The sequence below is a fragment of the Manacus candei genome, unplaced genomic scaffold (assembly GCF_025592945.1).
Source record: "Manacus candei isolate 608988 ecotype Guabito, Panama unplaced genomic scaffold, ASM2559294v1 h1tg000063l, whole genome shotgun sequence".
In the NCBI taxonomy this organism is placed as follows: domain Eukaryota; kingdom Metazoa; phylum Chordata; class Aves; order Passeriformes; family Pipridae; genus Manacus; species Manacus candei.
The window spans coordinates 5172528-5244616 of record NW_026138111.1 but is presented as its reverse complement, the minus strand read 5'-3'; positions in this window follow the sequence as shown (position 1 = coordinate 5244616).

Genomic DNA, 72089 nt, shown 5'->3' with positions numbered 1-72089 from the left:
ATATATTTCATAGAATAGAATAATAAAATTGTTTGAGTTGGAAGGGCCTTAAAGATCATTTAGTCCTAAGGCTCTTCCAGAGGCATGGACACCTCCCACTAGACTGGGTTGCTCAAAGCCCCATCCAACCTGGTCTTGAACACCTTCAGAGGTGGGGCATCCACAGCATTTCTGGCCAACCTGTTCCAGTGCCTCACTACCCTCACAGTCAAGAATTTCTTCCCAGTAACTCATCTAAACCTTAAAGCTTAAAGCCATTCCTCCCTTGTCCTATCATTACATGTCTTGGTAGAAGGGTCTCTCCTGCCACCTTGTAGGCTCCTTTTAGGTACTGGAAGGTACCTAAGATCCCTCCAGAGCCTTCTATTCTCCAGACTGAACAACCCCAGCTACCTCAGGTTGTCTTTATAGGAGAGGTGCTCCAACCCACTAACCATTTTGTGGCACAGAAATCACCTGGATTTCTGGAAAATTATGGAGTGTCTCCATTCGTTATCATTCCTCTTACAAGGATCAGTCATATATTGTATATATTGTGTCAAAAGAGGCCAAAATGCACCCTTTCTCTTGTGGTTTAGGTCCTAGAAAGCTTCTGATCACACTTCAGAACTTTAATGAAAAGGGCTAAGTCCTCTAAAATATTAGTTATGGTTACTGTGTGTCTTTCTCTATTGAAAATCCTATTTAGAGCTAATAAGATTGGCTGAGTAGATGGAGGAAACATTTATAGAACAAGTTGGCCAAGGTGAAGTAAAACTCATAATTCTTGCTTTTCACTCTTGGGAATTTAAAATATTCGTCTTCCACAGCTCAGAAAAAAAAGTTACTGAGAACAATCTGTACCCTGAAAAACTGCAATGTGTGACTACATGGATTTTACTAAGAAGCTTTAGTAAAATTATAGATGCCAGGCTATTGCACACACACCCACATCATATTCATCAGAAATGAAAGTGTAAGAATTAGAAAAAAGTAAAAAATTAGATTTCTCAAACAGATTATAAACTTGATAATTCCTGAAAGACATATTGTATAGAGTAGTTTTATTTTAAATATATATCTAAAAATTATGTTGATGGTAATAAAGCACAAGCTACTGAAGTATTGAACTCCCATCTCAAGAACGAAATTACTTTAATAAAACATATATACTTGTGCCAATTCAAAAATTGTTAAAAAACACAAATGCAAGGAGGGTGAAACACAGAGATGAATTATACTGAAATGTAGGTGTATCTTCAAGAAACAGATTCATTCTTATTAATTGAAATTTACAAATTCCTTAAAATAGTGCGACAAAAATCCTCTAGATTTTCAACTTGTACAAGCTGACCTTTTGTCTTTTTTGACTCAAACCGAAATCTGAAATCTAACTTCACCTGGATCTGGGTTTAAACTCAAATATGTCTAAATAATTCTGCCTTCTTGCAATAATAAGCTGCAAACACATAGTACTAAAAAGACATGCATTTTTCAGCTACATTGAGTTGGACCAAAGAATGTCAAAGACTTTATACTAAGACATGACCTGAATGCCATATTCTTTGCCAAAAAAGTTATGTATTTGTTAGCTTATCACTATTATATTACAACAATGAAATTAACAAAACACATTGTTATTATTATTCACAAATATGACTATAATTATTATATTCAAATAAACATATTGGTTTTGCGTTCTTTTAATTAAATTGAGACTTCAGGAGGTACCCAAAACCATTAACGCTTCAATATTTTCTTGGTAAAAAAGCTCTGGCCGTGCAGGGAATTGCAAACCAACTCAAGTAGCTTTACAGAATAATGGGTAAAAATGAACCAAGGAGTTTAAATAATGACACATTTGAACGCTGGAAATAAAAGATTGGGTTACATGCTTTAGGGGTAAACCTGTAAAGGGTATAAAAGAAATATATTTAGAACAATGAAGAATGTTTATTAGTTGATTTTTTTTTCCAACTTAAAACAGAAGGTCTTCGTTTCCTTCACTAGGACATTTAGGAAGTTTTAATAAAGGGGTCTTCACCTTTTAATCATTATACTTTAATTGTAACTCTAAAATATGTTTTTATACTTTTCAAAGAACACTAGGACAGAACTGTTCCACATCAACTTTATTATGTGACTTTATTCTGAGACTTTATTCTATGAGAAAAGGTGTCTTTAATTTTTTGTGTCCTTTTAATGACATTTATAGAATCATAGAATCATACTGGACTCAATGATCTTATTTGTCTTTTTCAACCAACTATTTACATAGCATTGCAAAGTCCACCACTAAACCAAGCCACTAAGTGCCACACCCACATGCCTTTCAAACACTTCAGGGGATGGAGAGTCAACCACTTCCCTGGGCAGCCTGTTCCAAAGCTTGACAGCCCTTTTAGTGAAGAAATTTTTCTTAATGCTCAATCTAAACCTCCCCTGTCACAACTTGAGGGCACTTTCTCTTTACCCTTCACTTGTTACCTGGGAGAAGAGACCAACCCCCAGCTCAGTGTGACTTCCTTTCAGGTAGCTGTAGAGAGTGATAAGGTCTACCCTGAGCCTTAATATTGCAGGTATTAACTGATTTTTTTTTGAAAGAACCAAGAACAGACTGAACATGTCATAGTGCTCCTGTTAACTTTCCTATGTGGATATTTTATGAACATTTTGAGTTCAATAATTGTAAAATATACACTTCTAATTCCAAAACCATTATTAAAATTACTGTATTTTTAAAATTAAGAAAGTAATTATTTTTAATGTAAATTTGTATAGATAATTATCAGATATTTCACTATGATCTTAATCTCTGAAATCAGTAACAAAAAATGGAATTAAAAAAATTATGAAATCTAAAATCTTTCTTTTATAGTTTGAGGGAAAATAGAAAGGTATTGTCAATTCTGTGATCCACTTCTGTAAGCATTGAAGAGAACATAAGAAAAACTTACCAGAGTTACAAGAAAAAATTTACAAAAATTTAACTATCTTGTAAACTTGATTAAAATACTCAAGTCTTAACATTTTATTTCTGCACTTATAATAATTACTATATAATATATATAATTTTATATATAATTATGTATATAAATTATATAATTTAGAGAAAATCCAGTGTAAAATGGCACTTTTTAATTATTGATACAAACAAAACAGTTGGAGTAGTTCTTTATGTTGTGTTACTGCAATCAAGATTAATAAGCCTTGACACTAGCAATATAAATTTATTCTGATATGGGTTTGTAAATGACAAAAAGGTTTTTTACTACACTTTCATGTTTCATAAAAAAGTCTGCAATTCTCCAAATCATCAAAGATCTGTTTCATGCTTCTATCACTGCCTGTCACTTTCTAAATGAAGATATACTAGTATAAAATACAAAAAAGCAAAATGATCAAAGCTTAGCAGCTAGTACCACAAATACAAACTAACAAGAGTATTAATACTTTTAAAGATCATTTTAGACAGAAAATCCCTTTTCCTGACATCTCTGCTATTCTTTCACAATATTTAGCTACTTCAAGTAACTCTAAACCTAACTTGTTTGCTGTGGGCTGCAAAATCCTATACTATTTTAATTATGTGATGCAGGATTCTAGGTACTCTTCTTATAGGACAAAGACATAGCTTCTTTCTGGTAAGCAAAATTTTTGGCTTCCCCTCCTGTGTTATGTCTATCCTAAGATTTGACATGTAGTTGCCTTACACTTGGATGGCACATTTCTGGTAGCACTGCAAGATCCTATCTTAGACATGCCAGCCATTCTGGGCTCGTGGCAGGAGATCTTACCTCTGTGAGTCCCTTTATTAGAAAAACTTGGAAACCAAATACTATGTCTTTTAACTGATACTTGCCCTTGGTTAAAAAAGGCTTTATCAATCTCCTATGACTGTAGTCATAGAGGGAGACCTTCTATGACATATATTATCAATTTTTGTGCAATACTCTTTGACCATGTGTAATCTACCACTCCAGTTCCATATTCCTGGGTACATGAGAGAAAACAACCTATTTTTACCCAGTTGCACATTAATGCACACATAGCATTGTTCAGAAAGAGGGAACCAGAGGCAGATAACATGATAATCAGGCAGCTACTGAAATCTGCTTTAGATAAGGATTGATGATACTATTTAATGCTTATGGGACTACAGAAACTCCCCTTCAGTGAAGCAAACATTAATTAAGTCCATTAACTCCAACGTGAGGCAACGCTTCTCTAGAATACGTCATATGCCTTTGATTAAGGTACCTGCTTAAAAGGTACGAGAAATGACCTCAGATTCACTTTCTTCCTGCTTCAGGCCAAAGATTTGAACTTTGATTCCCTAACTCACAAGTGAAGCTTTTACACACTACACTCTCAGATTTTCTGCAGCAGAGCTCTTTGCTGGAGCTACTCCAATATCTATAAAATACTTTGATAATCCTATACAGATGAAATGGTTCTATCCTTTGGTAGTTAGGATGTTTACTACAAGACCCAATCACTTTCTGGATAGCTCCATCTAGATGGCTATCTACCTACTCGAGACCAATGCTGTCCTGTCATCTGATATAGTTCTTGATCAATCAAACTGAACAGCTGGCAGACCCAGAGGGGGTATAAACACCCAGCAGATTCTGAAAGATATTAGGATGAGAGGTAACTGTTATCTAGTTCCTGCTCTAACAAAGGTGGATAACTGTTTCACAACACAGAACTGAAGGAAGCCAACCATTTTTTAATCCAGATGAATTAGGTTTAAGAGAATTTCCAAAAAGACAGATTCAGATCCAGATATTTCTGGGGGAAAATGACTATCCTAGCCTGAGTGAGTGTCCTTACTGCTATTTTTTTTAAGAGAAGGAGGGGGGGAAAGCTCTGTTTATCTTGTCATGGAAAGGCAAGACTATAGTATCTTCAAATTTCTTTTGACAACTGACTTGAAAACATTTATGTCTCATGGAATATGATATGTAGCTAAGACTTTTTTTTTCTCTCATTTCAGCAAGGAAAAAAAAAGAAAAACACCATTAAAACAAGACTTTTTTTTAAAGCCAACTGATCATTCATTTTTTGTGACTATATAGTGGTCCCAAGTGAAGTGGATGCTAAATGATTACTGGGAAAAAAATAAAACTAATACCTTCTTCTTCAGTGTTAAGTAAAAAAATATCTTTGGATCAATCTTTGTACTTCATGTATAATCTATTAGAGAGAGATCATTTCTTTTCTTTTGCTAATGCTAAAACTAAATGTAGTTTTTATAAAATTTGGGCACCATTTGCAACTTTTTGCACTCAGCTTATACTGTAGATCAGCCTAGAAATAATGTTATGAACATAATTTCCATAAAAATCTATTTAGAAAAATATAATCTTAGTTCAGTTTATACATCTTATTTTCACAGTGCTCTGATTTATATAGATTCTTCCTTAATTGGTTTTAAGCCAAGATACTAAAATACATTTTTAAGGTCATTTCTACTAACACTAAGAACAAGTTGATGAATCAAGTTTAATATCACTCTTCTCCTGTGTTTGCCATCTGGTTTTGTATTCTTTGTTTGCCTAATTGGTTTCTTGATGAAAGATCACTGTTCAAACTTCCAGAGAGTGAAAAATTCATAGTACTGAATGTATCAAAACAGAAATTGCTGTGGAGCATTTCAGGAATTCAAGATCCATTTTTATTTGTTTCTATCTCATCAACTGTCTGCTACATTTTAACTTTTAATTAAGTGTGGTTAGTAGTCCTTTAAAAAATAGGTAACTTATAAATCAAAACCTGTGTAGGAGCTCTTGCTTGTGCTTTCCACCAGTAGTCAATCCGCATTATCAAAAACTTTTCTAGAAATGTCTCCAAAAAATTTCTGTATTGATAGAATTGCAATTATGATGTTAGATGCTTTTCAACCTCATTATTGTAAACTTAGAATAATGCTTTACTTAATTCTATTAGTGTGAATAAATGTGTTGCTGCATAAAATAAGGAGTACCTTCAGGGAAAAAAATCATTCTGCATCACAGCTCTTCAAAGAATGATCTTTACTACTGCACTTTAATAGTTATAGCATATCAACAAGCTAAAGCAGCTTGTTTTTTCCACATAGCAGAAGGTGAAAAGTCTAAATTTCTACCAGTTTTTGCTTTCTCTCTTTTCTACCCATCATCTAGTGAGCAAGAAATATTAAGTATATGTTCTTTCCATCACTCCATGCAGCTAACTCTGGAATCAGAGAGCTCTAACACAGCCTAACTTTCCTTTGGAGGAGCGTCAGTGAGAGTTATAATCAAGTCCACAGGTTTGCCAGTTTTCCCAGGCCTTATTTAGGATTCTGTTCTCTTTAGTAGTTTAAATAAAAGTATTTAATGCAATGAAAAATTACAAACCATTTGGGACCATATGGTCTTTCAATAGTATGTTAAGGAAATGCAACTAAGCATCTTTAGCCATGTCAGGATAAAAATATGTGGACAACACAAGGAATCTGACACATGGAATGGGAGAGCTAAGTGGTGAATATGAGAGTCTGGAGATATTCTCATAAGGTGCCCATAGTTGGCAGGCGATATGAGAAGGTGATGGAAGTGTGAATTCTTGTAATCTGGAAGTATTTCACATAAACTGTATATGCTCCAGTATTTATTACAGCAAATTCTGTCAAAGGGTTGGCTTTTTTCAGGCATTCTAGCTTTCTCAGACAAATTTTCATAATTACACTGTGTGGTTGGCTGTTGCTAATTTCATATAAGGGGAGAAAAGAATTGAGATCACTTGTGGAATTGTTCCTCAATCAGCTACAATTAAAAGCAACTTAATAAGTAATCTGTACTAGTAGACTCAAGAACTAGACAGATGCCTTTTTTATATGTAAAAGATGTTTCACCTTTTATTTTTATGTTTTTGTTTTGTCCTTGAGAGTAGTATTGGCAAGGGCTATTGGTATGCAACAAGGACATTATAATAATAACTTCTTTTTACTGCCGAAGTTATAAAAGCAGTAAGATGGACTTATAGAAATAATTTTGCACTCCAATTAAAATAGGTTGCTGGGATATTGCTTACTCCATTTTCTAGACTTGTTGCCAAGAAAAAAGCTTTCCAAATTAATATAGATGTGGAGCACAGTATCTCAAAAGATGAAAAACAAAAAATGGAATCAATATTGTTAAAAAATAATAAAAAGTAAAGAAACAGTTATTTATTTTTTTTATTATTCCTAATTCCTGAAAAAAAACAAACACAATATTTGGCATATAAAAATAATTCTTTTGGGCAAACAAATTGGAAATGTGATGAGACATTGTAGCCAGGCACTAAAAAGGATGGAGATTTTGTTGCATAGTATTCATGATGAGTTTGGGTAGTCAAGTCCCAATGGGATTTCAGTGGTTGCTTCATTCCTTGATTTGTGCCATAGTAATTTGATCTGAATTGCCCAACATTTGCAAGGCTTTTTCCTGTTCAGCTGAAAAGCTGTCTAAACTTGAGATCCACCAGGATTTAGAAGCAAGTCATATTAGCACACACACTTCAGAAGATGACAGGACTGGGTCTGAAAGCAAAAGCATTCATAACTTTTTCATTTTATAATATGACTGTATGAGAGAGAGTTCCTCATTACTTTGAGTGGTTAGAGAACTCACTTAAGAAATGAGAAACCAGATCTTCTCATTTCTGACAGTCATGAACCCTTTCTGAACTTCTACTGACAATTCTGGTCCCATACATAGAGAAGAGAGAAACAGGTTAAGATCAGATGTGAAGACCTCAGTTAAGACCCCTATATCATGGTTTAGGCTCCTGTGTCTATCTATAATATTTTTTTCATTCCATAATCAGTATTTTTGTATAATCGCTTCAGTGATTAATTAAAAGAATATTAACAAGAATGCAGTTTCTACTGCTTTAGCTGATGCTTACCTACAAGGAAATGCTGTTATGCTGTTAGTGATCTTTTTGTCCCATGTTCCCCTCTGCTGACTTGGTTCCAGAGGCTTGTTCCAGCAGCAAGAATGAGAGCAGTGTCATCCCAGACTCTTCCTAGGACTTGCTCCTTACACTCCTCCAGGCAGTGGACTTTCAACCACAGCCAGAGATGGAAACAGGTAACATTTTCAGTGCTGATGTTACATTTGTATGCTTGTGCTCATTCAGTGATAGTGGCTATCATGAGAACAAACAAATTAAGTATCACTAGCAAAATATCTGGTGTGCTCAACAGAATCTTCTAATCAACTTATTTCCTTGGTTGCCACAAGGTGTTTTACTGGGCAGGGGAGGTCTGGTCATAAGTGGCGAGTGTTAAGATGGTTAAAATATCTCTGTATGGTGAAACTTTGTTGAAGCTGGAGTACTTCAATTTTCACTTCCAATTACTCTCATTTCCTCGAAAACTCATTCTGCAGTTGAACTTCTTGCCCCTATTTATATTTACTCAAGACTGTAGACTACTGCAACAAGTTGCTAAAAAAAAAAAAAAAAAAAAAAAAATAAAAAAATAAACTGTCTGGACTATATGAAAACCTGCATTGTATCAGTCTGATCAAAAATTTTCCTTCTTTCATGAGAAACATCATGTCTTTTGAATTGTGATGTTCCCTCAACAATAGAAAGAACTAAGTTGGTGCTCTCATCTCATACAAAACAGGCTCCCCAGGGCAGTGGTCATAGCACCAAGCCTGACGGAGTTCAAGAAGCATTTGGATGATACTCTCAGGCACATAATGTGACTCTTGGTGATGGTTCTGTGCAGACTAAGGGTTGTACATGATGACCCTTGTGGGTCCGTTCCAACTCAGCATAATCTGTGATTCTGTGAAAATTTCAGGATTTTTTTAAAGTCTATATTAATTATATGGTGCAGTCTGTTAAGAGGAGATAAAAAGTCAAAGCAAAGGGAAAACAAGTGAGTCTTTAATTTGACTTGAGATTGAAAAAAGTGGTGACATCCCTGTCATATTTGTGAAGGGAATCCTTTACTGAAAGTGATAACTGGCTGAATTAATAGCCATCCAGTATTGCCTGTTTAGACAATAGGAAGGTAAAAAAGGGGGATTAGCAGGAGCTGATTCATCATGAATAATTTAACTGGCACATGAGAGGAAACATGCAGATTCGCAGTCCAGTCCTATATTTCTTGTTCATTCAAATTTTTTACTGATTTCTGCCTAAGGACTGCAGACATGAAGTTTTTCCATTTTTTCTTCTTTTGAGATTTCCACTTCATTTAGACCACTGAAGATTACTCCCTGTAGCTTTCATTTATCTTTCTTTCTTCTAAACTCAGTTTACAATTTTTTTTTCAAGATTCAGTTTAAACTGAACATGGAATGTTTATAATTTCTTCCATAGTTCTGGGAATACTGTTGACAAAAACATTCACTCAGCTATCATTCAGCATCAGAATACAGTTTTTCTATTTAATTCCTGGATAAATGCTTTGGAACACTACAGTGATGGTTTCACCTAAATATGCTGGGGATGGAGCAATAAATTGGTCCTCAAGTCACCTTGCTGAGCCATGGCACTACGTTGGCAGAGAAACAGGAATGAACAACAGTAAGAACCATTATCTAGCTCTGTGTTTTAAAATGTATCCTAAGAAGCTGGTGCAGCTTGTGGATTAACTTCCTCTTATAGTTGCTCTAAGGAAATAAAGACTTAGGGAATTAGAGAAGCTAAAACCATACCTAAAAGTAAATAACTTTGGCCAACTTTTCCCACCTAATTAGTTTAAGTTTCTGCAACTTTAAAGCTATCATTGTGAGAAAATAATTCTAAAGAGGTAAAGTAATGGCAGATAGTGGCAGTAGATTATAAAATTAAATAGAACATATTTGATTTAAAGATAAGCATATATTAAAGGCAACTGGACATTTGGAGTCCTGAATGAAAGATTTAGGTTGTAAAATGCAGATACAAGCGAAGTAAAACATTCCAAAGAAGGTGTAAGAGGTGCTTTTAGTGTAAGAGGTGCTACTAGGTCACGGGCAGGCTAGTTCACAATGTGTGGTGAGTATTTGTAAGAAGAAAAGTTAATTGTGCGAGTATACTGTAATACAAATCATGCAGTTTATTTAAGTACATAGTCTTCCACTTAATATGGAATTGACTGTGGCACAAAACAATCAGGGAACTTGGATTCTGAGCTCAGGTGAGGGAAAAAGAGTTTTTATTGGTCAGACATTTTCATTCCATTTGCCAGTAAAAAATACAGGTCAGAGCTCTTCTCCATGTGACCTGTGGTAGCAAGTAAAATACCTTCTGCTTTTATGTAGATGCAGTGAGGGGGAGGAAGATATGTTCTGTGTACCTTTTATAATAATTCAGTAGTAAATTAATGGCCTGTGTTCTCACTCAGTATCTGCAGCAGTAACTTTGAAAGCCTTAGCAAGACACAGGAAATAACATGGTAAAAAAGGAGTACAGCATTGGTTTTGCAGAAGATGAGAGAGAGAAATTAGGAGAGAGGAAAGACATACTACTCACTTTTACAGGCAAGGTAATTTCTGTTTCCTCTTTTAATATAAAGACCCAGTTCTTGCATATTCAGCTCAAGTTTATAGAGTTGTAGAACTTATTATTAGTTGTCCAGTTAAATTGTATTTATCTCTACAAGCTTTCCCTCACAGCTTCAGTCTCATTTGTGTTATTTTTGTAAAAGAGGTGCTTTGGTTTGGTTTGGTTTCATTTGCTTCAGTTTGTTTATGGTGGTTTTCTTTTGGATGTAGGTTTGGGGGGTTTTTCTAGTCTCTGAATCATTTGGTTAACAAAAGGATAAGGCAGTTGTTTTCTTCTCCTACAGTTTGCAGTCTTCTCCTGATATAACTGCAGACCTAGAGGGAAAAAAAAAAAAAAAAAAGAAAACATATAAAGTGGGTACCTTATTTACACATCTGTCACATCAAATCTCTTTTTCTCCCTCGACTCCACAGTGTATCCCTACCACACCCAAACACACACTTGTCTCTTCAGGGTCTCCTTTTGCACTGGAGTCACACATGTCCATTAATCTCCTCCTGATAATGTTTCTCCTCCTCGGAGAGCTCCTTGAGCAGCAGGAACAGCCAAGCTGCAACTTCAACTCTTTGAGTACTTCCTTCTTCCGAATGCTACTCAGGACTTCCTTCTTCCTCTGTTGAAACTGGCCATTTATCTATTCCCCTCACCCCCCAAATCATCTGATATATATCCTCAAGGTTAGGCCTTATTGTTTCCAATTTCATTTGTTCAGTCACACTAACTCTTTTCACCTCATCTGTGCTGCTGATTCTTTAGCACTGACACCAGTGGCTAAAATGGAGCTTTGTTGCTAGCATGCAAGAACCACAGAGAAATAGCTCCCCCAAATGGTGCTATAAACCTGAAGATACAACCTCACACACTCAGACATACATACTTATACTTCTGTTTGCAAACATGAAGACTAGAAATACAACATCATTTTTCGCAGTGTAATATTTTGTATGATTGTGGATTAACAATTCATATTCATAATTGAAATGCAGAGGCCATACTGCATGTTCTTTCAAAGTAAGTAAACTGCCACAGATGCTGATTTTCCTGCTTTTTCAGACATGTTCATATTGAGCCATGGGAGACCACAAGAAACACGAGCTGAACATTTGATTAAAAACTTGCAGGAACTCCTAAGATTCTGGGGGGGAAGTATTTCCCTGAGGAAAAGACCTACAATGCTGCTAATCTAAGTAACATATGTGATCAGAAGAAAAGTTTTCAGCAAAGACCATACAGCATGTAGGCAATCCCAGAATATCCAATAATACCCCATGAAGGCACCGTGTAAATTGAACAACACAATAAATATTATAATAAAATGCTTTGAAGCTGCCCATGAACCGCTTAGCTATCTCCTTATTTTAATCAGCTAGTTACTATATTTCTTCTTTCTTTAAAGGGTTAAAATGGATTAAATCCTGAGAGTGAAGACAGCTCTGCCACTTGCAAAATTCACTTCTTGGAGGGAACATAAGAAAACTGTACATGAGAAAAACATATATGTGTGTGTTTCTACTTTATATCACATTGTGATTTGTTTTCCTATCTATGTGGCTTGCATGTTAAAAAGATCAAGAGATTTTGCTTTAAAAGCTTAGCAAAGCTCCTTTTTCAAAGTTAAAGATTGCATGTTTCGTGACTCCTTTCTCTATTATTTCATACTTTCTTAGATGAAAGTGAAGCTGTTAGGCCAATAAATGTGGAAAGCCTGTTTGTACAATATTGTATTTCTTGCTTTGTTCTTTTGTTCATTGTCAGTAGTAGAAAATAGCTAATAGCCTTGAACTTTTCAACCTCTGAAGGATGAAACTATGGTTTGTGTAACTCTTCAGTGCCTGAGTCATTCTTCTTTTCTTTGCTACCAAGGGCAGTCATTACAGCTCCTCCCCATCTCTTTCTCTCTTTGCTACATCTTTGTTAAACTGTCAAGGATGTTTGAAAGCAATATAGTTCTCCTTTTTTCTAACTTCAAAGTTTGCTAGTAGATTGATAACAGACTTCTTATTGATCTCTTCTGCACCAACACAATTCTTGCTTCTTTGTAAATACAACACAAGAGAATACAGTACAGTGACAGTTAACCAATATATATTTCTTTCATCCTTGTAGTTAGGACTGGGGAACAGAAGTTTGCTTTTTAAGTCAAACTTTTTAAGCAGAAGGATAGCATCTTCAAATTTTCCTCAAGTCAAGCATATAAATCCTTTTTTCCCAGATATTGAATGAAATAGATGATTTCTGAGAATTATGGTACCTATAATTTCTATTTCCCTTCAGTTCTTCCTGTGGTCCTAGGGGCCTAATCAAAAGTAATGGATTTTCATGAGTTTGAGGTAAGTTTGAGGCATTAAAAGGGGAGTGGTCAACAAGAGATTCTGACATTCTACTCTTCCATTGTGAGATCTCACCCACATCCAGGTCTGGGGTCCTCAATAGAAGAAAGACATGGATCTGTTAGAGGAGGTCCATAGGAGAGTACAAAGACGTTCAGAGGCCTGGGGTTCTTCTCCAATGAAGATGGACTGAGGCTGCTGGGGTTATTCAGCCTGGTGAAGAAAAGGCTTTGGGGAGACCTCTCAGCCACACAGTACATTAAGGGGACTTATAAAAAGGAGGGAAAGGGACTTTTTACATGGGGAGATAGTGACCTGACAAGGGGCAATGGTTTTAAACTGAAAGAGTGGAGGTTTATAATTGATGTTACAATGAAATTCTTTACTGAGAGAGTGATGAAACACTGGGACAGATTGCCCAGAGAAGTTGTGCATGCCGGATCCCTGGAAGTTTTCAAGGCCAGGTTGGATAGGACCCTGAGCAACCTGTTCTAGTGAAAAGTGTCCTGTCTGCTGCAGGGAGATTGGAACTAGGTGATCTTTAAGGTCCCTTCTGACCCAAACCATTCTATGATTCTATAATTCAGTGATTCTATATAAGGTAAGGCTGTCTGAATGGGTGCTCAATTTTGGATGCAGAAGTCAGACAGAACTGTCGTAAAGGTGTCATTACCATGCCTTACTTTTAAGCACTTGAGTCCAAGAGAGTAATTTAAAGGTGAGATGTATCCACAGGTGCTTTGTAGAATATTCAAGATAAATTAGTCATCTGAGAATAGAATTCAAAATATCTGTTTGGAAAGCCAGGCAACAGTCATCTCCAAAATTAAGGTATCTGGAATGCATTGCTAGACTTCAGAGCTGGAGTCCTCCAGTTTTCTCTGGTTTTTGTCTCCACAGCTCTCTGACACCCCCTCCCATTTTTATCTTTCTCAGATCCCATTAATTTTGCACTGTCCACACAAGGGTATAGTTTTGGCAGAACAGACAAAGAGCATCTTGTTCTCCTCCCTCAGTGTCTCTGTGCCAGTGACTCGATAGTTAGAGCACTTTTCTGATTCATCATCAATCATAATCTGTCTCAAATTTAGAAGCTTTACTTCCTAAATTTTCCAAACATTATTGTAAAAAACAGCACCTCTTTCTGATATGTTTCTTGTTCATATTTACTTCCATTGACCAGCAAAATTTACTCTTGACTGTCACAAGAATCTCTATGCTGTATTCAGATTCTAATTGTTAAATGTTGAATGTTATGTTATTTTAGAGGGATTAATTTCAGATTTAGATCAATTTTTGATCTTGTTCTCTTCCTGTCTAGCCTTGATCAAGTGACAGTATGGTTCACATGCACTGTTCTCTTGTTTGAGTTTGCATAAATCATAGTTTTTACAAATACAAGCTTGTCTGGATCATAATGTTGACATTTTTAAAATGTCACTGTCAGTAGTGAGGACTATTGTTTCAAAAAAGATTTTTTCTTAATAGCTAATAAGGAATTTTAAATAATGGTTGACACATTTGGTTTACTGTCTGGGCAGAGGAAGGCTCCATCTGCCTAAACTAATGGACATCAGCCGTTCTGAACTTACTCACTAATAGCCAATAAACATTTAGAGCCATTTTGTGAACTACTGTCCTGATCAGCTTATTTATTCATTAAAGTCTTGGGATAAAGGAGTAGTAAGTTTTAATCTAAACATAATTCAGAAGGAATTCTCTGCAAAGAAAACATTGAATTCTGAAATTCAAGTGGCTAGAAGATCCTGCCTGGGTTGCAGTGTTTCACAAGCATGTTGTGAAGTAGTGCAGATAAAGCTGCAGAATCAACGTGGATTTTACCCCACTGTCAAGTACTACAAATACTATAAAAAGGCAGAAAGTATTATAAAAAAACATTTCCATTGAAGCCCAGAGTCATATAAAACAGACATGACAGTGAAATCACAGGAAATACCTCTGTTACAATGACAGTGTATAGCAATATTATGATATGAAGTGTGATACCAACTTCACAAATAAGTGTTTGATCACAGTGCTCTAGTAACCTATTAATTTCTATAATTACTATGTTCATACAGACTTCAACTTTTTTTCATTTTTAACAGAATATTTTGGTAAATAATGAAACAGCTTTGAATTTGGAGGACTAATTTTTCAAATATTGAATGTAGCCTCAGAAAGCATTAATTTTGAACTTGCTCTAAAATAAAAGAGTCTCTTTTGCTATGCACTGTCACAAAAAGGCACCTGAGAAAACAAAACGATTTCTCAGTATTATTTATTATTTAATTACTATATTTATTTATTTATATTTTATTGTTTTCATTATTTTCTATATTTTAAATCTTAATACTTTATTATTTCAAATATTATTTTTTTATTTGTACTGAACTATTGTATTATTTATTATGCAGGCTCATCCTAAAGCTTCTTCCCTTTTTGCATTTCTTCTTTGAAGTAAAATACTTCAGTTTTCAGATATCGGGTATGCTGCAACATTTTCCAGAGATGTGAGTTTCTTTTCCATTGACAGACCTAGAAGATCAGATTTGTAATGCTGGTGTTCCAACTCAACAGCTAATGTTGCATCAAGCAAATCCTAACTGTCCTGTTTTAGGGCACTTTCAGTAGGGCTACTCTACTCTATGTCCATCTACAAACGGCTGTGCCTAGTCATCAGTGTACTTTACAAGTAATTTAGGATCTTCAACCGTTGAAAGCTCAGCCTTTAGTACAAAAGATATTCAAGTAGAGTCTGACAGTTTTAAAGCCTTTTAAATGTTTTTTTATTATTATTTTTTTTTAATTGAAATTTCATCTCTTGATCTCAAAAGAAACTAACACTGCATTATATATGACCTAAAGCAAGTTCTTGCCAAAGAATGGATTAGGAAAAAATAATTTTATTTGCTTACTGTGTCTGTATTGATTCCATATGGAAAAGGCTGATAGATTATTATTTCATCCCAGATTTGACGATATCCTGGGTGCTTATATGAACATATATTATCTTTCTTCTCTGGTTGTCCTTTTAAACAGCAAGAACTTCTGACAAGCTATGGAAGACCTTGAATACTTGATAAAAATTTACAAAGAGATTTCTCTGGAACTGTTTTAGGCCCCAGAAAATTGTAGTCTTAGGTATGCTCAATAAAACATTTCTCACTATGATTGTATGACAGATGATTCAGTACTAAGAAAGGGGCTAGTCAAGGCCATAAAACATCAAAAAAGTAGAAAGAACTGAGATGGACGTGTATGAATTACACTGATTCATGAATGCTAAGTTGCCCTTGGGCAGTGCTACCTCATGCAGCCAGTACTTATGAAGCTAATTAACTTTATGAAGGTAATTATTTTCACAAGGATGAACTGTTCTTGAACAATTCCTCCAATACTGGGTATGCAAGGCTTTTCTTCAGACCCTGACATAAAGATCCTCATTTGTAATTATTCATGTCTTCAAAAAAAAAACACTTATGTAGTTGTAATATAAAACATATATACATATGATATTTTGGGGGTTTTTATTTAGCTGGGAGTGAGATAAGAATATTCTCATTCTATTCTGAGGTGTCTTAAAATCATTGAAAAAATTCATTCATCTTCTCCAATTAGAAATTAATATGTATATATGTATCCGAAGGATGGGTGTCAAGAAGATGGAGCCAGGATCTTCTTGGTGGTGCCAAGCAATAGGACAAGAGGCAATGTGAAGAAAGTGGTAAAGAAGAAATTAATTTCTAGAATCTCCTTGAAACCTGCTCTCTTATTCTCACCGATTATTAATTAATTTGTGAAATTTCAGGCAAGTGAGAACAGTATTTCTGTATAATGTCAATAGTCAACAACAAAATCTAGCCTAGCCTCAGTTATGTTTTTTTACAGACTGTCTGAACTTCTGGAAACATCACTGTATGGTGATTTGTAAATTTACCTAAGCAACTATAGTTAAAAGCAGTCAGTCCTGGGGCTTAATATTGCATGTAATAAAATCTGAACAATTTGAATCCTTTCTATATAAGTAATGAAAAGTATAACTTTGTTATAAATGTAAAAAGCTTTGTAAGTCAAGAGAAAACTGTAAGTTCCTCTAGTTACTCTGGCTAACAGAGATCGTGTTTCTGATTTGCAGTGTACTGTAGAAACATCCTCATACTGTTCAGGAAGCAGAACTGGAAATGCACTAACATCACTAAGGAGAAGATGAAAAGAACAAACTGCACAGCTATTTCAGCAGAGCTATCATTTTTGAGTTAAAGTACTCTGCGCCACCTGAGTATACTGATTCATTTCCAACCCACGGGAGGCAAAATTACTCAAGAGTTTCCCAAATTTAACCACCACCAGCAGATCGAAAAGGGAAAATTGGCAAGCAAGCAACCTCTATGTTCAGTGAACCACTGATCTGTGCAAAAGGATGTAAACTGAAGATCTAGTCTGGTCTTCACTCTAAGCTAACAAATTTCTCTGTTAATCAGCTATCACATATTTCAGGTTTTCTTGAACAGCAGATCCACTGAAATCCTACATGTGGTTTCACAGTATTTAAAGCCAAGTTGTGAAAGATCCAACTGTGCTGCACACTACACAGTTGAATCTGCTTTCATATTTCTGATTTATTAAACACATAAAGATTTCTAGGAGTACATTAAAAAACACAAGACAAAGAATTGTCCATGTTTACCAAGAAAGTGCAAAGAACAACCAGCTTATAAGGATATACTTTTTTTGTGAAATGATGAAGAAATGACCCATCAGTATACTCCTATTCAACTTTTGTTTCCCCTCATCTCCTTCAAGTACAGAGTACCAGATGAAAAATAGCATGAGAAAACTCTTGTCTAAAGCTTTGGAGAGTCTTACTCACATCTGAATTTAAGTAGTTTCATTAAGCACTGTTTATAAAACTGCCTGAGGTTCCCCAACTCTATTTAGAATTTGTCCGTGTGTCCTGTCTTAGGGAACTGATCTTGTTTACATATAAGCCTGAGAGTGCTGAGTCCCAAAATTAATGTCTTCAGCCTTATGAATGTTAGACACCCCATGCAAGACACAGAATTGTTATTAATTGAGAGGATGAAAGAGGGAAAATCACTGTAAAACTTTTCTTACACAGCCTATTAATAATAGATCGTGGTTTCTAATTTATTTTTAATTGAAATGTTAAAAAAGCTTATCTCACCCTTGTTCCTTGTCTAGTATTTCTCTACATGTTGAATGTTCTAGTCACCATGGTACTGACACTGTCCTCACAATGCATACACAAAGACTAATTTTTTTAAAAAAGTGAAAGTGTAAGAAGGGGAATAGAGGAAAAAGGAAAATAAAGTCACTCATTAAGTGAAGACAGTATTAATATCCTTCTCTTTTACTATGTTTGATAGAGAAGAGAACTTTCAGTTTTTCTAACTGCAGAATGACACTTTGGAGTGTCTTCAGCAACACAGATAAAAGAAAGACACCTTTAGTGCTTTGATTTACCCAGGGATATCACTAGATGAAAATGCTGCAGGGTCATAGAGCTCCGTTTTCATGTGTGTTGACACAAGAAATGTACATTTCAGAAACTGGCTGTTGTTTTTGGTAGAAGACTGCTTAATTTCACAGGATGGAGAGCAGAAATCTCTCTTTCAAAATGTCAGAACTGTCAATAGGATCCTTTTGGTAGATTTTCATCCCTATCTCTAGTAGTGACACGTTGTTGTTTGAATTACCCAGTCCCAAAATGTGTAATTAACAAGAAATTTATTTTGACAGTAGTCCTTTGTATATTACGAATGCAAATGCTCAATGGTAGTAAACAAGCTACAGTGTCCTGTCTGTTGCAGTAGCTTCATAATAGAAATATCGTTATTTGACAATTATTTTTCTCAACAGGGAATCTTACGTCCTCTAAAAGAGTGAAAAACTGGGTTAAACAATGACATATAATGTTATGTAAAAGAATACCCAACTATATTTTATTTAAAGATGAAGAAGTCTTTTGTTATACCCATATATTTCTTGGTAAAATTTCGTACATGCTATGTATGTGTGACAAGGATTTTCTCTTGTGGGATTTCCTCAGTAGATAGCTAGGCTGATATTATCCCCAGCAGTAGTTTCCTGAAGAAGTAAGTGTGTAGGGAAGGTGCTAAATCAATCCAAGTTCTCACAATGTTACCTCCCTACATAATTCTAGAGGATTTAAAAATGGCTCAGGTTTTACAGCCATAGATATTGCAGGACAGGGAGGAAATGTTGGAATTACCTCCGGGAATTATCCTTCCTTGTATAAGAACATAGAAACCTTCATTGTAGTGAGGTGGATTTCTGATGGCTAAATCCAAGAATACTATCCTAATACCTCTCTGGTCAGCAAAGTGTTGTTTTCCTTTTTCCACCTTAGCTCAGAAACTAGACTGTTCATGCAGGACACAGTAGATCCCGTCTACAAGGGCCTCTATCTGATGGGAATCTGTCCAAGATTTTAGTTCCCTGAAGGTGTTTACTGCCCTGCCTAGTCGCTCCCAGGACCTGCCACCCCTTCCCATGTGCCATGGGGTCTCTATTATTAGCCTGGGGACATCTGTCTCTGCCTCAGTGACGCAGGTATGCCTGGCTCCAGCTCCAGCTCACTGAACAGGACTCTGTAGGTAGCTCTTTTCCTGCAGGCACCCTGGGACATGCATCATAGTTTGCTCTACCCTGCCTCCAACCCTCTTTCTTGGATAGATCTTGGACACACATTGCAGGCTGATCACCAGCCTGGTCAGGAGCATCTTCTTTTCTCTGACTGGATCTCATTCCTGCCCACTGTGCTCAGACCCTGTGGAACTACATATTGCTGAGGGGTGGCTGGCTCTGAGATTGCTCTAAGTCCTTTGTGAGCAGCCTGGCCTCATTGTACCTTGGCAGAATTAAACCTAAATTTTATGCTATGGCTTGTCCCCCAAGAGCCATGTGTTGGGTTTCTTTGTGTGGGCTTATAAATCTGCAACCCCAACTACTGAAGCTGTACCCCTGTGCAAAATGAACTTAAGTTTTATCAGATCAAATAACCTACTGATGAGTAGATATCTGAGCTCCAGCCTATGCTCTGGTAAACTTTTTTGTGTTTTACAAGCAATAGTCATGAATAAAATGGTCGAACTGTCTTTCATGTATTGCTTAATACTGGGAGCTTCCTGTATTTCAAGGGGATGTTTAATAAAGTCATGTTCTCATTTTCTTATTTTCCTTGTCCTTTTCCTCTACCCCAGATAATCTTTTCTATACAGAACAACACTCCCTGCTGTTGCAAATAAAATATCTTGTTGATTATTGCATTTTCCAAGAGATAAGAGATGGGAGTTTGTATTCCCTGAGACAGAAACTGACACTGACCCTAGGTCTCTGCTGTTCTGGGAAATGAGTTAGCCATTGTGGTATTCTATAAAAAGGAGAAAACAAATATGGCATCATCATTGACAGTGCTTGAAAAAAGGTCATCCTGCTTTGTTTCTGTGAAACAATTAGTACTAGAACTAAGAAAGGCTGATTTTCTGTGGATTTATTTTTTGCAGTTGATTGACTCTGCAATCTATGAAAATACAATCTCTGATTTAAGCTTTTCCTTTGACTGGGACATGTGTATACCTGCTCCAATATTAAAGCATAGTAACAAATAAGGTGTAGAATTTAAGCTGAATCTTTTCCCTCAGTCATAACACATTCAGAGTCTCTAGCCTTCTGCTGTCAAGTTTTTTAACAAATAAGAAAAGTTGGGGGGCATGGCTAGCAAGGCACCGGCTAAATCTGTATTAGTAACTGAAAAAAGGCCGGGGACCGTTCTCTGACCCTGAGGGTAAAGGGAAGAAGACTCACATTCACATATTTTTTCCTCTCTTTCTTACCAGAATGGGTTGAGCTTGCTCGTGCTTCCTTTTTAGCATGTTTCTTGGCTTGCGATGTATTATTTGAGCTGTTCCTGGGCTTTGACTGGAAAGTAGTTCTCTTGTGTACAATTTTTGCTAAGGCCTATTGTAACAGGTATAGTCATTGATGAGTGTGGAGCCCTTGCTCCATTTCAGATGTATCTGAAATGTATTGAGAATACACATAAACAGTGCAATCTGTAAGAAATAAAATTAAAATAATGAATAAATATGATTTAATATAATAAAATATAAATAAACATCAATACTTAAATATAATAATATAATTAAATAAAAATAATAAATAAATATATTTTCATAAATAAATAAATATAATTTAAATAAATATAATTTAATACAATGTAAAACTGGTTAAATCTGTTTTTTAGAGGCACTTATGGAATCATAATGTAACAAAGCTCCTGATTTTACTGAATAACATACCATTGTACCTGTCAGAAATGAGATCTAAGACATCACCCCACTCTTCAGATTTCTCTGTTAATAGTTCTGTATTGTTTTAACATGCAAAATGGTGTTGTGAGCAAAAAGGGAATATAGTTTACATGTAGACTTAAGAACTTCTTATTATCTTAAGATTGTTATCTTAATTTAAGATTGAACAGCCTAACAAAAATGTTACTAGTTCTAACTACTAACACTTCTAATCCAAGGTTTCTTAAAACTTTCATGTCTTGATATTTAAAATTCTTGTACAAAAAAACTGTCTGCCCTTTGTGCTCACACTTTTTCTGTGCCTTTGAGTGCTAAGGTTGATGGAGTTAGTCTTCCTCAATAAAAAATTAGAAGAACGAATGAGAAGGGGGTTCAGGGATGAGCCACCAGCATCCCTTATTCTTTACCTCAAGGTACCTGACATTGATGATGGAGAGTTCTCCCACTTACTCTGTCATGGATCTGTTTGAAGTCATTTTCATGAGTTCTTAAAAAGCCTTTCTTTGTTTTTTTCTTTCTTTCTTTTTCTTTCTTTCTTTCTTTCTTTCCTCATGACGATAATCAGTAAGTCCCCAGGCTGAAGTTAAATCATTGTGAAGCCAGTACCCTGCTACTCAGAAAGTTTTATTGACTGAGGTAAGTGGCCTTTCAGTTAGTAGACTCACAATTTTTTTAACTCCTTATTTGCTACAGATAGTGGAAAGGAGTGTAAATCAGAATTGCTACCAGCAGAAGTTTAGAGACTATATTGGGTATGCACCACTCACGTTCCATTTTGCGTCTGCTTGTCACTTAAGGGCTTTAAAAGTTTTCAGCTTTACTCAGATCTGTAGATAAGTCCACAATTTATACATAAAGAAGATACAGCTAATATAACACCCAATTTTTTTTTATTTTCTCCTGTTCTTTGTTTGGTTTCGGTTTTATTTCCTCGCAGTGCACAGAGACAATTCATGTTCATGACTGTTGGATGTAATGAACTGTCAGTTCTGATTCTGTATCAGATTGCAGAGAGCTACACTAAATCTGCTGGAACTTCTCTCTTATAAATGACAAATAAATCATAGGAGTATTTATGTATGAGAACATTGTTATGTATTCAGTGTTCCATAATACAAATAAAATTTGCAGGTCTTTTATCATAATTTATTAACATCCTTGACCAATGTTTGTACTGTCTATTTTGACTGCCTTAGTAAATTCCCCATAACATTGCAGTGAGTATGGATTGTGTATGGATTATATAGTTTAGTCCAAGAGTTACAAAATATTTTAGCTCTTACAAACTATGAGACAAAACCAAAGCTGATGAAATTATAATCCCATATATTCACATATACTTATCACCTATTTATAATCAACAGTTTCAGTACTGTGACTTCAGAGAACTCTCATTGTCTGTTACTGCTTTGTTTTCAGCTGCTAAATAGTTCTTTTTTAAAAAAAACTTGTTGTCTCAGTATTATTTCTCAGTATATGTGATGAATGCTTTTTTCATAGAGACGGTAAATAGTAATGAGTAAGGTAGAAATGAGTTTTGTGTTTGGAATAAAATGCTATAATAGTCTCCTCATTAGAGTGTGAGATATACTAAATATTCAAAAAAGCTCATCTTAAAATTGCACATATTTTGTCATTTAATTTTTTCTTTTTAAGGTTAGCCAAAGTCTGAGGTTGGTGCACCATACAGTATTAAAAATCTTTAATGATTGCCATTGATGTCATACTAATGTTATGCCTACAGACCCAAATTAGTGTCAATAATAGCAAAAAACTACATATCCCATCCCCTACTCTTATTTTGATCTCCAAACCCTTGCATCAAAACTACATAAAAACTCTTTAATATTAAAAACTGGAGCTGTGTAATTTCCAAATACTTCTGCAATTTTCCTTACAGTACAATAAGATAGCATTTTTTACAAGAAAATAGATGCTATTGTTGCAAAGAGAGCAATCAGACTGCCCAAATGAAAATAGATTATTAAATTCTGGAAAAAGAATCCTGGCTGAAGAGTTAAAGGTATGCTACTTAAACTTTCATTACAATGCAGTGACAAATAAGAACACATTCCTCTTATTATTTTAGAGTAATATTTGCAATAATAAACAATACTCTACCTACTATTCAATTTAATTAATTCAATTTAAATAATTGAAACATATGATCTTTTTCTCATTTGTTCAAATAACAGAAAGTTACAGCTATGTAGATGGCTGCCATCCCTTCACAAATAGGTGAACTTGACCTCAATATCTGGAGTCTTTTTAGTACAATTGTAAGATAAATACGGACAAACTGGAAATAAATGTTTCCTCTTTTCCAAAAAAACCCAATCCCCACATTTTTAACAGCCATATATTTATATTATCAGAAGTTTTCTTCTTATCTGAACTTTTAATATAAATGTGATTGCATTCATGGACACTGAGATAAAAACCTGAAAAACCCAAAATAAGATCATTTATTCAGAGTTCTCAAGTCTGACAGAGATTAAGTGTAAAAAGTGTGATTTTTGGTAAAAAAGTTGCAGATGATGAGTTTAATCAATGCTCATAGATGAAAGCAATATACCATCAAAGAGTGAAAATTCTGTGGAACAGTAGCAACAGAAGGTGGCTCAGTGGTTGCATTTGCACAGGTGGCTTTAAAATATGTTCTGTGTCAACTATCTAAAACCTCAACCTGCTTTCATTGAAGCTGATGGCTAAACTCTCATTGAATTCAGTGGGGGCAGGAACAAAGTCCTTACTATGCCTTCAGAGAAATTAATTTGCTCTTCAGTTCTCATGTAATATACATATGCAGCCTATAGTTAGAAAATGTTATATAATTAGTGTTTAGAAAAGCACTTGGAAAAGCAGACCTTAATTGAAAATCTGATAAATTTAAAAGTATTGATAGTCCTTGTTTTTCTTTGAGCATTTATGTTTCACAAACTGCTATTGACTATATGAGTCAGGTGAATTAAGGAAGTATTTTTCCTATTGTTAACATTATGGAAATCTATTTCGAGTAATTCAGTAAATTATATTCAGGATTTCAAAGTCTGTTAAAACACAAGACACACTATTAGACATAATTAAAGAAGGAGAATAAATAATAACATGTACATTGAAAATTTATATTGCATAAATATTTTCATTTTCTAGTTAGTCCAACCCTAACTGTTTTTCCAATCACACCACTAAACAAAACTTTTTTAGCAACAAGTACCAAAACTGTATTATACCTGTGGTTACCTTTGTGTCATTTTTCTGCAGTATAATCCAGTGGGATTTGTCATCATTCCATTGCTTTATTGTAAGTATTATTAATTATTTTTCTACCCTTTCAGTAAGCATTTAGATAGTTATTTTGCATACTTTCTCTGTTCTGCAGTATTAGTTATTGTCATTGATACCAAAGGGACTATCTTTCTTTTATAAACCAATTTTATAAAGTACATATTAATAATTTACACTTTTATAGGTTTTGTTGTTGAACACTGTGCCAAGAGCTATAAGACTTAAGGTATGAGTGAGTTGTATGTGTTCTTTAGTCATAATTGTGGGCAGCAGTGTTTCAGGTCTCTGAGTGTTTGCACACCAGAATGTATAAATAATTAATTCTTTGGGTTGTCCGGGAACATTCCAGTCAGTCATGTGCATATGTTAATTAGTGGACAGGCTTGAGACAATGGACCAACTTGAAACCAGGTGACTGACTGATTGAACCTTCACAATGACATATTGGACTAATAGTAAGAAGCCCTCCAGATGGAAGCTTTGGACAGTTTGGCAGCTCCTGCTGTGTCTAGTTCAGTTTATATGCCTAAGTATGTTGATTACCATTCTGTGTGGAGTCTCTGAAGACTCCCCTAGGTCATTCCTGCCACAGACATGACTGAATTGTTCCTAGGTAAGACAACTGTAGACAATAGAAACTCTTCATGCAGAAATAGTTGTCTTTTTTATGTGGAAGTTTAGATGTTTTGTATGTATTTTACATGTATCAACATTGATGAATTGTGATGGGTTAGTCACATAGGACGATCAGAAATCTGATTCTCCATGCAAGTGTTATGCCATGCAAAGATTCCAATAAAAGAAGTTTTTCTTGCTTTTTAACCAACACTGAGTATCAGAGTAAACAACACTATTAATGAGTCAGTAACCTAGTAACAAGCACCTAATGACATTTAAGATTCTTGAAATTATTCTTCCTGGCCTGAATCTGCTGAAGACACAACCCTCCTCTAGGTGTTATACCATACCTGGCTGTCTCACGTTGTCTCACTTTGTAAGTTGTTCAAAATAGCACTGATTTTGCCTAGACAACAGTATAGTGCTCTTAATGTTTTCTTTACAGATCTGAATTGTTCTCTAAGCTCCATTGACTGAGTTGTCTACATGCAGACACAAACCTTTAAGCATATTGACTCCTACTCCTCATGCCCAGTCAGTTGAATTGTTCTTTTACATCCCACAAACCCCTGCTTTAATATCCATTGACTAGAGTAGGAGTTTATACATCTACATTTAGACACTCCACTATCTTGACTCCCATCCCTGATGTCTGGTATCAAGTGACTCAGAATCTACACAGAAGAAGTGTTTGATATCTGATGAGCGTTCAACATAATAGGGAAAAAATTATACTGAGATGCAGTAACTGAAAACTGAAAAGAAATAGACACTAAGATAATGTTGCATTTTTAACACTAAGAGCAGCTAACTATTGAAAGAGCTTATTCTGGGAGGCCTTTAATGAGAATCAAATATCCCTCTTGAATAAAACAAATTCTTATTTTTTATCTTGCCTCTTTAACTATTCTGCTTAGAATAGTTGCTGCTGTGGTTTTTCTTCCTCCATATTTTCTGACAACTTTAAGTTAATTAAGGTCCTAAAGCTTTTTATTGTAGCTATTTTGATGAGGATGAAGAAAACTCTTTGCTTATCAAATTAAATAGAAGGGAAAATAGTCTTGTCAATCTGGATAATGCTTCTGCATATTGATCAAATATATTCCTTATTAGATTTTTGAGACAGAAGACTGCAATTTAATATCTAATGATTATTCTTATGTCAATTTGAGCAATAATAATTAAAGTGTGATTAACAGTGTGATTGAGATCTGTGTCTATTTCTTTTCCTCAGATGTTTTTGCCAAGTTATCTTTCTGACTGAAGTGCTAGTACAAATTGCTGGTACAGAATTTTTTTATATCTTTATCTTTAAAGTCTTGTACTTTATGATTAAACAGCAGAATTTTTATACAGTAATGAATATTATGAACAAGAATATTCTGACTGTGGTTGGCATTTTTAAAGGTTTGCCTTTTTCTTGGACTTATCTAATCTTCCACATCTATTATCCTGTACTTTTAATAGTACCCACATTTTGTGTCTGAGCAATTCCTAGATGTACTCAACCACATGAGGAGATTTCTCAACATCCTTTGAGGAACACTGTATTCATTACAATTCAATCCTTGAATATAAGCTCCTGAAAAAACACATGTTGAAGTAGTGTATTCCCTTATCAGGTTCTATTCAAGAATAAGATCTGATAAGGTTCTTAAGTATTTGAAAACAGGACATTGGTGATGTAGCCTAATATAAAACACTCTTTGCAACTATCAAATTTAAAAGACTGCTAAGACTTCAATCTCTCCAAGCTTTGACCTGAAAAAAAATCCCTGAACACCACCAGTAGGTCATTGCATACCTGCCCAGAATGATCTGTATGAGAAAGGGATTGCATTCAGCACCTGCTGACTGCCTGTCTGGACCTAGAACCTATACAAAGTAATAGCCAGCAGAAAAGCATTTCCTGTATAATTTTAAAATGATGAGAACATTGTGTATATCACACTTCAAGATAATCTAGATGGAGATGGAGGAGGAGATTAGGATGGATAACCTATTTTTCCTGTGGATGCTTTATTACTATATAGAAAATAATCAAGATCTAGGCTATATGTAGGAAAAAAAATGAAGGCACATAATCAACTGTAGTGTGATGAGTCCTAGGTTCTTGACTCTACTTCAGGACTGCTTATGTGTTTCATAATTGGTGACAGGATAAAAAGCAGAAAAAAATGAGGCAGGGTCTTAAAGGTACAGTCTTATCTCATTTGAAATATACAGGTTAATTATTTCAGAACCAGGATCTTACCTACAGGATTTATTTCTGCCATTTTAAATTTGTATCCTTTTTGCACAGAGACACAATCTGAAGAAAATAGAACACCTCACTGACTTTTCTATTTCACTCTGAATAGTCTATTGCTTAAAGATTATAATTAACCCAAAGAAATTTAAAACCATGGCCTTGAATCTTCTGGGACAGAGGGATGAATTCAGCTTCTAAATACAATTACAGGTGTTCAATTGAGGGCTGTGAGACTTTTGAACCTCAGCTTCCCTCACAAGAGGTGTGGATTTTACGCTATATGTCACAGGAAAATTATTGTCTCGTTTCTAATGCAAGAACATGAGCTCTGGAAAGTTGTGCAATTTTGACACACTTCTGTGCCCATTATTTTATGCTGGATGAAATAGCATCTAGGAAGTTCTCTGCTCTGCATGTTTTTCTTGAATGTATTTATTGCACTTCTTTACTGTAGACAGATCCTATTTCTCTGAGTCTTGATACAGATATCATAGAGAAACAGTATCTGTTTTATTGGTATATAAGTAATTGCAGAAATATACTCTAAAATATCTTCAGACTTCGGGATAGTTGATTTAGAATTGCAAGTTCAGTTAGATTATGTTAATATACATTTTTATGTGAACCCTTCTCTGCAAAAAAAAAAAACCTCTATGAAATTAACACTATTTACAGAAAAACACATTTATTCTTGTAGTTATATCATAGAACTTTTACGTTTTTTACATCTCTGTAGATGTTGTGTTGAAGCAAACAGGATTTACATGATAGCTTAATTCTATTTCACCAATTTTTACAGCTGTCTTTCATTTGACCCAGCAATGAGAAAATGCTCTGAATGATATCTCTTTATTTGTTGAAACAACAGTTTGTCAGCAGGTTGAAAAGTTAGGATTTCATGTTTGCTCCTTCCAGCATTCTGTGAATTGACTTTATCTGGAGTTTGAAATTAATGCGTGTGTATCCAAGATACATAGTGATTAGTACGTGCAGTTTTCACAATCAAATTCTAAATGCCTTTCCAATTTCTTTATTTTCAAAACACAATTTGCTTTTGAATTTAATTGCACTAAACACAGGCATTCAGTAGATTTAACATCAAGTAAATGGTTCACAATTACACAATTGAAAAGTGGCTATATTAATATATAATGACCATTTTGACTGAATAAAATATAATGTCCTAGAAAAAGCAACACTGTAAAATAGGAGGACAACAGGGATTACTTATGAGAATTAATTTTGTTTTCAACTATTTTATAAAGCCTTTAGAGATCTCTACATTTCTTATAAATAGTTTTTGCGAACTTTTAAATACCCAATGAAATTTTTGGTAGATGATATGTGAGGAGCATTTTTTTCTTTTTTCTAAATTAAAAATGCTAGAGCAAGGAAGGGGAGGAATATTTTTGCTTTCACTTTTGATGCAAAATAGCTGTAGAATATCTTCTTCAAATATTTACTGATCTATTCTGCCTTGCATTTCACACTTTCTACTAATGGGCATATTGAAGTCTGTTGCAATCTTCTGGTTTTGCTACCACTTGTGACACTGTGAACACTAGACTCAAAACTCAGGAGACCTTCTGGGATCTTCTCTTTGGCCAGCCGCTTCACATCCTTGGGCAATGCCTTAACCAATGCAGCAGCAAATTTTCTCCCATTGCATGTCTTATTACCACTTGAAGTTTTGCCAGGTAGGTAGAAGCAAATCTTGTAGCTAGTCCGTGTGAAGAAGGAAGAATTAAAGAGAACTGATTTAACAGGACTGATTTAACATACGGGAGAGCAAAAGTGGGATCTGAATGCCCAAATCAACAAAACCAGCCGTGGCCTAAGCAGGGGCAGCTGAGCCCCTTCAGGGTATGCAAGGGCAGCTGTCTCCAAAGAGGAATCACTCAGAAAATGTTATCAGATGACAGAAGTAGCCATGAAAATTCTTTTGCTGTGCAAGTAAAATTAAAGTTGTTGGATGCTGCCTCTGTGGGGATGACTGAATTTCCAAGGAGTTTTTCACCTGACCAGCCTGACCAGGAGCAATATGAGTGATGTACATGCACGTTCCCTGTGAATTCAGTGCATTTCTGCCCTCTAATTTGATCAGCAATGTTGAATAAATAATAAATTGAAGATAGTTTGCAACTAATTAGTTACTCCTTTGGGTAACAGAAGCTCGTTAGAACAGGTGTGATCTCCTACCATGCATGCCGGCGGTACCATGCTCATCATGCTGGAAGCCTTTAATCACTAATGTTTTAAAATTAATGAACAACACTAAAGAAAGAGGTTAATCCAGACAAAAATCATTTATCCTTTTCATAAATCTGGATTTAATGAGTCTTAACCTGATCTCATATACAATAACATATGTCACTAGATAGAGGTAAAAGACCTGAATCTGACCACATTGTCACTAGCCTATGTTTACAAATGAAATTGAAGTCTTAAAATTTTTGATGTATTGTGTGGGGAGTACAATCCTAATTTCAATCCCCATGTAAAGTACTTATTTGACAAAGCATGTAGGATGGGAAATCTATTGTTTTCCTGATAAATCATTCACTTATACTTGACTTAAATATCTTTCCACTTACATTTGATACCGATTATTCATATATTCTGTTTAAGAAAAGAATTTTCTGGATTTAATATATTGAATTTTTTATGATGAAAGTAATTAAAATATATAATAATTTAATTATTATATAATTAAAAATAATTATAAATAGCAAGAGTAAAAAAATGGAATATTTTTCTTCATGAATATTTATTGTCTTTAAAACAATTTAAAATATTTTATTTATTGAGGAAAATTTAACTTTTAAACATTATCTATTTATATATTATATGATTATGGCCACATTAACCAGAGTGAAAACTCTCAGAGGCTTTAGTGAAAAAATGCCTAGCTGTTTCTCTGCTATTGTTTCTGTAGACTTCTCTGTCCCTTACCCATTTAGCAACATATACCATATGCTACACTAAGAAGTTTCACAACTTTGGAATGATTTTTGTATCCAGTTTTATAACAAAGAGATGACAGATTTGTATTTATTTAGAACTTACATAACTGTTTCTTAATTTCCTGACCTGTGTATTATTTGAAATATGATTTATTGTCTATTTTTCATGTGTGAACACAAGATTTTTTCCAGCTCCAATGGATTTCCCAAATACCATGTGTTTCTATGATTATATCAGCAGCTGTTCAACCGGGGCTCTGGTGTTAGGATTATGTCACTCTACTGGCTGTGCATGGGTTCTTTCAGCAGCAAGGAAGGGTTGATGAAACTGAGGACAGTAAAGGTTCTGAAGTCATGTCCAACCTCTCCTTCTTCCACTTTGCAGTGATAGGAAGTTTAGGAAACCACTGTATTCTGAATTTGAGAAATCCCAGATCTCCTCTCTCCATCAGCTCTTGAAATATGTCCTCTGAAGTGAGAGGGGGACAGACCCAAAGACATGTGGTCTCCACATGTTTGAACCCTCTGTCTTTTAGACTCCTGTAGCTGGACTTCTGCTGGATCTAGGAATAGTAGCTATATTTCTCTATTTCTCTCTCTTTCTTTACTTCTTCATTTTCTCCTTTCTTAATATTTTGGGTAATTTAGGACTGAATAGGCTGGATTTTGCTAAATTGTGTGGGTTAGCATGTGCTAAGTCAGTGCTTTGTGGAATGCTTTATTTTGGTTGTATGTTGCCCTTTAAAATTTGCCAAGTTCCCTTATTTTCTAAAGTTTGTCAGTAAAAGTACCCTCTGAGAAAATGTGAGCAGCTTTTCTCCTATGCGCTTTCTCTTAAGATATTAAAAGAACCAAGGGTTCTTCTGCTACATCTGGAGAGCAGATATTGTTGGAGCCTTGCGTATTTTTAAAGTAAAATCCCTTTGGTGAGCATCTAGCTCAAGACTTGGGGTTTTACAAGTCTATTCCTAGTACATTGAAAACTCTTTGCATGCTAAGACTCCAGAATAAAACCAAGAAAAAACAGGTTGTGGGTTTTGATGTTGTTGTTTTGGTTTGGTTTTTGGTTGGTTGGTTTTGGTTTTTCTTGGTTCACTGTTTTTTGTTGTGTTTGGTTTTTTGCCTGTTTGTCTAATGGTGACACTAACCAGAAAACAACCAAATGAAATGGGGAAATGGGGGAGGAATAGTGGGGGGTTATGGGTGCAAGACACTATGACAGGACACCTCAAATTAAACCACAGAACAACATAAATGTAAATATAAAGTAACAGTGTCTGTTGGATGCATATTTATTCATCCAGCTATTCATCAATATTTCTGGAATCATAGATTAGGAAAAGACACTTTTCATTATGATAAGTATGGCAAAATAATAAGAATAACAAAAATATTTAGAATCTACCCTCTTATTATCCTTAGGGATATAGTTACTTCTGTTTAAGCACCCTGTTTAAGCATTTTTTCCTAAAACACTTGAGGATGCCAATAGTTTTACATTCCCAATTAATGATATCAAGGAAGGGAAAAAGCAAAATAGTTCCTGACTTCAGACTAAGCCTTTGGGAATTCAGATGAATGAAATGGATGAGACCTAGGAGCAGTTAATCACTTTATGTTGTACAGATAATGGCAAAAGCAGAAATAATGCAGGGAGTTTTTCCCACAATTCTTTATAGAAGTAAAAAGTTATACAACTCTCTATGTTAGCTGATTTCATTAGGGTGCCTTTAAATTAGAACAAAGTTCATTTTGTTAGCCTTTAGCAGACTCTCTTAGGGCAGTTTGGTTTTGACTAGCAACAATGTATGGTCTCCCTTACCAGGCCATTCAATTTCTCTTCAAATTAATTTAAATCTTCCCTTGTAATTTAAAATTTTTATTTATCATTGTCAATGTAACATCAATTATTTCTGGCTCTGCCCTCAATTTGGCTGCAAGAATCAGTCTCTTGATACTGTTTAAAAACTTGTTAGGAATTTTAGAAAGGGATACTGAGCAATCTAATGATAATTATTTTTGTCATTGTTAGTTTGAGTAATCATGTACCCTTTGTAAGAGTCTGATAATGGTGCTATATTCTACAGAAATGTGAGTCGTATAAACTAAAACCATAAAATGTGACCTGGTTGAGAGTTTCTAAATAAATATAGGATATGAATTAACATACGTGGAAGCTTTACTTTGTAGGCAGGAAAGTTGATTTTCATATCTTTGTTTTGTATCTCATGAATATCAGAAACTCATTTATTTTCTTTCATTATTTTTTACCTAGATTGAATTTTCTTAGTAATTTTCTGTCTTTATCAGAAGTTCTAATGCCATAGTTCCATAACTATTTAGCAAGCAGTCTGATAATGGCAATACTCACTCTTACCTTCTCTTCAGACTCCATATTGCTAATGAACACAGTCCCTTTAGATGTGCCAGTCCTGTCAGTAACTTTTTTTGAATCTGGATATGACCATATGTGCTGACTTAATGAATTATGAGCAGTACTATTATATGCCTGCAGGCTAAAGTTTGCCTTCATTAAAAAAACTCAGACATATAACAAAAAAGAATCAATGGACTCGTTTTTAGTGATAGCCATACTAAATAAAAGTTCAATTGGTTCATTCTTTGCTCTACAGAACCTATTTTTAATAAAAATAGTTGAAGCTAATGTATTCCGTTCCCATAGGAGACCACAGTCTGTCAGTAAATTCATTTCTCCTATGAACCCCACAAGTTTCCAGTGTTATAGGACACAGTCTCTGTGGTTAACTAGGTCACTGTTCTTACTAAACATATTTTCAGCCCTGAAGGATCCTCATTTAACTAATGAATTTATAAATTAATGATGTCTTTCTTTCCTTTTGTAAAAGAAAATACTTAGGTGGGAAGGAGAAAAAGGTAATAAAACAGGAATTGGAATTCTCTCCGTGTTATAAGGTGCAGGTTGATTTATCACTGCTCAAAATGTCTCACAAGGTTTTCAGTTCAAATAGTAGTAGCCCAAAAGAACCTCATCCTAAGAATTCAGGACCTACCCAAGCTGAATAATCCTGCTCTTGTGGCAGTGCTACATAAGAAGAAAGAGTATTCAAATCTTTTTGGTGAAAGGATCAAATCTCAGTTGTATCTCCTCTCATTTTTGTTACAGATCACCCAATATGCTTGGAAGGGGTAACCACATGAGAATTTAGTATTGTTTTTTCACTTCTTTCCTTTATTTTTCTAATTTGATAGAGGGATTTTCTGCTCGTTAGGTGTCTTTATAACCAATTCAGAGCAGAGAAGAGAAACTTCAGAACAGGAATGACTGACAAGGGGAGGGGCAGGAGTTCACAGTCTCTGGATTTGGCCACCTTGTTCTAGAGTTTGGCATGAATCCAGTGCAATTTACATTCTCTGTGCATATCTTCCCTTTATGCAGAAGTGCTGCAAACTCAGCAGTGTGCTTCTCTTGAATCGGTGTTGAGCTGAGTGTGACTATGGTTTAGGCACACTGATAATTGTCTGTCTGAAAAGAAGTTAAAGCAAATATTGCAATTTTCATTCGAACGCTTAAATGCTAGAGGACAATCATGAGTGCTTTACCATGAGACCCCCTCGTTCAGAACTCTGAGGCAGATTTTTCTTCAAGATGAACTGCAGTCTGAAAATGAACTTGTTAAAAAACTGCCTGCAATAATGACGTTATTTAGACAGAAGTTAATTCTTCATGTGGTCATTCATGCACCTCAGATACAGTAGGAAAGAAAAGAAACACTATTAGTATTCAGAAAAAAAATGGTGTAGGCTAGGGCTGTACATAAGGTATTTAAGACACAAAGACAGAAATAAATTGACGGGTTGAAGGCAAGGAAACCTCCAATAATATAACAGGAATATCTTATGAGAGCAACAATCCTTGGTAGCTATTAATGTAGCCCTGTAGCCCTGTAAATGTAGTGTCACTATCACTTTTAACAGGTGATGGGATCAGGAATGAGGCTTGCCAGGCTTTGTCTAAGGTTGCATTGGCCTATGTGTGGATTTGTTTCAACTTCTTTAGACATAAAAGCCGTTTTATAATGACCAAGTGACTGTTGTCTGATCAGTTTTATTCTTTATTATATAATTTTAATGTACAACCATGTGTTTATATTTTTAGAAGAAAACTCTCTATGTAGAATGAAATATTCAGCACAGAATTAAATACCTGTAGCTCTAGTATAATGTCGTAGTGCAGAATACAGGAATGGTATGATAGCAAATGCCTTGAAGTGAGGATGCAGAACACAGTATTGGTGAGTAAAACTTCAAGAGGATAGGTGAGACACATAGATGACACTAGAAACCACAGAGATGTAAACAATTCACCAAATGAAGAAACAGAGATAAGGGATGTTTTAATGATAACAAAGATAATGAAGAACAAGTATCTGACATACTTTAGACAGGCAATATCTGGTAAATGTAGATGCAACATGGAGGTGCAAAACAATGAAGAAAGAGAAACAATAAGTACCAGATAAAGTGTTTTAAAACAGCTCTAATGTATAAAAATTTCCTATTTTTAACAGAAGAGGAAGAAACTGTCAGCATTATGATCTGCTCTTCAAGAGACTTGGAAAACTGTCAGCTTTCTATAAGCCTTTCTCCCCATGTCCAGTCTGAAACCACATCCTTCAGATCCACTCAGAAACACTAAAAGTGTGAGTGTAAAAGTAAAAAAAGGGGTATATATTAGGAAGAGTGCATGTAACAATTGTAACTGTATTATTAGTCAGATTTCCTGCAATATTATGCTATATTTTTTCAGTAATAGTAAAATCTGGACTTAGACTATTAAGATTTCAGTGTTACTAACAATGTATCTTACTTAGCTTTACATATTAGATGAGTTTCCTTTTTGTTTCAAATGAGGGATTTGAATGCAATTTAGTACCTGGGATTAATTTTTAACAGTACATTGAAATACTTGATAAATAAGTGGAATCTCTGATTTTTGAAAGTTGCTATTATGAGTGGTTAAAAATGAGATCTTTTTTAGAGTATTACAATTATTTGTCAGTATATGTCAAGTTTATGAAGGGAAACTCCAGGACAACAGTAACACATCACATTATATGATTTTCAGAATGCCTACACAATGTATTATCTCTTCTGCTCAATTAATTCAACAAGACTAAACATTTAATTATCCTGCTTTGAGCAACTGCATACTATAGTAGTAATTGGGAACTCATTATCCTCAACATTAGCCCTAGTTCACTGTTACTTCTTCCTTTTCTCTCAAAAACAAACAATAAAGCAGGTTAGTTGATGCAATATCATAAGCAAATTATGCATTCTTGACAAAAGCATACAAAGAGCCAAACATCATGAGGAACAGAGCTAAAAAGTAGCTTAACAAGGATCATTGTAGAAATATAAACCTGCTTGCAAACAAGCAAAGTCTTCACTGGCTGCAATTTTAAAACAGGAAACAAAACCCAAAACAAGGTTCTTTAGGATTTTTTTAAGGATTAAAAGGAAATAGAATGATGTAGATAGAAAGACTAAGTTGTGACAGTGTTTGAAATGCTGCTTGCTTGAATATTTCACTCAGATAACATACTTTGGGAGAAAAATAGTCCTGAGACCTGCAGGGTTCAGATGTGTTCAGGATTCGATGTTCATGGAGTAAGGATACTGCTGCTGTCCATCACAAGATTTTTCTGGAAGACGTATTGTTAAGTCTCAAAACAATCTTCAGAGGTAAATGGAGGAGTACCACCCACCTGAACCATGTGTATTAGGTGGTGACTACTGAGAAGCATCCTATTATATTAATCTTTACTATTTACATTTTATTGTTTATCTTGATTAACATTTTCCTATACTAAGATTTCCCACTGTTGTCTCCTTCTCACAGTTTCCTACTATAGGGAACATAATTTGCTATTAATTGAAATAATTAAAATATGATTCACCAAAGGAACAAACTACTGGTAGATGTTTTTTTCTTAAGAAATACTCTATATTTTGCTGAGGGGCTAATGTCTAGGTTTATATCTTGTTTCTAAAGTCTGTATCTTTAATTAATCTGTTTACATTGCTGTGAACTGTTTTATCTGTGCATGTGGCATTTTTACTAAAATTAGGATTCCTTCATAATCATATCAATTGTCACATGCATCTTCATTTTAACACAGATTTAAGGATCCCAAATAGATTAACCGACTCGCACAAACAGCCTACAGTTTTCCTGTCAGCCACATGAAGGTGGACACCTCAGCCCTCAAGGTAAGAAAAAGTGAAGAATGCTGTGACTAATGGAATTTAATAGATTTAGATCTGACCTCAGTCTTTGTCTTCTCTGTCATCTTGTCTTCTCCTGGGTCCTCATGTCAGAGATGCTGCTCCCTGTTACATCTGTCACAGTGGGATCCTTGGCCCCTTCTTAGTGGCTGTCACTGAAAGGACACGCAATCGAAAGTGTTGAGGAAGATTTAATCTCTCTGTTGCACAGCTCAGTGATTTAGTAGGTTCAGCAATGTGACATGCTGAATCAGCTCTGCCACTGATGTTAGGAGTCTCTGACTACTTGGTGATTATGTGTGGATTTGTTGAACAGGTTATGCTACATAAGAGGAAAATGGGGGTAGTCAAGTACAGTAGAAACCCTTACAGTGAAGTGGTGTGAAAATCCCAAACAGCCTCTCTGCATTTTAATAAACTTTTTCAACAAACTGCATACAGTGATGCATCTAGAAAACTTCATTTCAGGTACTAAACCCTTTGGTTAGGGTTTAGAGTCTAGACACATCAAATAGTGTTTCTAGATAGTGTTAAATAATGAGGATGATTGTCTTCTCTTTTTGGACAGAAGGAAAAACAGAGAAGAAAGCATTCCACCTCTTGTAGATTCTCTCAGCTGGAAGTAAAAACCAGTTAGGCTAATTATTTTGTAGATGCTTTACCTTTTACTACAATCTATGCAGTAAAAAAGCACTTGGAAACAAAACTATTTGATTTTTGACTATGGGACCCTCTTCAAGGACTGAAGACTGCTAAGCAGGGATGAAATCCACCTGTCCAAACACGGCAAAAGCTTCCTTGCCAGCTGGCTCACCAACCTGATGAGGAGAGTTTTAAACTAGAAATTAAAGTGAACAGAGATGTCAACCTTCAGTCAAGTGAGAAAATAGTGAACCAGAGTGGTAAGCACAGGGTGCAGGTTGATGTGGATAACAGATTTAATCAACAAAACAGAGTAGAAAAGCGTGAATCCCAAATGTATTCACACAAATAAGGGAGAACCAAGAGGACAGTACTATAGGAGAAGCTTTCACACTTTTTCTGGGAAATTAGCATGAGTAAGTGCCCCTCTCAAGTCCCTGTGCCATAATGCATGCAGCATGGGGAACAAAAGGAGGAATTACAGATCTTCACACAGTTGCAGGGTTGTGATCTTGTTAGCACCATAGATGTGGTGCTATAGCTCACACAACTGGAGTGCAGTGATGGGTGGGGATAGGCTTTTTAAGAATTACATGCTGGGGAAGGAAGGGGGAGTTTCCTTTTGTGTGAGAGAAATGGAAGTGCAAAAAGATGTACCTAGGAATAGGAAAGGAGCCACATAAACTGCTCCAGAGCTGGTATTTTTTTGGTCAGTCCGAAAACTTCCACCTTGCAGTGGTCAGACAGATTACAGGGGTAGGAAAGTGCATCAAAAGGAGCATATTTGGGGTCAATGGCTGCCTTGCTTTTTCCGCTTCCACCCACAGAAGGATCACATTGTTGCAGAGACAGCTCTATGATCTACTACAGGAAATTTCTTCATCTGGTTCAAGTCAGTTTGCCAACAAAAAGGTAAATACACTATTCCTGATTTAGGATTAGTGTAGGGGAGGGAGCTGAGGAGGTGAACTCTATTCTTATTGGTGAATAAATCGTAAAAACTCATAACATCACACCTTTCACACAACAAATACAACTGGTCATAGATGACTGATGTTATCTATATCTAGTCAAATTCCTTTTCAATGTTTTGCAATTATGTCACACAGATAAATTAAAGTATAATATTTAGAAATAACCTTTATATTTTAAAAGTAGGCACAAGATAATAGTGGTAGGTTGATTTTGGTGGGCTGCCAGACCCCAACCAGGCTTTCTATTTCTTCTCCTCCTCAACAGAGCAGGGCGAGAAAATAAGAAGGAAAAGCTCGTGGGTCAAGACAAAGCACTCAACGGTTACCATCACAGGAAAACCAGACTTGAATAGGGACTAGGGGAAAATTAATTTCAGTTACTGCCAATTAAAATAGATTTGTATTGTGAGAAACAAAAACTAAAACACCTCCACACACTTTCTCAGGCTTAACTTTCACTCCTTTCTCATCTCCTCTACCTCCTCCCTGTCCCTGAGCTGTGCAAGACTGATAGGGAAAGAGAGGTTATGGTCCATAACTGTTTTGAAAGGGTATTTTGCCTTTCCTTAACTGTTTTCCCAAAGCACTTCCATTCTGACTGAGAGGCTCAGCCATGCCCTGCAGTGAGTTGATTGGAGCTCATCTGGAGCTGACTGTGTCAAGCCTGAAGCAGTCCCTGCCCCTCCTTACAGAGCCCTCCTGCAGCCCCTGTGGCCAACACCTGCGTACAGATACAGAGTGCAATAACACAGTAGAATTAGGATAAATTGGGAGAAAATATTTCCTTATTATTATGAAACCATACCCACTAGTATGTTTTATATATAGAATAGATACTCAGAAAAATATGTTTGTACTCACACTAGATCTACATGATAATCACAAATCAGTCACTGAGGCCCAAGACCTCAGAAATCAGGGGTGATTCCTACAGTGATTATGTTCTTCTCAAGTCAGCTGGGCATATTCAACAATCAAAACATTGTGCAGTCTCTCTGCGCCACTTAAAAGAAATGGTGGTTAAAACTTTGCAGCAAAGGTGGTATCAAGATCTGCAGTCAGAACACATTCACTGTGTAGACTTCAACTTGTGTTGGTCTCTGGAGATGCATATGATCACCAGCAAATTGAAGGTTGCAGGGTTTTTAATTGCTTGTTGTCGGTACATAGAGGTTGTGTTTCATATCATGAATTTTAAGTTGTCCATCCTTCCTTTGTTTCCTAATCATACGCATATGCACGAGAAAGGTACAGAGTCAAATCAAGTTCTGAAATTGCAGTAACACCTCTTGAATTATATGTCATAAATTTATTTATGTTTTAGGGTTTTTCTGAATAGAATAGTAGAAAGAGGATCCTGCCTGTTATCTTACAGGTTCAGCTCAGATTTCCTTTGGCATGTGTTCGGTGTAGTGTTTTCTGATATAAATAAATTAAACCTTAATAATAAGACAAATCCAAAACTAGTGAAATTTTTAATCTGTGAATCTAAAAATGGGGAAATTTACTGCTCATGCACTGGAAATGGAGTGGCATACTAAAACAAAAGGAACTTTATTTGAATAATTAAAAAACAACAAATGCGATACAAATGAAAGCAATAATTAAAACGAAATCTTCAGAGGCAGACTACATTACACAGATGTCTAGAAATAAACATCAATCTCTGTGCTGCACCTATATTTCCTGTAGTTCAAAGTTCAGATCTGTTGAATCTCCATGCAAGTAGGTTTGTCTTACCAGTAAAGAAGGCTTCCTAACCTCTGAGAACAAAAAAATAAAAATTGCAAATGTGAAATCCTGACCCCAGTAAAGTCAAATCACAACTCAGAAAACTGTAGTTTGAAAACAGTATTTCAAATAAAGTATCATGTGTTTTTTATGCTAGTGTCTTCTTTTTCAAATAACACTGGTGAACCCTCTGGAGACATCTAAAGGATGAAGATTCTTAAGAACAATCGCTCATATAAAACTTAAAATGTAACTAACATGTTAATTACATAACTTCTAAATATTTTTATTTTCTTTGAGCCTGAAAAATTATAGGAGATTGAAATTAGATGTAAGATTAGGAATCAAAATTGTCTGCTTATTTCTTGGAAAGCTCTGGTCAAATTCTTATAAAATTACATTCCCAGAACATGCTAGTGCAGAAGAATTATGAACCATAGAAAATAAATAACAAAAAATAAATCTATTAAATTTGGCTAAATAAGGGTGACAAGGCTTATCACTTAATCACATGTCAAAATTGAATGCAAAATCCTGTTTGACTAGTTTAAAAGCTGGTTGAGTGATACAGAAATGTTCTTCCAAGAAATAGTTTGATAAAACTTTTGTTGATAGGATCAGTACTAATGTACATCTGCTTCATCAAAAACAGAGAGTATATATGGCATAAAGGAAAAAAAACAACAACATACAGTAATTTGCAGAATCATAACCTAAAAACTCTGTGAAAGCCTAAATGGAGTTTTGTCCGTAAACATTTTATTTTTAGCAAAAGTTGTTATTTCCATTGTTCTGCAGGTTCTACTAGACCTAGGCAACAGGCTGGCTCCAAGTAGTAGACCTTTCATTATTTCAAAAATATTAAAAAGAAATTCAAGTCTGTCATTGACAATGCCATTTGCAGTCTCTTTCACTCTTTGTTTTCTATTGCAAGTGCAATATTAGGAATATAGAAATGGCTATCTTCAAAATCAGTTTATGGGAAATTATTGTTTCATTGAGAATGATATTGCAATAATCTAAATTGTTGTCATTGAAACTCATTCTATTACTCTAGATCAAAATGGAAACCTTCACAAAGGAGTCTTTTAGGATAGATGATGACTTTCTACACTTTTAGTGTACAATAGTCCTTCATAATTATTAGCTTTTAAATTCACCTGGTAAATCTGTTGTTTTTTCTGATTTCAATACATTTTTCCTTCTTCTTGAAGAAAAATAAGTAGAATCTCTTCAATCTATTCACTGCATTTATTTTTATAATGCTGTTCATAATACACAAGTCATAAACTTTTCTTGCTGTGAAAATTATCTTCAATACATAGACAAGCTCCAAATTGCCCAAATATAGTAGTTACAAAAATTGTAAATAACATCAGCGATGAAAAAACTGTTTCAATACAAATAAAAAAAAAAAAAAGATATTCTGTTTGTGTGTGTATGTTCCAGTAGATTATTTGACCCATTCCCCTTAAAACCAGTCCTCCAATCAGAATGATACTTGCTGATAAAAATTTTGAAAGTTGGCATTAAAACACTGTGTTTAAGTAATTATGACAATGCAAGAGAAAAAGGAAGTCAATTGTTCACATGTTCCAGTATGCGCTCAACACCATCTGTTATTCAAATAAAATTGTTGTGTGATTTTCTTTATGGAAAGGACAATATATATTAGTAGTAGTATCTGAGAAATGAGTTATAGATCCAAACCTATAGGCTTTTAAAGTTAACATTTTTTTTCTTAGCTAAAACAGCATGCATATTAATTGTTGAATGTTTAATTATTGGTTTCTAAAGAAGACAGGATAAGGGAAAAGAAAACCTATAGTGAGACACATAGTTTAAAGTATTTACAACATTTTTATTTCAGAGATATTTTACTTCAGTGAAACAGTCAGTGGAGATAAGCGAAAATTCATTCACTATGAAGAATAAGGTATCTGATTTTACATCAAATACTGTGTATGCCTTGTGAAATATGGCTGATTGTGCATAGAAATATTGGTCAGCATGTTGGAGTGTTGTATTTCTCAAAAATATAGCTCAGAGGCAAATCAACAATACTACTATTTGATTTGTTGCCTGCCTGGACATGTAGTTAGAAACTGTATTACTTCATATACAATATTTTTATTTACCCTTTCTGTAACTTTGGGAGTTTTACCAAAAAATCTGTCTAACATGTATAATTTTCTACCTGAGTTTTCTTCAGACTAGAAATAATCAAGCAATTTTATGTGAGAAGTAAACTACTATATATATTTGTCTTTACTGTTAGTTCTCTACTAAAAGCCCTATTTTATTAATAGCTCACAAGAGTTTTCTGAAAAAAGAATCATTAACCTCTTTCTAAGAGTCAACACACTAAGAGAATTTCATAATTATGTGTACATTGAAAACTGTCATTATGAAACTATACTTTTATTTAAAATATATTTGTATTGTTTCTCTTATTCCTTTTTTCTTTGACTAGCTATGCAGAAAACTTACCTTACATATCCATTTTGTCATCTACTGTCCCTCCTTTACTTTTGCAGTACAAATATATCTATATTCCCTCTATACATACTATTGCTTCCAATGCACATTTGTCTCTTGACAAGACAAGTATAAATAATTTATAGACAATTTATTGCAAGATAGAAATATGCTGATACAAAGCAGAGAGAACCACCTTCTATTTAGGGAAAAGCAATATAGTACCCAGAGTTGTAATAAACTGCATATTTTGTTAGGAAAGATATTTTATTGATTTATTTTCCACTATAATTCAAGTACTGATGTTTTTAAAAATATCATAGCTTAAGTTACCAGAAGAGGAAAATAATTTCCCCCACTCATATCTTTGGTGTGAGCTGTCCTTAAATGTGAGCAAAATGGCTGTACTTCACTGTGTAATAATCCACCATTCATGCTGAGCTAGCAAAGAGAAATAAGGTATCTCTTCAGACACCAGTCTGCTGGATGGCCTTCTCAAAAGGGAAAAAAAATCACCTCATCTCAAAATCACCTGCTTGAGACTGACCTCCACATGCTAAATCCCTCTGCAGGTACATCTTAACAGCCATTTATCTCTGACACCCCCCTGGTGCTGACTTTCCCTGAGGGCAGAGAGAAACAGTAATATAGGATGTTATTCCCTCAGTAATTAAAAATGCCCTTGGCAGACTGGTTCAGCTTTCTTCTTCAGACACCCTTGGGCATGATGACCTGCTCCTGACCTCAGCAATTTCTACCCCTGGAGGTATCTGAGTCAATGTCTGCATATACACCTGAGAAATAGTCCTTTGTTGATGACTTGTTATGATGGAGTTGTCAATAGCATTTCTCACCTCTTGAAAGATATCCTCTGTCCATTTTGGTTAATAAAATGTGTTAAAAATCACTATGAGTAATCAAACCACTACTTTTTATCTGTGAAATGACAGCTAAGAAATATGGCAAATGTGCAATCTGACACATCAAGTATTCTGAGAAAAAGAAAATAATAAAATTCCATAGCTAAACTGGGTTTAAAGATGCCAAGATGGTTAAAGATGTTACTACTGTTACCTGTGTATTTTGGTGCTGAAAAAAATTTCCGGAGCAGTTAATTAGGGGTGAGATAAGAAAGGGTTTATTTGCCAAGGCAATAGGTGATATAAGACGCGCGCCCCGGCCATGCCTGAGAGGTTACATTTTATAACATTATCCATCCAATCCCAGATGTGTCCACCCTTTGGCCTTTCCTCTGGTCCACCCAGGGTCCACCCCCTGAGAATTGGGTCTGGGGTCTTTTTGGGACCCCCTACTTCCTCATCTTCATCATCTTCAGAGCACAAAGGGTACATATTTACCTAATTTTTGACCGTATTCTGTGGTTTAGGCCCTGATATGCTGTTCTCCAAACAGTCTGGGCCTTTGCCTTGACAAAAGACTAAACACTGCTACTGAATTCAGGGGTAGGTTTGATATGGGAGGCATAGAATGGGGTAAGAGGGTTAGGGAATGTGTAAACAAGGGAAAGAAACAAGGGGGAAAGGGGTTTCTGCTTTTTAAAACCTACAATTCTTACCAGTCTTACAAATATTAGAAAAATAAAAAAAAAAATTAGGGGCTTAAGGCATCACTACCCTACATAAGATTAACATTTTTATAGAAACAGTTGATTTTGCTGAAACTGTATGATTTCCATGCAGACTTTAAAGTGTATTAGATCCACTATCTCTCTAACATTTTACTGACTTTACTCAAATTATCATTCAGAAATAAGGCAAACTAGTCATGGAATAATACTTTTTTCCAGTGTTTAACTGAAAAGAAATAAAACAGACATGGAATGGAAGTCATATTATTTTAGCAGGCATTAAAAAAACATTTACAAAGAAACATCTTTGGAAAATAAAATGTAAGCATTTAATTGCTGATTGGTGAAACTTAGGTCAAAGATAAATTACAATAGGTGAGAAGTAATTCTAGAGATAAGATGATTATGTTCCAATTGGACTAATATTCTGCCTTGCAGGTGAATGTATTGTAGAGCTAAAAGACTATTCTGTTACTTAAAACCTAAATTCTATTATCACTAAAGTAAGAAGCCCTGAGGTTCCAGTGCATTTCTGTTGATTACACATAGTCCAGCGGTCACAAAGCATTTAGAAAGGGCAAATACTATTTTTAAATTCTTCTTTCTGATCCAACATAATTCAGGGTCTTGGTATTTATTACTAATACAGCACCTGAAACATCAGTCTACAGGGGGTAACAGGCTGGAACTCTTCTGGCTGACTCTGCAACATCTTCATTAATGACTTGGATTCAGGACTGAAAGGGACACTCAGCAAGTTTGCAGATGATACAAAATTGGGAGAAGCTGTTGACTTCCTCAAAGGAGAGACTTTGATAAAATTAGAGGCTTGGGCAATCACCAACCATATGAAGTTCAACAAGGGAAGGTGCTGGATTCTGCACCTCAGATGGGGCAACCCCGGCTGTACGTACAGACTGGGGAATGAGATGCTGGAAAGCAGTGCCATGGAAAGGGTTCTGGCCAATGACAAGTTGGATATGAACCAGCAGTGCCCTGGCAGCCAGGAGGGCCAACGGTGTCCTGGGGGGCATCAGCAAAACATTACCAGCCAGTTGAGGGAGAGGATGGTTTGTCCCGCTCTACTTTGCACTGTGGCAGCCTCACCTTGAATATTGTGTGCAGTTTTGGGTACCACAATATTGGAAAGATATTAAGCTCTTAGAGAGTATCCAAAGGAGGGAAACAAAGATGGTGAAGGGCCTTGAGGGAAAGTCGTATGAGGAGTGGCTGAGGTCACTTGGTCTGTTCAGCCTGGAGGGGACTGAGGGGAGACCTCATTGCAGTCTACAACTTCCTCTTGAGGGAAAGAGGATGAACAGGCATTGATATGTATAAGCTTGGACAGTACAGTCAAGAGATCTGTGTACTCCTCTGACAAGTCTATTTCCGATTAATACAAGTCAATGTCAGGAATTACAACTTTACATGTTTTCAACTAAGTTGGAATCACGCATTAGTATTTGTAAGGATTTCAGATGTACACCACATAGACACAGATGGCCACTGAAAAATGAGGGTTAAAATAGTGAGTTAATGCATCACATTTTCAAAACCAAGTTAGGTCTTCAGGGTAAAGGTGGAATCTTCAAAGTGTGAGTAAAATCCAGTTTATGACAGCTAATGTTATGGGAAATGCAGATCTAAATGCAGATGTGAAGCAAAATAGGTAAGCATATGTAGATGCTTCAGATCTTGCATGAATATTCTGTTTCTTTGGACTTTTTGCAAAAATCTATCAGTCTTCAGTTTCATTCAACCTCACTTTTGTCATTTTTCTGCTGCTTCTCTACATAGCTTCCTCTTTGCATCTCTGAGCAAGCTATTTCCTGTCTGTCTGGCCATCCAGACTGCCTGCTCACTACAGTACTTTCAAGTATAATTTCTTTTGTGAAGACTACAAGAAGAATAAATTCAGATAGCCACAGCACAAGGAGAAGGTGGGAACACCTGTAAGGAGGAACAGTCGTTGTTTCTGGCACACCATTAAACAGAAAATAGCAATGACTAATGCTGCCTTTTGTGAACATAAGGAGACTTGCAGGAATGTCATCTTGAACACTTTCATCCTCTGACAGTGATGTATCACTAATAAAAGAGTCCCTGTTGTGAGAGAACTTCCTTCGAGAATGCTGCCAAAAGGTCGTACCCGCTCAGCTAACGTGCCTGTGGATCTGTATCCACTGCTGGTGTTCTTAAGTTTCAAACCCACAGAGGGAACTTCTTGGTCTGTTTTAAACTGCTGTCTCAGTTTCATCATTAAAGAAACTTATTCCTCATTCCCTGCCAGCTGCTGCCATCATTTAGCTAGACCTTTGCCCATAACAAGCTGTAGAAGAAGGGAAGGGAGCATGGTAAGACATGGACCTGATTGATTTTAAATTGGCACATGCTGTTATCTAGTAACTGAGCGGTCTGTTAAGGGTGATGTTGTGCTCTGCGGGACAGAAAACGATGATGAAAAAGACAAAGTAGCAGAAATTAGATCAGCAGGAAAATAAACAGGTATTTTTCTCAAGAGTCAGATATCGACTTTTACTTGCTTAAAATCTTCCCATGTGTATCACTGGAGTACACGCATTCACACATACACACAACTCCTCTGTATTCTGGTTTCAAGGCTATAGAACAGATCAAAGTCAAGATGCACAAACTAATTTTTTCCTTTGTCTGAAAACTTACGCTTCAGCAAGAGAATACAAAACCACCTAACATTAAAAAGTTATTCCCTGTGTATTCCTTAGCCAGTGACCACATTTCTTCAGATATTATATAAATAAAAACATGCCTGGAATGAGAACATATGGCTTCTAGACTGAGCCAGGTGATTTAATTTGTAGATAATGTATGTTGGGGTAGATTACTGAACAAGAAAAAAGTACAAACAGGACAAAGACTAGCTGAAGACATCATTTCATTTGCTGAGATGGAAATGCTGTATATTGTACAGGTTTTTTATGTTTTGATTTGTACTGAAAAGTGGTAGTACTATGTTATTTTACTACTAAACAAAAGGCTTAGTGTTGGATTTTATAGAAAAGCTTACTCAGGTCTTCCTAAAAATTGCCTATTCATATTTTGAGGACAGCAAAAACCTTTTTAATATTTAAAAATAAGGAGTAAGTTTGCAAATTTGAACAAACTGAAGGTTCAAAACAGAACCCCTGTGCTGCCTGAACATTTTTTTCCTAATATTACATATGAATTAAAAAATTTGTTGACTTTTTCAGAGTTCAATTTATTATGATTCTTTTCATAAATAACATCCCTAAAAAATAGGTTACAATAAAGCCAACAATTTACATTTATTATATTTAATGTCTGTGAGCATAGAAAATACATTTAAAAACAAGAGTATGGCTAATTCTGAAGTACTTACCCTTGTGTTTTTAGAGAAAATTAATGCCATCAATTGACCTTCAGGATTTCCATGCATATAGTTTACTCTCTAAGTAATATGCATATTAAAATGTTCTGTTGCTTTTATTGATGTGAAAGAAATTGGTCCTGTATGTTGAAAAGTTTTATTAGTGGACAGCTAAGAGAATAGTAGCTGCATTTTAGAGTGCTTGTATCTACACATTAGTTTGGGAAGCATCCCCACAGTACTGCATTTCTAAAAAATCCAGTGCTGGGGAAATAAAGTAGTAGATGAGACAACCTGTATTAATCCATAAGGGAATAATACATGCCTTTAAAAATCAAATAAGAGTACAGGAGAAGATACTGTAATGATTATGACACTGTTATACTGAGACACCACAACAAATCAGAGCTAAGATGAAGTCAGTCTTAATTGTACGTTTCTTAAAATATTGGGGTTTTCCTTAAAATTCAAATAAATAATTTCTTAGATTTAAAGATTCCTCTTATAGTTATTGCAACTTGTATGGAAATGTTTTGACACCGAGGTATTAAATTCTGCTCGTATCATCAACTCCATTTTGAAACCATTTTGTTTTGCTCTGTTGTATGCAGTATTTTGTTCTGAAATTTAACTACAATAATCAATGCTTTAATGAATTCAGTAATGTTTATGTGAATAGTTGAGCTGGGCATAAACCTCATACTGAAGATTTTTTTTTAGTTTATTTTAGTTTAGTTTACATAGCAGTTTATATAACTGTCTGATCTCATACAGGGAGCTCAGAAACTTAATAGTGTCGTTAATATAAAAGGCTAAAAAGCCCAACATATGAAGCAGTTCTGTAAGAACCGTGTTTTAAGATGTCAGTGTGTCAGTATTTTCAGGTTATATGGGGATTAATTATGCTCAGGTGAAAGATCATATATGGATGCTTTATGTGTATGACACTTCATTCCTTTGGAGGGAGGAGCCTTAGTTGTTCAGTGTATAACTTGAAAGTAGTACTTCTCTGCTAAGTTGCAATCAACACCTAAATTCAAATTTTTAACTAAAACTGGAAACTTTTGAGGAAGAAAGATCATAATTTTATCTCTGTCATTGCTGTGGAAATATGAAAAATTATAATGTGCACGAGTATATTCAGGGTTTTGTTTGTTTAGGGACAATGGAATAAGCAAGTATGCAAGTGTGGGGGGGTTGCATATGCACACATATGCCACATGTGTGGCTCTGTAATCCCTAAAAAATTATTTTCCTTGGCATAAGCCAAAAATTTTAAACAGATGAAATTTATATAGATAATGATACAAGCCAGTATCATCTGCTTCATCACTAGTGATCCAGAAAAACAGAGTGATATAAAAAAACAAAGCTGAGTGATTTTCACAGATAGCAAATTTTTATTCTGAGACCTTAGTTTAGAGAAGGATGTAACGCTTTGTTCAAGAATACTACTAATTATCTTTCTAAAAAAATCCTCATTATGTGAAAATAGAGTAAATAAATTGTAGTTCACAAGTCTTGCATAACCTGAAAATTTTAAAAAGAATGCTAAAAATGTTTACACAATTAAGTTAAGACAAAGGTGGTCGGAAATTTGCCATACATAAACAAAGATAAGTAATCTACTGTTCAAAATTTGTGTGGTTTTTTAGTAGAATGAGGTGTATTTTCTGCATATGTATTTCCTTGCAAATGCCAAAAATTTTTGTGTAACTATCTTGCAAAACATCATTAGGTATTATAAACCCTGTAGGGTTTTTGGGGCTGGATTGAAATCCGTTGCAGGCATGCAAATTTCTGACTCCATTATTCAAAGAATAAGCCTAAGCTGGGTTGTACTTAATCTTTAAGAAATTTCATAAACACATGCTTTATCATAATAATAATAACAACAATAATAATTTGCTTTAAAATGGTGAGCTTGTTTTATCACTTCTTAAAATGCAATGTATCCTATGTACTACTAGAAACTTACTCTATATATTTAAAAGAAACGTTTTCAGCTCTCGTAAGCTTAGAATTAGACCAAGCAGCTTTGCTTGGTTTGTGCTTTTATGTAAGTTACACTCTCCTTCTTCTCAACCTGCTGCTCTGCTCTTGAGAGCCAGCAAGGCATTCAAACAACGTGAACCATGTGCACTGCACACTTCAACAGCAAACACTGGTCAGCAGATATTTTGAAGGAGAAGAGACTTGCTTCTGATAGTTTCTGTGACCTACTAACATTTTATTTAACTTTTATTTCTGGGTAATTTTCCCAGGTAAAGCAAGAAAATATTTTGAAAATTGCAGATTTTGAGGTGAAAAGCTCTGTCTTTCTGACTGTTTCCCACTTGTTTTGTATTTACCTTGTGTCTTTATTGGAGCATGGAGGGCAGTAGTTTTTGAGGAAGCATAGACTTTACCTGCTTTTTCAGAGTTTGTTTAAAGGGCATAGCCAGCAGTGCTGGGAATGGTTTCAAAGGAAGCAGTTAGCTGGGAAAGGGTATGGGGTGAATAGTATAGGTCTCCACCATTACCTTGTCCATCCTTGTTTTACGTACATGGAAATGAGAAAAAAAGTGATCTCCTAAAGCTTGAGTAATCCCAAGCAATTTCAGACAAAAGAAGGTGCAATTCAGACATACAGATATATGATTTTGATTAATTTAACCAATACAACATGAAAAGTATGCTATAAAAGTATATATTTCTCAAGTATCTTTCATAGTGTTTCAGCATATACTAACTCTATTTTGATTTCTGAAGGTTCTCATTAACTCTGCAATATTTTATCATTAATTTTGTCTTAGGACTCAGAATTTTGCATTTGCAAAACTCTTTTCATCCAAATATCATAATATAATGTATTATATATCATAATATAAAGTGCCAATTGCTGGTAAATCAAGCCAAGCCTTAATGACAGCCACAAACTTCAAGGCCCCTTCTTCTAGACCTGTTTGAAAGACAGGATGGATTTTCTACTGTGTAAGTGCAAACTAACATGCTGTATCTAGGGATGTGAAGAGTCTTCAGAGTTGTCCTGAGAGCACCATGAGATTTTTCCTCACCTTTCCCTTCTCATGTAGACTAAGGGCTTTCAGATACAACCACAGCAATGTGCTGAACCCAGACTGGCAGGCATAGTTGATTTTTTTTTTCCCAAGGAGCAATGTGTGTCTTTGATAAGTTTATTAGTGAACCTGGGGAATTTTTAGGAAACCTTCTGTTTTTTAGACATCTGTGGACTCATTTCACTTGTAATTTCTCATGTAATTTAATTTTTATATATTTTTCTAAAAAAACCTAGAGCCCAATCCATTTGCCTGCCTTTAAGAGTACCTCAGTGATTTATTCTAGAGTTAAAACCTTCCCTTGGAATTGTAAAGGATCATAAATATAATTTTATTCTGAAAAAATATCCATTTTATCACCTTGTGTGAGCCAGGGGTAAAATTCACAAGAAATATATAGAGATAACTGGATTATAACTGGATTATAACTCAAAATAACATATTTCTCAATACTATTTTCCTCAAATTTCTACTGTACATAGATAGATACCTGAGCATTAAAGAGTCTACCAAACTAAAAAAATCTATTTAGAAACTGATCTGGTTAAATTGGTAGAAATCTTATAAGTAGCTGTAAGTGAAGTGATTTTGAATTTATGTAGAATTAAATCAATTTCAACCACAGTTAAATTGTTCAGGTGGAACAAGGAAATTATCAAATTATTCTGATCCATGGGTTAGTACACCAACAGCAGTGGTTTCTACTGGTTTCATATGATAAATATAAAATATCTTTACTAAAGTTTAGAAGTTATTTTGATAATGTCTGTGCTATAAATTGTTTAAATGTTATCCTTCAACATGGAAGAGAGACAAAACAGGTCCCTAGTTTGGCTTCACATTTTCATTAAATATACACACCTGTATAAAATTACTTGCTCCAATACTTTTAGTCCTACTTTGGACAAATTCAAAGCAGGTCAAGGCACTGGAAAAATAGGTTGCTAATATGTTGGAAGCCTGAAGATAAAAACCAAAGTGGTGACCTTGTTCTCTTTGTCACAGTAACAGAATATTTGACCTGGCTATTTTGGGTTCTCACGGAATAAAAAGATATTGGATTCCTTAAACATGTAGTGAACAAACATTAAATAAAAGAAAATTAATACAGACATCATAGTCTCTGAGGGACTAAGGAAAAATTATGAAAACTTGTTACGTCTTGAATGTATAAAGAATGAGTCCTTGATGTAATATCTGAAATAAATCACACATTTTGTTCACTTGGACACTACAAGTAAAGCTTCTGGTTCAAGCATAATTGAAAGTATTTCCCCTTTCAAAATAAAGCCTTATGTTGGTTCATTATAGCCAGCACCACATATTCAGGAAAATAGTCTTATGCTTCAAGCATCTAAGGAGGAGGAAAAGGAAATTTACTGCAAACTGTCCAGGGACTTAAACTGACATATAAGAAGAATGATAGTATTTGACCTTCCACTTTCTATAAGGGAAAGACAATGATTTTGTAAATTGACGAGACTGTTGAGAAGTGTTACCTCATCACTGTCAAAACATGTTTTCCAGTCCTGGATATGCCAGATACGCAGGAAATTCTTAAGCAAGTAAAGTAGCCCTTTTTCTCCAGGTTTGTGGACAGGTTGAAAATGGAAAATCTTCAGACTCATATTTCCCAACAAATTTTTTTCCTTCATTTCACCATTAGATATGCCATCTGCCAGAGATTTATTTCAATTTTCATGGAAAGCATATTTCACTCCTTGGATAATCTGAGAAATAGTTATCTGTTTCAAATACATGAAGTCAAAAGCCAGCATGGGTAACAGTTCTTTTCAGTCAACTCCAAAACTTACAGGAATAAAAGACATAATGTAGGTATACAAATCAAACATATTTATCTATTAACCTGGTCAGATTTCAGACCATAAAAAAGGAAGTGAGTAGTTAAACCCACTAATTTTACTGTACGTACAGCTCTGAGACACATGTCAAATTTCAGCTAAAGTCCTCCGTATTAGGAATGTTCTAATTTTTTCAGTGTGATCACACAGTCATATGGGTTTTCATACTCCGCTCCTGTTAACCACCTTTTTTCTGCATCAGAAGATAAATACCACAGAACTAAGGAAGTCAGGCAAATAGAGGAAAGAAGAAAGGTTTCTCCCAATATAAAAGTAGCAACCCATGAATGTAGCTGGTCAGAAAAGCTCAGCTCGGGTACTCTGTAATGCCTTCTGGAGTTTCATACCGATCTTACTTGACTATAGCGTCAGTGCTGTAGTATTCCTCTTTTAGCAAGTGTAGCTCATTAGGCAGTATGAATGACTGTGTACACTGTATCGAGTGCCTGTGCCCACGTGCTGGCAGTGGAAGGAGCTACACTGGTGGTCTCTATGAGAAGAGAAAAAAGGCTGGACATGACCAGACCAGATCCAGGCAGCTTTGCAGTAGACCTTCCTTAGGACATGGTTTAGCCCATCAGCTGAGCTAATGGTGCCTCTGAGAAAACATTAAGGGTGAAAACACCAGAGGGCAGTGAAAAGTGAGGAGGAAAAAAGTGTGAGACACCAATGTCAGTGAAGAAGGAGGCAGAGGATATACTCCATGCAGCCCATGAAGGACCACATGTTGAGTAGATGGTTATTTTCTACATCACATGAAATGACCACACTGAAGCAGGCTTATCCTGAAGGATAGCAGCCCATGGAAAGGGCTAGTGCAGGGGAAAAGTGTGAGGAGGAATAATAAGAAGAGAGAAACAGTATGGACTGATACCCCAACACCCCCATTTCTCCATCCCTCTGCATTGCTCAGAGGTAGGGAAGTAGGGGAGTTGAGAATAAAGAAGTCAGTTTGAAAAAAAAGGACCTGAGGGAAGGCAGGAGGTTGTTTTTTGGTATTTGTTTCTCACTATCTGAAGTCTATTTTAATTGACAATACCTTACAATAATTCCTGCTAAGTTGGTCTGTTTTGCCTATGATGATAGTTGGTGAGCAATCTCTCTGTTTTCCTCTTGACCCATGATCTTTTCAGCCTTATTTTCTTCCCCTGTCCTTTTGAGGAGGGAGCATAAGAGAGCAACTGGACAGACTCCTGAAAGACAGTCAAGGTCAACCCAACACACAAGAACAGCAGCTTCTGAAATTGTTTCTCTTGCTTCAGCATAACAGTATTTAAAATTACACTGAAAGGAATGACAGAATCCCACAGAAAACCCATTCAGTCTTTCATGAAGATATGCTTCAATCATCAGGAAAGGGCAACTTGACTCTTTCACTCCTCTTTTTGTTCAAAATAGCCTCTCATTCAATTTAGTTCATTGCAACAACTGCATCTATAACACAGAGCCAAATCAGAAAAGGCTTTGCAAGAGTTTGAGTACAGAAAGAGTAAGTAAAGCATGAGCAACTGTTGAAGATATTCAACATTAATCTGCCCCATCCTTAAAGGCTTTGACATAGTGGGGAGTTATCTACCATGTTGATTTCACTGCAGAGCTGCGATGAGAGGGAAACTGAAAATTGTACAGTTGAGTTCCATGATTTCCCATTGAAAAAAAGAAAGAATATTGGTGTAGTCTTAATGAATAACACAGCATGAGGATTAAGGATTAAATAGATCAGTAAAAAAAATAATTAATATTTTTGTTCAAACTATGGGATGACACCAAAACATCTCCCTGCTTCTTTCACCGGATGACATGCCTAAGGAAGGAATGATGAAGAAGATATGGGTTAAATAATTTTATTTACTTTTTAAAAATGATACATATTATGTATTGACATACAAAATTTAAATTTAATATTTAAATTTTTATTATTATAATTTTTTATTATTATAATATAATTCCCAAAATACCTTTCATGTATCCTTTAAAGGAACAGAATCAACACTTCTAGATCAGGAGTGCTTTAGATGCTTTAGGACTTAGTTGCACCATACATAATTTTTAATTATTTTAGCTCATTTTGTGTCTTTCCACTTTCCTTTCCACAGGGAAAGTGTTCCTGTCCCTGACCACAATGAAGGCCTTCTACTGAGTTTATTCCAATTTCTTGATATTTGTCTTGTGTTGGGGGGTCACAAATTGGACACAGTGACCTGATGCAGTTTGAAAAGTGCTGAATAGAGGGAAATAATCCTTCCTTTGATCTTCTGGCTATGGTTTGAACACAGTGTTAATGCAGGAATCAAATCATGTAGATATTGAGAGGCTTGGTGTCCCAGACATTAGTGAAGTTGGGAGGAAAGGGCATTGCAACACGGTATCCTGCCTGTGGGACTGCTGTGTTGGGTTACCTCTTGCACAAGGCACTGTAGACGTGGACTGCATTGTGCCCTTCCTGTCATTGTGGTTTTCATCTCCACAAGAACACAAGAACATTAGTGCAGATTCAAAAAAGGGTCTAAGTGCCTGTCGTGGTTTGAATCTTGTTTTCCCCCAGAGGCTAAATTAAGTGGTAGACCCCAAGGGGTGGAAATCCCTGGAAGTTTTGAAGTTCTGCCCAATGGGCGCTCCTGCAGAAATGTAAACATATCACAAGCTCACCGGAAAAGAAGAGTTGTAGTTTGGTTGTTGAGAAGAGGTGGCCATGTTGTGAGCCACGAGGAAGGGGCTCTGAGCCCCTTGGGCCCTCTGGGGCCTCCCAGCCCCTGGCTGGGGGGGGCTGCGGGGACCTGGAACAGCATAAAGCTGGGCTAGGTGCCTGTAGTTATGCCGGGAGATGTTTTTCTCCATGGGCGCAGAGCAGCAGCCGGCACTGACCAGAGAAACGGTGGCAGAGAGCCAGGAGAGATAACACCTGAACTGAAGGAGCAGCAGAAACAACATGCAGCACCAGAGAAAGGACTCCTGGAAGGAGAGCCGGGAAGAAAGAGAGCCAGCAGCCTGAGAGACAGAGTTCTGGGGGTAAGACTGTACCAGCCCCCCAAAACTCCTTTGAGACCTCCGAGAAAGGAGGAGTAGATGGACTCCTATTTTAGAGGAGCCTTGGAGTATGCAGCACTGGAGAGAGAGAGGAGCTGAGAAGCTCAGAGCGTCCCGGAGCTGGACCGGGACGGCCAGATGGAATGCGGGGGGAGTTGACCTTGGCTCCCCCCCCCTTGCACTGCTGCCACGGTGGCAGCCTGAGGCAGGGCACAGAGACCCTGCAAGGAGCTGAGTCTCCTGGAGATACCAGACGGTCACGAAGACCCCCCTGTGTCTTCGTGATATGACGTGGTGATACGACCTTGTCTGGGGTTACGAAGCCCACGGAAGACCCCTCGGTTGGAGGCGATGGGGCCGAGAGAGGCTTGAATACCTCCCTCGTGGATGCTGGCAGAAAGCCAGCTATCAGCTGCTGCATGCAAGTGAAGAAGACAGACTGCTGCCTCAGAAGATGCTGCTGCTTAAGGACTGGAAGGGATCTGTCCTTCTTTCCCTCCTGGACTTTTATTTGGAGGGGAGAAGAGATCTGATCACTGTAAATACTATATGTCATGGTAGAGATAGTTGTGATCAAGTGTATAATGTGATATGGTATTTATTTGTACAGTCATTGCAATATATTTCCCTTTCCCCCACTTTGAGTCTGGTGTGTTTTGTCTGGAAAAACCCATCTCACATTAGGTTGAGATGTGGGAGGGGGAATGGAGCTAGGGAATTGGATTTTGGGGCTATCTCAAACCATGACAGTGCCTCAAACAAAAACATACAGAATTTAGCAGAGACACTCTTTGAGATTATTCTGATTTACTAGAAGTTTTCCTTTTTTAATCCAGAGGTTTCCTATTCATCAATGCTTTAATTATGTCCATGGTATCACTCAGTAAAACATCCTCTATTCTCTGAATACAAATTATAGTACACTATGGGGTTAGGTTAGGTCTGTATCCATACAGTGACTCTATAAAGCTACGATATACAAAATATTTTGTAGGTTTTGTGTTTGAAGTACTGTGAGGGCTGTGAGTAATATTTTCATAGCAGGTGACCATAAAGTGCGTAACCCAGAGAGTCATGATGGATATTAAGAATACAATACCTACTTGGATAGTTGTGGGGAATTGCTTAATATGGTCAGGAAAAATAACATGGTTCTATCTTGTCCTTAAATATTTATTGGAAAAGGTGTCTAGTGTGAATTGCCATCCAAAATGTTTCTGGAGTTGTCTCTTCCAGTTAACGTGAGACTAAACTTTGCCAGGAAGTATGGAAAGAGTCTTGGATGTCCTTCCTGGCTGTTCTCCAACTGTGGTACAGCTGTTTAAAGCTCTCAATATGCATAGGGATTACCCTTCTCTGAGTGGCCAAGTGCACTGATTTGGTTCAACAGTGACGGAGAGTTTGTAATGATCATCCCTGTAAACCTCCAAATTAGGAAGCAGCTGTAGGCTGAAAATCATTCGAATTCAAAGAAAAAACCCGAGCAGATGTTTCTGACACCTGGTCTTTTTCAGGAATTTATGCTAATGTTTAGGTCTCATGTTTAAATACAATCCCTACCGCTTTTGGAAGTGTTTGCCTTATTGCAAGTTTTTCGCTATGTATTCAGGAATATGAAATTTCCAGGTTTAGAGAGAAAAAAAATGAAAGTTCAAAGTTAGCAAGACTAGCAGTTTATTTTGCAAGAGAGTCCTATTTCCGGTTCCTGAATGCTTTAGGTTTACTTTGAATAGAACCTCTGTGCTACCCAGCTGTGTCTAATAAAACAGGAATATATCTGGAATGTAAGTGCTCAGTTCTTTACTGCCTCAAGTTCTTTAGTCATGTAGAAAATGGAAGTATGGTACAATGGTATTGCACTATGAGGAATTCAATATTAAATTTTTTTCCATCATCAGTTTACAAGGAGGGGTTTAGGTTTTACTTCTCCCTATCCCTCTCACCCCAAGTAATAAAAATATTATATTTTGAATATTATTATTATTATTTATATATTATAAAAGTACTAAAAATATATGTATACCCTGTAAGGATTTTATAAAAGGATGTTGATTCATTTTTCATAGTTGCACAACTAAATGCTTTATGTGTTCTTTTTTCTGTACAAGTAGATAACATTGCCGTAACATTCTCTATATTTAGAACTGAAAATATTACACAAAATCACACAAGTATTACACAAGTATTTTTCGTTGTTTTACATGCCACAAATCTCAAAATTTATCTCCTCTTGGACACTTTGCTTCTCCTATAAAACGCTTTTGTAGGAGGCATTTCAAATGACTTTCAAAATCTGCTGAAAAAAGTTGCAAAATACATCCAATGATTTTTTGGTAAATGTAGCATACATACCCTTGAGAAAATGCTCCAATATTATATAAATTTAATATTAATTCATTTCATTGTATGCAATGTGTGTTTCCACATTTATAACATGTCTACTTTATTGCACACAATAAAATGGCTTTGAAGAACTAATAGCTCTGATCTTTTCCGTCTCACATAAAACACTTATAAAACTTAACAAGGAAGAATTACTTCAAATAGTTTCTAAATGCTGATGACTAAAAACAATAGTCTGAAATTTTGAAACTTTTGAGTGAATATATAAAGTTCGTGGTTTTTTACATGTTTACATGTGGGGTTTTTTTAATTCTACTTTCACAGAGTTACAGATTTCTTATTTCTTTGAATCCTTTTTTTAATTATTAAAGTTTTGGTTGGTTGGTTGTTTTTATCTGCTTGCTGATTAGTCTGGCAAAAATCTTAATCTTGTCACACTCACAGAAGTTCATGACCAATGAAATCAACCACCTTCTGGAGAAGTATGATGTTACTATGCTGTCTTTCAGATTACTCATATCCTTACAATTTTGACTCAAAGTCTAGTAATTCCTTGCCAGATTTTCAGCAACATATTTTCACTTTTCTAGTGAAAACAGTAATCTTATGTAGTGGTGTTCCCCAGGGCTCAGTACTGGGGCCAGTCCTGATTAAGACTTTTATTCATAGTCTGGTCGAGGAGATAAAGCACACCCTCAGTCAGTTTGCAAGTGATGCCAAGTTGGGCAGGAGAGTTGATCTGCTGGAGGGTAGGAAGGCTCTGTCAAGGGATCTGGACAGGATGGATTGATGGGCCAAGGACAAATGTAGAAGGTTCAACAAGGCAAAGTCTGGGTCCGGTACACAGGTCACAACAACTCTGTGGAAGCTTGGGGTCAAGCGACTGGAAAGCTACCCAGTAGAAAGGACCTCAGGGTGCCGGTCAACAGCAGCTGAACATGAGTCTGTAATGTGTTCAGGTGTCCATGAAGGCCAGTGACATCCTGGCTTGTGTCAGAACTGATGTGGCCAGCAGGACTGGGGCATTGATTGTCCCCCTGTGCTTGGAACAGGTGAAGCTGCACCTCAAATCCTGTGTTAGTTTTGGGCCTCTCACAACAAGGAAGACATTGGGGTGCTGGAGCCTGTCCAGAGAAGGGAAATGGAGCTGATGAAGTGTCTGAAGTACAAGTCTTATAAGGAACAGCTGAGGGAGCTGGCTTTATTTAGCCTGGAGAAAATAAGACTCGGGAGAACTTACTCTCCACAACTACCTGAAAGGAGGTTGTAGTGAGTTGGGATCAGTCTCTTCTGCTAAGTAACAAGGGATAGGACAAAAGGAAATGGTGTCAAGCTGCAACAGGAGAGGTCTGGATTGGATATTAAGAAAAATTTCTTCACCAAAAGGGTTGCCAGACATCGGAACAGGCTGCTCAGGATAGTGCTTGAGTCATAATCAGGATAGTGCTTTTAGGCAAGGAGAGCTGAGCTATCACGAGAGCGCATCAAAGAGTCAAACCCATTTTCATACTTCTTTCAAAACTCTTTCTCACAGTCAACACAAACTGGAAAGGATGCTATAACTTCTCTCTCCAGGTTCTCCACATACAATTATTATTTCCTCTTCACCAGTCCTCTCAACCTTTCTCCCTCTCTTTCATATGGCAAACTGTCTTCTCATATATTTAGAAAACAAACAAAATGCTATTTCAACTTAATCAGAATTTAGATTATCTTGACCCTTATGTTACTTCATTATACCCTAGGGCATAGTTAACTAGATAAGTGATGGAGAAACTGTATGATTTTCCAAAGCACTCCATGTGGGCTTATTTCTTTAACTGACACATACAAAATCCTGATTGACCTCACTGGAAAGAGGGTCAAATTAAGAGTAGAATTTCCCATTTCTTTAATATCTCAATCATGTACAATTTCAGACAACAGAAAATTGCTGTTGTTTCTGTTGGAACTGATATCAGAACTTCAGTGAAAATTGTCTTTTTTCCACAGAATTACCACTGAGATGATAAAGTAAAGCCAAGCTTCAACCCACAGAGAACTTTTACATAGATATCCTATAAAGAGGATTAAAACAGTGACAGATTTTTAACTGTATATGATTTCAGTATGACTGCAGTAAGTTCTCATTGATCAGTTCTCATTTAAATTTGTACTTAATAATAAGTGTCTTAGCCTGAAAATAACTTTTCTTCAGCACAGCATTTACCAAAGAAATAATTGATGGTTTCTAATCCTGTTATACTTCTCTTGGTTTTCATGTGGAAACATCAACATATATAGTAAGATTTTCATCTTATATTGGTCATGATTATTTGTATACCCAATAGTATAGATTAACCAACACCTCATTTATTTTGTAGTATCGCTTCAAATTATGAAAGAAAATCCTCCATTTATTATCTATGTCTTGGGAAAAAAACTTGAAAGAAAAGGCAAATATATTTACAAACATGCAAACTTGAATCATTCTGAAATTTTATTTCAGATATAATTTGCAATTATTGTAAAGATAGTGGTATATTTGAAGCATCTTAGTAAAATGACAAATAAATAGGTAATCACAAACGACTAATATTCCTATTCCAAACCAAGTTCAAGAAAAGTATCTCACCTAGCTTCCACTGAAAATATATGACTCTCTATTTTCCTATAAATACCAAATTATTCAAAAAGCTTTATGAAGTCTGAATTTTCAAACAGGAGGGAATGTCATTCACAAAACATATTTTCAGAAACTTTTCAAATCTCTGTGTCCTTCTAGATTTCTGTGTTCATTTTTTTTCATTATGACAACAATTTAACACAACCATGAGTAAAAAGAAAATAAAGAAAAATATCTCCCTATTTCTATTATTTCCTTTTTGAATTGAGTTAGAATATGCTATTTTTCTTGATTCTTTCTGACAAGAATTTTTTATCCCAGCATTAACAATTCATTTTAATTGCCAATTTAATTGATCACTTTAGCTGTGCTTTACATATTCTTTCTAGTTAGTCATAAGTTTAAACACAATAGCTTTCCTAAAAACTGTCTGTCTTCTCTGGCAGAGGTAGTCTGTCTTCCATGGTCCACTGACATTTTTATCAGTTGATCTTCAAAAGTTTTTGCAATTCCTGTTACAGCTTCTCTACACACAATTCTACAAAATTGGTCCCAAATATAAATTAAAAAAGTAAACCTTCTTCTGAAAGGATGCTTGGCCGTCTTTTGCCCTTGTATGTGCCCCAAACTTATTAAACTTTAGTACCAGCACAGCTGAAGTTCCTTTTTTTCGTCATTAGTTACTTGGAGTCAAAACTTTAAATTTATTCCTACTCTGTATCCATTTTTGTTTTCATTCCTTATCCAATTGTCAGAAGTAATTACTGTGCCCTAATAGTTGCACCAAATACATTTCTCGTGTTTGTAGTTATTGATTCCTGCATAAAGCTTATTCAGTATTTTCCTATGGTTTCAGTCCTATACACTCTTTGTGTGACACTTCCCATCACTGCAGTATCACAAGCAATCCCAATGATTTAAAGAGGCGTTAAAATGTTCTGCCTGGAAATTAGCTTAAGATATGCTAACATAAGTGTTCAAAATCTATCCAAACCTGGGTCCTGCATTGAGCCTGGGAACACAATGAGGTGATCTCTAGGTGCCTCTGTTAACTGCAACTGTTCTGAGTTCATGTGATTTCAATACTCTTGCATGTATTCCTTGGAAGTATTTAAGGGTATTTACTTTATTGTGAAGATTTTTTTTCATTGCTGAGTTTCTGTATAGTTTGTGAAGAACTTTTGACTAGCAAACTGAAGCAACATTAGTCATATAAAAATTGCAATATTTTTAGACCTTAGATACTTTTTGTCTATCAAATCTTGCTTGTTCTAATAGATTTTCTTTCCCTCAAGATTTATGGAAGGCCATCTGTGGAGAAGCAATAATCTACTCCTTTAATTCTGGAAATCAATTTACTCAGCTTTGTTCTGCATAGCAATGCTATTGAGACATCGTCTCATTGAAAAATCTCAGGTGCTTCAGTTAAACCTGGCCTTGCAGCATGCACTCTTGAAACACAGATTTATTTACAAGAATCCCAGAGTCAGTAGACTGGGGAAACATCCTGCAAGATAAATAACATGACATGATATATTTAGAAAATTATAAGCCAGGAAAAATGTAAATAGGAAGGAGATAATGCACTTTCTTGCTATAAAATTATGGAACATGTGAGATTGCTGAAAAGAACATTTGAGAGAAGGCAGGAAGATTTTTCTCATTCTCCCCATAAATAAATCAATGTGCTGCAAGATCAGATAATTCTGTGATTGGCACTGCACATAAATTGCTTATTTACATCTGCATTATTACTGCTGCTAATTCATATAATATATGTTTTAGAAAATGTGAGGTTTAACTGTAGTTTTTAGAAGAATTTCTCAATGAGAAATATGCATCTGATGAAAGTGTTTACAATAGCAAAATCAGTAGGTTGACATGTGTAGGAAGTTCCAATGAATCCATATCCCAAGTGCTTAAAAGACAAATGTCTTTAAAAGTGCTGAATTTGTACAAACATCCATTAGCAAAAGCAGTTAAATACCTACTTTACCTCAACCATGCGCTTATCATTGTTGCTAAATTGGAATGGACTTGTGCTTTTCTGCATCTGATCACAAGTTTTGTAATGTGTCTTTTGCACACACTGTAAATTTTTTCTTTAATAAAGGACATTTTGGAGAATGCTAGTTTCGTTATCTCTTTCCACCAAGGAAAACATCTCCCAGTAGAAAGGCAGTAAAAAAATATTAAGAAACCAATTATAGTTCCTGTATCGGTTATTGTTTTTTAACTTTCAATTTAATGCTTATCTTCTCTATCTAGATGCTTTTCCCTTATCTCTAGCTGCCCGTTCAGCAGCTGTTGGTAGTCTAACTGCCACTTCCTATTCACTTTTTGATGAGAAACTAAATTTTGAATATTCACCAATTCCATCTAAATGTTTACGTAATGGCTTGCTGCTAATTAAATTCCCCTCTCTTGGACTCTGCATTCTGACAGTTTCTCTTCATTTTCCCCTTGGTTGTCTCTTCTGCCATTCTCTGTCTTGGCTGTATGCCTGGAATATATTTTCTGCTTAGATAGAACCTATCTCCAAACTCCCAAAAACACTGTGAAAAAGAATATGAGCCCTCCACTTTTTTCCCTATAAAAATTATAAGAATGGGTTGTCCCCAAATACGCTCATAGCTTCACAGCCCACCAACTGAATTTGCACCTTTGCCCTCTTCTGTTCCTCTCTATCTCAGTAAAAATCTTTTCAATAGTAGCCTCATGTGTACAAATAACCATGCTGAGCTATGTGCAAACTGGTCTTAATCCCATATAGAGCTGACTCAATTTGCACATTATTTCTGGTGAGGCATATCCCTTATGGTACAATGCAGAAACACTGAAGCAGTTTGAAAGATATGTGAATAAGAACTACCAAACTTGTGAGGATGGAGAAATATGATCTGTCTTCTGATCCATTCTTAGAGAAGTTTTAAAAATTTGCTTACTTTCGCTAAATTGTAACTTTTAGTAATGCTCACAAGTTATTAAATATTTTCCACTAATCAGTTAAAAGACCACTCCCATTATTGTCCAAACACTTGCTGTTTTTCTAATTTGGCTGACAGGGAATAAGTGATTTTATTAACCCAAAAAAGGAAAAGACACAAGTTCTGCAAGCTCTCAGAAAACCATCACAGTAGTGGTTCAGCATTACCACACTGCTGCTTAGTCCTTCCTGCTGCTTTTCTCTGTGGCTTTCCCTTCAGATACCATGTTTTGCAGATGGTTTTCAGTGGGAGTTGTCTCCTGTGATAGCAGATTGGGCCTAAGTTTCTTGGAGGGCGAAAAGTACAGTACACATTACAACTAGAGTGCCATAGCACACAACTTCCTCGTTAACTTTGGATGATAAAATTATTTTTAGATGTACCATACCCTTTTGAATACATTTTCAGAATTTTAATATTTAAAGAGCACTTCCACTGTGACACATTAATATACTCTGGATTAGCAATTCATACAAATTTCATTAACTCTTGTCAAAATTTTATCAACAATTATCTATTCTTTGCTACATGAGAAAGAGAAAACTAACATATAAACTTTCACTCCCCTAATGTTTTACTTTTACACAAGCATGTTAATTTTCCCTTAAATGCCCATGGATGCACAGTAAAGATCTGAGTGGAATAGATTAGTGTAATCATAATTTAATTAATCTTGAGAAAGAAAAGTATTTAACCACAAAAAATGTTCTCAGTGAACTACTATAAAAGCCTTAATTCCTTTTCTTTCCCTGTGCTAGAATGTATTTATCACTTGTCTTATGCAAGCATTTCTTAATCATGTGCTGTAGCTTTGCTCTTATTCAAATCACACTGGCCCTCTGAAGTAGTACAGAAAACATGTACCTTTTACATACTCACGACAAAAAGAATGAGAAACAAGAAAATTTCAATTTCAAGAGAAGAGATACTTCTGCTAGTTCTGTAATAGGTATCAAGAGCAACTCTTGTCCTCTTTACTTCTGTGGAAAGAGATGATAATATTACAGTTAACCATTATAAGTAGGACTGTTGGAGTGGGAAGCATTCTGCAATTCTCTTTCTGAGTCAAAACCAACAGCTTAGAGTACATGGCTGGCAAGGAAAACAAGGGAAAGATACTGGTGTACAGGAGGCATTGTCTCCTCCAAGCTTAAAATATCAATAGTGAGGTCTCGATGTCAAGTCTCTCATTGTATCCTTCCCTGGTTTTACCGTCTGTGCTCTGGCTTTGCTGATGCAGAAGACAAGCCTGAGCCATAATTTTGTCAGAAAAACTGAGTGTTCTCTGGAGAATCAAATGAGGGGAAAAAATGCACTTGATATTTATTCTAAAGATAGCCATAGTCTTCTTTAGCACAACTAATTAATTGTACTGGTTTCAGCTTGAATACAATTAATTTCTTAAACACTGGTAAAGTGCTATGTTTTTGATTCAATATGAGAATAATATTAATAACACACTGATGTTCTGGTTGCTGTTAAGTTGTGATGACTCTAACTCAGGGACCCTTCAGTGACCCATGCTCTGCTAGTGAGGACCTGCACAAGAAACTGGGACAGAGCATAGCTGGGATAGGTGACCTGGATTGCCCTAAGGGATATTCCATAGCTTAGAACATCATGCTCAGTATATCAGCTGGGGGAATTACCCTGAAAGGGAGTCAGTCGTGGCTTGGGGACAGACTTGGCATTGGTCGGCAGATGGTGAGCAATTGTACAGTTCATCACCTATTTTTCTTATGTTTTATCTATCTCCCCATCATCATCATCATCATTATTAATACTACTACTACTATTATTATATTGTACTTAGTTTCAAATATTCAACCCAAGAGTTCTGTTTTTTTTTTCTTTCCCAATTCTTCTTCCAATCTCACTGGGCAGTGCAGGGGGAAAAGGAAGTGAATGATCTATGTGGTACTTGGTTGCTGTATGAAGTTAAACCATGACACTAATATTATTATATCATCTTATATGCCTTCTAAGACACCAATCTAATAAAACTGGTGAATTTTCTCAGTTCTGGTGTGAGGTCCTTCCATACACGTGCATAGGAAACCATGTTCTGAAGAGTGGAAACTTTTACAAATGTCACAAGCACTGAGCAAAAATAACAACATACCATTGGGCTTACTCTTGCATTAATACAAAAAGTTCTTATGCTCACCAGTATAGCAATAAAATATGGAATCCTATTAGGCTAGATCATATGACTTGAATAGACAGCTATTCATCCCTTTAAATGTTCTGTAGTAAGATCCATGCATCGATTACTTGGAATGTACAATTTTCTCAGCCATTAGGAATTCTGTCCAGGAAGATGAGGAGGATGCGTCATTCTCTATACAAAGAAACAGATTAAGTGAATTACATTACTATTATGGACCATCGTTCCCACAGAGGGCTTTACCATCCTGACATATGCTGGAAGGACAACACTGGAGAGCACAAGCAATGCAGATTTGTGGTGAGCATCAAGGCTTGTTTCTTGACACAAGTAAGTGATCTGTAAGTTGGCAGAGGTAAGCTATTGTGCATGCTATTAATGATTAAGAAAGGACTAATTCTTCCTTTTAAAGGGAATTAAGGTCAAAAACAAATTTGATGGCAGGGACCAATGCTCCCAAGATAGGGTTGTTTAAGTTCCTAAGAGAAGTGAGCAAGCTGAATATCAGTATCACAAACACGAACTTTAGGAAAGCAGATTTCAGCTTATTCAGGGATATGCTCAACAACACCTCATTGGAAACTCCTCTGAAGAACAAAAAGTCCTAGAAGAGCTGTTGATATTCAGGAAAAGCTCTTCAAAGCACAAAAATAATCCATTTTGATATACGAAAAGTCACGCAACCAGGGTAGAAGGCCAGTACTGCCAGTATTGATGAATAGGGAATTCATGATTGAGCTAAAGTTCAAAAAAAAGAAGTATGCAGAAAGAGGAAGCCAAGATGTACATGCAGGGAAAGAGATAAGAAAGGCAAAGTTCGATGAAGTTGAAACTAGAGTGAGATGGGAAAGTTGGCAAAGGATTTCTAAAAGTACTTTGCAAGCAAAAGGGAGCCTAAGGAAAGTGTAAGGCATTGAGACTAATGATAGAGCACCTGGAAAATAGTCTTTGCCTTTGTTTTTAACAATTAAATCCCGGCTTCAGGCATCTCAGAATAATAAGGAAACTCTTAGAGTCCGTGTGAGGGATCACTACCCACTCTACAACAAAATGGACTTAGAGAGCACTTGACCAAAATGGACACATAAAATAACTGTGGAACCATAAGAAATGCATCTGGAAATATTGAGGAAACTGGCTGATATAATTATGTGACTGTCTTCACCGTCTTCAAAAAGTCATGACAATAAGCAGACATTCATGATGACAAACTCATCTTCATATTCATCTTACGGACGGGTAAGAAAGAGGATATGGAAAACCATAGGGTTCATTCCCTAGGAAGATTGGAGTAAATCCTCCTGGAATTAAGTTTGCCAGTGACACCAAACTAGGGAAATGAGGAAGAGGGTGTACTACTATTTAAAGGCATATTGACAGGTGGAGAAATGAGTGACCAAAACCCATATGATGTTCAACAAGGCAAGTACCATGTCCTGCATTTGGGATGGAATAAACTTGAGTAATGATATTGTCTGGTGACTAACTGGTTAGGGAAGGGCTCTCCAGAAAAGAATCTGATGGACAAGAACTCAAATATGAGTCATCAGTACTTTGCTGTAGTGAAGGTGATCAACTACATGCTGAACTATAGTAGCATGAATATGACCAACAGACTGAAGTATGTGTTTATTTCCCTCTATTGAACACTTGTGAGACCATGTCGAATACTCTATCTAGGTTGGGTTCCTCAATACAAGAAAGTATTAGTGTGAGTTCAGTGGACAGCAATTAAGAAATTTAGGAGAATGGGACACAATGTACAAGTGTACAAGTGGGAACTTGATTTGTTCAGTCTTAAGAACATCCCTGAGGGATGTTATTGCTACCCAGCTACCTTCTGCAAGGATATGAAGACCCGTCCAGACTCTTTTCTTGGAGGTGCAAGAGGAGCCAGCAGACACAAGTTGCAGCAAGGAAAATTTCAATTCGACATTAGGAACAATCTGCGCTATGACAGTAGTCAAACATTGAAAGAGATTACACAGAAAGGTTGTCACCTGGAGTTGTCTGGATGAAAAATGATAAAACATTGTCCTCAAAGATGTTCATTTGAAGGTCTCTGCAGAAAGAGAGAGAGAAAAATTTTCTGCATCTTTATGTGCGATTGCTACATTCAGCCTCAAGAATACATCACACAGGTCTTATCTATACTGAGGGAATTTCTGTAGTCTTCAAATGCTTCAAGAGGAGTACAATTTAACCAAAACAGTATTTCTACAGCCAATACCACAGCATCATCAGCTGTTTTAATAGGTAGACAGCTATGAAAGGGCTATTGGATATGCTACGGGTTTATCAAAAAAGATAGATTAATTATGAAAACTATTATGTCTGTAATTCTGCATTACACAGATTTGCTTTTACCAAATGGTATGTTAGTTCAATGTTCTAAATCAGAAACCTATTTTATTGTACATTTCACAGAAAATTCAAGTTTATTCCACAGAAAACACTACATAGACACTGCAGGGCAGTCCTAAGTCTACAGCAACTGCTCCCCACATTGCAGTATTACCATGACCCACCTTTGGAGTGTTTCATGTGGTATTTTTAGAGGGCAACTCAGTTTGGCAAGTCTCTCATATCAGGTTGTGCCTTGGTTTTATTACAACTTCTAACAGGAGCTAGAAAGAGATCTGAACATGAAATTCTCACACACCATCAACCAAATGTATAATAATTGTCTTACATTCACTGAAATCAATCAATCAAACAAACAAACAAAAATATACTGTTTATATAAATATTCCTTTCAAAGTTGTGGGAAGAGGACAATGGAATCAACTTTGAAAGGAAATTAACTACAGTTTTGCAGAACTATACATTGAAAAAAATATCCACCTGTTTTTCAGAGAGCATACAACATATCCCCAGTGCTAGCTAGCTCTATATAATCGGACAAAAGCTCCATACATGGAAACCATGTATTTTCATTTAGTCTACAGGTTAAAAATCTAGCAAATTTAATCCATACTTGTGTTTTCAAACTTCTTTCTATAATGACTCTATGTACTTGCTCTTTGCACTATGATAACCATCTCTTAATGAATTGTAACAAATTTTCTTATTAAAGTTTTATATCATAGGTATTCTTTCTCTCGACTTGCATTTTAAAATAATTTAGAGGAGGTCATTATAGTAAAACTCTTGAGATCTATGTAACACTGGGCGTAATCTACACATTCAGAAAAGGAGACATACATTTGGCCAAAGTTCTGGTTTAAGATAATGATTTAGAGTCCTGATAAATTATAGTATGATCTATTGAAAACTAGCAAGATGACCTGTATTACCTTATGCTTCAGACCTTTGACAGGATGTTTTATGCCGAACGCTAAAATGAAAGAATATTTTCTCTTCCAAATTTTACTAGTTTTGGCTGAGATAATTTTCTTCATAGAACTCACATGGTGTCATTTTTATATTTGTGATGAAAGCAGTGTTGATAACATAAGGATATTTTTGTTATTGCTAAGCAGTACTTACACACAATCAAGGTGCTTTCTGCTCCTCACCCTACCAGTGAGGAGGTTGGGGCTGCACAAGGAGTTGGGAGGGGACACAGCCCGGACAGCTGACCCCAAAAGACCCAGGGAATATTTCAGATCATATGTTGTCATGCTCAGTATATAAAGCTGAAGGAAGGAGAAGGAAGAGGGTGGGATATTCTGTTATCATGGTTGTTTTCCTAATCAACTGTTATGTGTGACAGAGCCCTGCTTTCCATGGGAAATGAGTAAACACCTGTCTGCCCATGGGAAGGAGTGACTTATGTCCTTATTTTGCTTCACTTGTGCATGCAGCTTTTGTTTTACCTATCAAACTGCCTTTATTTCAACCCATGGTATTTTCACTTTAACCCTTCTGATTCTCTCCATGATCCCACTGTGGGGGCATGAGCAAGCAGCTGTTTGGTGTTTAGCTGTTTATTGGCTTTAACCCACAACACAATGCACCTCAAGTGCCATTGTTTTCACTAAAATTGAAATCAGTAAGTAACTTACTGTATCATTTTCCACAGTATTATTGGGGTAATATAACAGCACTAAATACTGTATTATTCCTGAAATTTTAATTGAGTGGCAATTACATCCCAAAGGATTATACTTGGTCAATGATCCGAGTGTTTATTTTGTTGAAAATGCATGTGAGGCCACCTTGTCCTTCACTAGTTAATGTAGTACTTCCATGATGAATATCTGTTAATATTGAGCTGCTTGTTTCCTAAGCAACAGTAACCAGGTGAAAGCTTTCAAAGCCTTCTTCCTACCTGCTTGATGCTTTTACATAAAAAACATGGGGGGTTATTGTAAGGAACTGGACTCAGGATGTTGTTGACTGTACTGATTTCTGAGTTGCAAAAGAGTTGGAGGTTTCACAATATAGATACTGAAAATATATCCTCTTCTGTTTTGGTTTTATTAGTATGTCCTGACTAATAAAAATTAAATATTCATACATGTAAAAGTCTTCAGGCAAAAGCACTACTGAATTTGGATTGGTATTGGTTTTGATTTCATTTTCCAGTCTACTGAAAAACTGCAAGCTACTCTGGAGAATTGGAACAATACCTGCTTGAATTACTATTACCAAAGGAGATCTGAACTTTGCAGTTAGATTCTGATCAGCATTGTAGGACAATCAATATTGGATTCTTGCTTTATCTTTCTTGGACAAGGCAGGGAGCTGAAAACAGATCCCATTACCCAAATTGCTGTTCTATTCTATAGCCCCATAAAAGGACTGACACATTCTAATTTTTTTCTACAGGCAGATTTTATTTTTTAGAATGCAGTTAGGAAGCTGTGGATATTTATTTATTTTGTGCAAAATTATAGTCTTATGTTAGCATTTTTGGATTGGAACTATTGAGTACGCCTAAAAGTTACTCCTTACTGGCCACATCCAAGCTAAAGCTAAGATCTCAGAAGATCTGCTGCATCAGATTTACAGAACACAGAATATATATTCAAAATCCTTTATGGAAGATCTCTTTTTTCCAGACTGATCAGAAAAGTATTTTCAGGTTTGTACACCAGTAACTTTGGCCAGTTTACAAAAAACAGTGATTTGTAAACTGATATTGATATTGTAGCCTAATCTCTGCTTAGTAAAGTTAAAGGCTTGTTTTTCACTTCAGTGGAATGGCAAAAGAAAAACAACTGACAAAAGACTTTTAGCTTCTAAATTTAAATATTCCTTCAAAATAAATGTTAGGGTAATTTCACACATTCCTTCTTTAAATCAAGATTCCATATATTGGACTTTGACAGATTATAATTATTGTTATACATATAAACAACTTCCTCATGAAAACAGCTTCTATTAATTGCTGTGCAATACGAATTCAAATTTATGAAAAATAGACAGCAATATAAAAAGCTTATCCAGTTCTACATCATTGGAACTGGAGGTGAAAGAGTCACAGGAATTTTCTCCTAGATTAAAATTATGCAAATCTGTCACTACTGAAGTTTTCTTGTTTTATGAGAACTGTACGTGATTTTCTCAAGTGAAGGGGAAGAAACACCAATTCTTTCCAGGTTTAAAGACAGTGTGGTGCATTTTTCAGAAGCACAATCAAGAAAGAACAATGAATGAATAAAGAGCAAAAAAGTAGTTTAAGAAATAGAGAACCTGAGAAGAAACATAGGCACATATTTCTGAAAATCGAATACCTACAGCTGCAGGTGTACTGATAATAATAATTTATGAAATTTTTTCTCTTACGAAACAAACTAAGAGAGTTTTCTGTGCAAGAATAACAAGATTTTATTCTTTTCCTTGTCTTATCAGCAAGTCAGTTGAAACAGCATAATTTCTTTTTAACAAAGCTATCAGATTCATTATTTCTCTTTAGCTTTTAATGAATTGTCATATTCATATGGATGAAGAGTTTTGTACTAATGTTTGTGCAGACAAGAGTCATTTCACATACTTCTGCAATGTGATTTTTTTTGTCTGAGATTGAAAGCGAAAGCATTTTTTTAAGTAACTAGAAGAATATACCAAAATCGGAATTTATCATGTCATAAAGTTCTTGCTACAGAACGTCCAAAACATTCCGTGTCCCAGAATGTTTTTGTGTCCCAGATATTCACATAATCGTAGAATCCATGGTTGAGGTTGACAGGGATCTCTGGAGGTATCTGGTCTAAGCTCCCTGCTCTAGAAGAGACATCTGCAGTCAACTGCCCATGCCCTTGGCCAGAGGAGTCGTGAACAACTGCAAGAATGCAGACTCTGCAACCTCTCTGGGCAACATGTGCCACTGCTCAGTCACCCTCACAGTAAGAAACTGTTTCCCAAAGTTCAGAGGAAACCTCCTGTGTTTCAGTTTGTGCACATTGCCACTGGTTCTGTCACTGGGTATCACTGAAAGGACCCTGACTCCATCTTTTTTAAACCCTCAGTTATGTACTTTCTACCCTTCAGGTATATATTCTTTCATTCCTAATCATTTGCCCTCAAAACATGATACCAAAATATATGTGCATGGGTCTTTTCTGAAATTGTTATGACATTCATACATACAGTATTTCTCCTGAGTTATATAAAGTAAAACCTTCCAGAACTGAGAAAAAAATTTGGGATTTTAGAACTTAGAATTTTGTAACTAGATATAGATTAATAGTTGACAGGGATTTTGGAAAGATTCATAGGTTGATGAAAGAATATAGTC